The 71,745-nt window shown below is 41.4% G+C and overlaps 4 protein-coding genes across 8 annotated transcripts in view; all 4 read right to left on the reverse strand.

The window, feature by feature from the left end:
• Window positions 1-9,245: 9,245 nt before the first annotated feature.
• Window positions 9,246-19,195, reverse strand: LOC113015637 (uncharacterized). The gene is made up of 9 exons (XM_026157705.1): window positions 18,866-19,195; window positions 15,789-16,139; window positions 14,192-14,524; window positions 14,001-14,099; window positions 12,990-13,313; window positions 12,305-12,531; window positions 11,293-11,599; window positions 10,906-11,000; window positions 9,246-9,305 (listed from the first exon to the last, which is right to left on the reverse strand). Exons 1-9 carry the CDS (start codon window positions 18,900-18,902, stop codon window positions 9,246-9,248), a joined length of 1,833 nt encoding a protein of 610 aa, XP_026013490.1. The 5' UTR covers window positions 18,903-19,195.
• Window positions 19,196-22,302: 3,107 nt separating this feature from the next.
• Window positions 22,303-48,799, reverse strand: LOC113019658 (uncharacterized). Of its 2 annotated transcripts, XM_026163434.1 has the most exons (10): window positions 48,544-48,799; window positions 44,340-44,687; window positions 43,638-43,970; window positions 43,448-43,555; window positions 40,318-40,641; window positions 38,102-38,431; window positions 26,634-26,957; window positions 25,526-25,852; window positions 22,658-22,978; window positions 22,303-22,591 (listed from the first exon to the last, which is right to left on the reverse strand). In XM_026163434.1, exons 1-10 carry the CDS (start codon window positions 48,572-48,574, stop codon window positions 22,500-22,502), a joined length of 2,538 nt encoding a protein of 845 aa, XP_026019219.1. In that variant the 5' UTR covers window positions 48,575-48,799; the 3' UTR covers window positions 22,303-22,499. The 2 variants fall into 2 exon arrangements, with proteins under 2 accessions (XP_026019219.1, XP_026019221.1); XM_026163436.1 differs by lacking the exon at window positions 43,638-43,970.
• A 6,872-nt stretch (window positions 48,800-55,671) lies between these two features.
• Window positions 55,672-61,156, reverse strand: LOC113019685 (nuclear factor 7, brain-like). Of its 4 annotated transcripts, none has more exons than XM_026163484.1 (2): window positions 59,813-61,141; window positions 55,672-55,827 (listed from the first exon to the last, which is right to left on the reverse strand). In XM_026163484.1, exons 1-2 carry the CDS (start codon window positions 61,139-61,141, stop codon window positions 55,771-55,773), a joined length of 1,386 nt encoding a protein of 461 aa, XP_026019269.1. In that variant the 3' UTR covers window positions 55,672-55,770. The 4 variants fall into 4 exon arrangements, with proteins under 4 accessions (XP_026019269.1, XP_026019270.1, XP_026019271.1 ...); XM_026163485.1 differs by lacking the exon at window positions 55,672-55,827 and adding an exon at window positions 59,459-59,487 and having other exon boundaries at window positions 59,791-61,141; XM_026163486.1 differs by lacking the exon at window positions 55,672-55,827 and adding an exon at window positions 59,573-59,642 and having other exon boundaries at window positions 59,772-61,156.
• A 5,195-nt stretch (window positions 61,157-66,351) lies between these two features.
• The window catches only part of LOC113015640 (uncharacterized), a 16,054-nt gene continuing 10,660 nt past the window's right edge, over window positions 66,352-71,745 (reverse strand). The window contains exons 7-10 of the mRNA XM_026157719.1: window positions 69,267-69,593; window positions 68,689-69,012; window positions 68,568-68,592; window positions 66,352-66,388 (exon numbers count right to left, since the gene is read on the reverse strand). Of these exons, the coding sequence (XP_026013504.1) occupies window positions 66,352-66,388; window positions 68,568-68,592; window positions 68,689-69,012; window positions 69,267-69,593 (713 nt within the window). The remainder of the gene's footprint in view (window positions 66,389-68,567; window positions 68,593-68,688; window positions 69,013-69,266; window positions 69,594-71,745) is intronic.

Genomic DNA, 71,745 nt, shown 5'->3' on the forward strand with positions numbered 1-71,745 from the left:
GGACGTCATAGTTTTCGCACCCAAGTGCTCTGGTTGGAGGTGACTGCTGTAGCCTCAGCCTAACACACACAAAGCCCCACCTTCAACTTTTCCTGCCCCTCTCACTCTTTTTGTTTGCATCTTCTATTCATTATTTGTAGTAAAAAACAACATGAACAAAGAACTTCTTCCACTACAGCATTCATTACAGCACTCCACAAACCCTCACACTGTCTCAATCCCTCTTTACAATTTCACTGAAAGAAGGCACGAAGCTCATACAGACACAGGACAAGACGTGATCCGCTGACAAAGCTACAGGGATTAGGAAGTTGTGGGTGTGGCTGACAGTGGATCAATAGGTGTAAAACTATGAGTAGTAGTCAGTTTTGGCAGTCTGCCATTATGTCTGGCTGTACACACTAAATCTGAAAAGTAAACAAACACGGATGGAAACTTAAGAGTAAAATATGTGAAAGGCTGAAATACCCTGACAGCTTTTTCTTTATGTTTATTGTAATCAGTGATTTCTCTGCACACTTTAAGAAACCTCTGAGTCATAAGAAGTAATTACCTTAACTACATTCTCTATTCATTGGTAAACACAATAATCCATGGGAATGAATTTAACCATCATTTATAAAATCAGATAAAAATTAATCTATATTCTAATCTAGCCCCAGGCTAGTATAACTTGTTGTGCTCCAAGGATTTTTTGAAACATGGCTGGATGAAAGATGAGCGGAAAAGCAGTTGTTATTGGATTTGCCGGTCCCCCATGATAGAATTTAAAAAAAAACAAAAAAAAACTCTTTGCTTCAAGTAGCAGTAGCAACCTATGAGCCCACTCTGTGGGGTCCTGATTATCCCGAGTTTGTGTTCCAGAGATACCTGTATCAAAATCCAAACCCAAAAAGTAGAATCCTTCACTGCTCACATCAACTCGGTGGATAGAAACATAACGTTTACCAAGGAAGATACAACAAATAATAGTTTGCCATTTCTGGACTGTGCTGTGCACATTAAGGCTGGATGGAAGTGTGCACAAATACAGTGGCTTGCAAAAGTATTCAGCCCTGAACTTTTCCACATTTTGTCACATTACAGCCACAAATATGAATCATTTTTATTGGAATTCCACGTGAAAGACCAACACAAAGTGGTGCACACGTGAGAAGTGGAACGAAAATCAGACATGATTCCAAACATTTTTTACAAATAAATAACTGAAAAGTGGGGTGTGTGTAATTATTCAGCCCCCTGAGTCAATACTTTGTAGAACCACCTTTTGCTGCAATTACCGCTGCCAGTCTTTTAGGGTCTGTCTCTACCAGCTTTGCACATCTAGAGACTGAAATTCTTGCCAGTTCTTTGCAAAACAGCTCCAGCTCAGTCAGATTAGATGGACAGCGTTTGTGAACAGCAGTTTTCAGATCTTGCCACAGATTCTCGATTGGATTTAGATCTGGACTTTGACTGGGCCATTCTAACACATGGATATGTTTTGTTTTAAACCCTTCCATTGTTGCGCTGGTTTTATGTTTAGGGTCGTTGTCCTGCTGGAAGGTGAACCTCCGCCCCAGTCTCAAGTCTTTTGCAGACTCCAAGAGGTTTTCTTCCAAGATCGCCCTGTATTTGGCTCCATCCATCTTCCCATCAACTCTGACCAGCTTCCTGTCCCTGCTGAAGAGAAGCACCCCCAGAGCATGATGCTGCCACCACCATATCTGACAGTGGGGATGGTGTGTTCAGAGTGATGTGCAGTGTTAGTTTTCCGCCACACATAGCATTTTGCATTTTGGCCAAAAAGTTCCATTTTGGTCTCATCTGACCAGAGCACCTTCTTCACATGTTTGCTGTGTCCCCCACATGGCTTGTGGTGAACTGCAAACAGGACTTCTTATGGTTTGCTGTTAACAACGGCTTTCTTCTTGCCACTCTTCCATAAAGGCCAACTTTGTGCAGTGCACGACTAATAGTTGTCCTATGGACAGATTCCCCCACCTGAGCTGTAGATCTCTGCAGCTCGTCCAGAGTCACCATGGGCCTCTTGGCTGCATTTCTGATCAGCGCTCTCCTGGTTCGGCCTGTGAGTTTAGGTGGACGGCCTTGTCTTGGTAGGTTTACAGTTGTGCCGTACTCCTTCCATTTCTGAATGATGGCTTGAACAGTGCTCCGTGGGATGTTCAAGGCTTGGGAAATCTTTTTGTAGCTTACGCCTGCTTTAAATTTCTCAATAACTTTATCCCTGACCTGTCTGGTGTGTTCTTCGGACTTCATGGTGTTGTTGCTCCCAATATTCTCTTAGACAACCTCTGAGGCCGTCACAGAGCAGCTGTATTTGTACTGACATTAGATTACACACAGGTGCACTCTATTTAGTCATTAGCACTCATCAGGCAATGTCTATGGGCAACTGACTGCACTCAGACCAAAGGGGGCTGAATAATTACGCACACCCCACTTTGCAGTTATTTGTAAAAAATGTTTGGAATCATGTATGATTTTCGTTCCACTTCTCACGTGTTCACCACTTTGTGTTGGTCTTTCACGTGGAATTCCAATAAAAATGATTCATGTTTGTGGCTGTAATGTGACAAAATGTGGAAAAGTTCAAGGGGGCCGAATACTTTTGCAAGCCACTGTAATTACCTACCTATCACTACCTATTGAATCCCTCTGGAACACAAATGTGGAGTGCAGAGAGGAGTGCTCTACCTCTACATTGGAGAAAAGCATCAACGCATGGCACAAAGTAAATTTTGAACATGTCTGCAGAAACCTGAAGAGGACCACCAACAGTCTCCAACCAACCTGACAAATGTTTGAGAATGTTTGGAAAGAAGAATCAAATAAAATGTCCCAACCCAGGTGTGAAAAGCTTGCTGCATCACACCCAAAAGATTAAAGGTCAGGTGTTTTAATAATTATGTAAACGTTATAATTCAGTTTTTCTCTCAAAAAACTAAAACGACTCTTTCTTCAGCAGTAGGGTGGCCCTGAGAGGCCAAATGGACTGCAACTTAGGAAAACACCACCAAATAGAAAAACTGTGCAAAAACACACAAAACACAATGAATATAGGAAAAAAGAAAATTTCAAGGGGAGTGTTTCTGGGGAGACAATAATGTGATAGACCAGCGGGAAGTGGCAGGAAATAAAACATGCTAAGGACGCGGCTAGCAGCCACTAAAGGGCAGTGGATGATTCATCGGTTTTGTGATAAGAAAAGACGTGAGGTAAGTGTTTTTTCATCATATGATTCATATAATACTGAAGATATATGGAGTATACATACACATCTAATTATACCATAGCTAACCTTTGACATAGCTTTACATGTGTATCATTTTTAAACTTGAGAACAAATACTAATAAATAAAAGTTATTAAGGTTTGTTGCAGTCAATCACTATTTTTTTAAGTCTTCCTAAACATGTTGTAGATTTTAATTCGGCATTTAATTTGTGTCTTCATTTTTGTGTCACTTTTTGGTCTTAATCTCCTAAGAATACCACGTGGCTCAATGATGTTGTTGTCTGATGAATGGCAGAAAGTTTACAGTGGTTTACTCTGAGAGGTGCTGCTAAGACTGAAAATAGGAGATAATAAGAAAAACAAGATGAACAATAACTGAAAAACAATGTATACATAAAAAAAATCTCTTGATGGATAAATTATAGGCAAGGATATGCCCAAAAGCTTAGCTCCACTGGATGTTTCCTTGGAAAATTGTTTCATCCAAGTGACTTCTTCAGTCTCACAGATGAGTGATGAAATGTTTGAAAACCGTTAAATTCAATCGACTTTTTAAGGAGAGTAGTTTAATGCTTAAATGCTCACCAAAGCTGAGGGAAAGCGAAAGTTCTTTCAATAGAAGTGAAACTGACCCCTTTCATTGGTGTTTGTTCTCATAACCAATTACAGATCTGCCAACATCCAAACTCGTTATGTGTTCGTATTTTTATTTCTCCTATTAGTTTGACCGTGTACAAATCACCTTTGAACAGGATGTGTTTTTAAAAAGGTGTGCTCATGAAGACAGTGGGTTCATCTTACAGCACAAGACAAAGTTGCCACATTTGATTAAACCTAATTGAAAAATGAAGGAGAAGAACAGTCAGAGTGTAATATCATCAAACACGATTCATGGTCTCAGATAAAACTTTACAGTATTCATGCTACTTTACCAAACTTTTGATGGCTAGGTGTGCAGTTCATGCTTTAAATGCATTCACTGTTTAGATTGAGAAATCTAAGTGATTGCTGCCCTCTGCTAAGACTGGAGATAATATAAGCAGTGTTGGGTAAGTTACTTTAAATTAGTAACTTAGTTACATTACTAGTTACTTCTGGCAAAAGTAACTCAGTTACTTCAAGTTACTTGTTACTTTCAGAGTAACTAGTTACTAGGGAAAGTAACTTTGGTTTTACTCAGAATTCTCTTGATAATGTGTTGCTTTCGTACCTGGATACCCAGCAAGTTTTCCAGTCTTCTTGCTTACTTGCCACAAGTGCACTGTGCCACCTGCCAATAGAAAGGAAAAAATAATGTGCACATTTCCTCAAGAGAAATCCCACGCCTGATTCTATCCTAGCCTGCTTTTTACATCCAACACAAAAACTGCAGTCGTGGTGCTTTCGATTGTACTCAGAACTCGGAAATTCTGCCTTCTGAATAGGAAGATGTAGGTAACACCAGACTGCAGATGAGCTGCATACATGGCTGGACTGGGACAAAAAAATCATCCCGGGCATTTTGACTAGAGACCGGCCCACCATTATAGGAAAAATCATAAAGCCTTTGAATGAAAACAAACACTGTTGTGACAGTGATGTACACTGTTCTGATGGTATATATGCATCAATCTATCAATTGTTTGTTGCAAGACTCAGATAATTATTCTTTTAAAAGTGAGACATTTTAAATGAGAATAAGAAAGTATTTCACCCAAGATGCACCTGTCCAACTGAACCGTCTGAGAAAAGCCATTTTGTTGTGCTAGCTGGGTTTATGTTAACGAAAGCCAGCAGTAATTTGGGATTTTTATGCCACGTAGACCCCTGGCAACACTTTGCTAGACCCGCCCCTGCACAGTTACCAGCTGTCAGCTACTTAGAAAAGGATCCTGGGGTTATTTGTCTCTCAGAAACAGTTCATAACTTCCCTTCAACTCATTCATGTCACCTAAAAGGTAAACCTGTTTCTCCATCACCTGTTCAGCTCTGATGATTCAGTAAGGACATCTCCTGGTTTCATCTTCATGTTTCCCTCTCACCACATAACCAAACCGACATCATGACCAGCAGGTTTACAGCTGTGGCTCCAGCAAACATCAGCTGATACTAGAAATTAATATTAAATAAATTCTAACAACAGCTGATCAAGCTTAAACGTGCTGCTGTTGTTTACCGCGACATCCGCTGGTTTCCTCTTTCTGGCGCAAAGTGGGTGATAAACAAACAAGAGAGAAAAGCCGATCAGCTGATCATTGATCAGTTTCATGATTGAAGTAGAAACAGGAGAGGGAGGGTGAGAGAAGAAGAGGCAGCTGTGCAGCGTAAACACAGAATAACTGCAGCTTTGTGTCTTTTCCATTCTATCTGAATTACGGGACAAACTGTTCCTTTTCACCTCAATACGAAACGCGTAATATTTTCTCTGAATGAGACGATTCCGTTTTTTACGGGATGGTTGGCAACTCTAATAATTACCTGTATGAACAAAATAAAGTTCAACATCAGTAACATAGCACCACCCAGCTGTATAGAAACTCCGTCATGCTAGCTAGCACGCAGTACGAAAAAGTCAGCACAACGAAAATAAACTCCAACTAAACTTGATTTATATGTGACTCAGATAGACTGCAGGTTATAACTTCTTACCTGAAGTTCAGTTCACCTGACACTCGGACCAGCGGCCGCTTCGGGTCTCTTTTCCTCTTGCCTCCCTTTTCCTTCATCCACCTGCTGGCCTCCACCACTCGCTAATGTTATTGAATCTGTGGAAGCTCCGCGACAGCCACCACACGAAGTAACGAATAACGAGCCTATCTAAATCCCAGTAACGAGTAACGCGTTCCTGGTTTTGGCATAATAACTAGTTACCGTGCTCGTTACCACAATAATAACGTAGTTACTGTAACGCGTTACTTAATAACGCGTTAGTCCCAACACTGAATATAAGGAATGAGAGAACTGAGACAGCTGTTATTTTAATCAGCCTGTCTCAGTTCTTTTAACTCACAAAGTAATGTGGTAACATCTGGACTGATGTGTTTACTGTCAGCATTTTAATAGCTAGTTCAAAGGCTGTAGGTTGCAGTTTGCTCTGACACTGTATAAATGTCATAGGCCTCAGTGCTGGTTCTAATTAGGGCTGATATCGTCACTGATTTCTATAACTGATTCCATTCTGATTCACAAAGTACCAATTCAATTCAATCCACAACTCGACTCAGTCAGAAATAGTATAATTCTGCTCATTTATCTGTACATATCCATATTTTTATATCTGCGTATAAAAACAAAGCTGACACTTGTGAGACTTCATCAGAGGTGTAAACATTGTCTTTATCTCAAAGTAGCTGAGGATAAAACAGAAAAACATGAAGGAAATTGTCCTGGACTGACTTTTTACAGCCGATAACCTTAAAAATATACTGCAGAACTAAAACAGAAGAAAACCATGAACATTACCTGATGCTGTTGATGTGAAGCAAGTTATACAGGTTTGATTAGAGACACAGCTAAGAGTTTTGCGATATTTTTCTGTTTACCTGCTCTTTAATCCTGTTGTTGTTTTTGCTGTTCGGTGGTTGTTGAAATTGTTTCATCAGCTTTAACCTAAGATTCTGGTGTTTCTGGCAAAATAGGTTTATATTTAAAACTCGATTCAGGATTTAAACAATCGACATCACTCTATTCAAACTGAAATCAATTTTTCAAACCCAGCCTTAGTTCTAATAGTCTGAGGTGTTTTAAGCTTTATTTGCGAAGAGCACATTAGCTTACTAAAAATGGTAGATAGCTTGTACTGCTGGGGCGTAATACATTCATCAGTCTTCCATCAGTTGTGGTGGACAGCTTCAGCTTCAGTCTTCACATATCCGTGCTGGTCAGAGTGTAAATCTTGAGGCTGAACGGCCTTTGTACAAGATCACACTCTTCTTAGCTGGGCGCAGCTATGAGCACAAACAGCAGTGGCAGCCAGCCTGTGTCTGTCCAACCAATCAGAGCTCCTCACATCAAAAGCAGCATGTGGTTAATTTGGATTGCTTTGGGGTTGTCATGGTCCTACGTCTGACCCAGTGTTTTGTGTTCGCTTATTGGTCATTCGTGGTTTTGGTTTTCTGAATGTTATATGTGTTCTTGCTTCCAGTTTGGGTTACTGTATTTTCCTTGTGTACCATGTGTAACATTCCTTCAGTCGGTTTCTCAGCCTCAAGTACTTGTCCTTGTGAATTGTTTCAGGTTTTATTTTGATAGTCCCTGTCCTGTGTGCAGTGTGTCTGGTTTTGCTTCCCTTGTCTCATTAGCTGTGTTTCCCTCCTATCTCCCAATCCCTGAATACGCTTGTGTGTATTTAAACCCTATTTTCTTTGCTCTGTGTCGTGTCACACTGTCATGTTGTTTCTAGTGTTCCACAGTTTAGTTTTCTCTTTGATTGTGTCAGGAATAAAGCTGAGGTTTTTGAGTTTATATTGTGTATCCTAGAGTACATTTGGGCCTTTCTCTCCTGTCCACACACAGCGTTCATCCGTGACAGGGATTTAAAAAATAGATAGCAAATCAAATAGTTAATCCCAAAGCTAATTCATTATCTAATATCATAGCTAACCTGTGAGCTAACAGGAGGTAAAATGGGTTTCAAATGAGTGGAATCACCATTCTACATGTCAGTAATAAAGCTTAATTTTTGTATCTATTGATTTCTTTCTGTTGTTTTTTAAAAACAATTTTGAAAATCAATTTTTGAATGCAGAATACAAAAATGGTTTTATGAAATGAGGTTTTTATTGAAAGTTTAATTCTGCTTTTCTGAAATTCATAAATATTGATTTAGATGTTTTATTTTTGTTTAAAATTAAATCGTTAAATAATAAATGACATACATCTAGGATCCCATCTCATTTGACCTGACTTACATCCCAGCACCCCACTCACTATCTGTCTTTTGCCCCATCTGTTTCAGCTTGTTCTTGTTGTGTGTCATGTCCTGTATAGGTTTTGCCCTGTTAAAATAAAATGAAAAAAACAGAAGTCAGATAATACACGCAAACTAGTTAAATTACTGTATTAAAGACTTAAAGAGTTGGATGACCTCTAATCTTCTTCTTCGAAATTCAGATAAATTGAGTAAATTCTTGTACTTGTCCCTGCAAATATAATAGATGTGGTATCCAACCTGGCTCCAGTAACACTGTGAGGATTCTTGGGCTCATTCTTGACCAGGATATGTCCTTCAGCATGGACAGTACAGAAATCTGTGGGAGTGTTTACCTTCATTCTAACATGTGAGCACAGATACATGTTTGTTACCATAAACATGCATGTTTGCTATGAAAGCTGCTCAGACACAAATGTTCCTCAGCTCATATGTAACGACTGAAGAGAGGAAACTATGTGGTAGTTTAACAGCTCCACGCTCCCCCTGCTGGAGACATCTGGTAATTGTTTCTAATCTTAGTACTGCTGGTATATATACTGCATGACTGTACTGTCAGTCACAGGAAAACATACAAGATACTGTGCTCTAAGCTCTCCTACTCACAGTGACATTGAAAACATCAGATATCACTTTAACCTTCTCAGGCTCAAATTTTGTTGCTAATGCACAATCAAGTCCTGCAGTGGTACTTCTGAGTAAAATAACCTCATAAAATATGTATGTGGGGTAATCAGGTTGTTAGTTTTTAATCTGTATTTCTTACTGAAGCTGGTCAGATAAAAACTTTCACTCAGTGGGCCCACGTCCTCATTTTAGGTTTGATATTATTTTAATACATGAAGGTGAATGACTTAAACATGAAGTGAGCTGTGGATTGGGGAAGGCCTCGCCCCTGAAGATTCCCAATTACTAATTCTAAGGGAGAAAGTTAAAGAAGTGAAAAAAGGAAGGGTGGACGGGCATGAAAATGAGAATGAACCGCTTGTAGAACTGGGGGATTATATATAGAAAGGAACTGGAAGATGCTTGATTGGAGGAATGGCCTTGTTCCTGAAATTCAAATACTTTATCTCCAATTAGAAAGCACTTGGAGAGCTTCAGTCTCTCTGACCTGAAGCTGTAGGAACTCTGGTCTCATCCTCAAACATCAGGAGCAGCTGCTCCATCAGAAACACCACAGAAGAAGAACCACAGTAGATCAAAGAGGGCATTTTTATTCTGTTCACTGAACAGATTAATATAAATATAAGATAACTACACCTGCCTCATAATAAAATTATTTACATTTGTCATGCCGGGGCAGATCACACGACTCTGTACAATATACAAAGATAAACATAAACAATCACACTGAGGTACACATGAAAACAGATCGATTGGACTGAGACGAAGCAATCATATCTTTGCGTTTCCTCTCATTTAACAGAATAATGTCTTCCTCAGAGGATCCACCTGTGCTTCCTCTCCTCTCTCCTCCACCTGTTACAGTGAGGGAACGTCCTCCATGATGGAGGAGCTGCTGGAAAGTGCTGAGAGTTTCCTCCAGAGTGAGACCTCTGTCACAGTTCAGAGGATCTACGGCAGCAGAGACCTTCATGGACACTAAAAGTCTCAAACACACAACAACAACATCACACTGACTCCACTCTGACATCACTGATCAATAATCAAAGAACACACAGATCAAACTGATTGATCAGCCATCAGAGGAGTCGGATCAATGGAGCTGCTTCTGTTCCTGATGTCCCCTGTTTGATCCTGGACCTGAACTCTCCCTGCAGAGGAGACACAACACAGTCAGACACACACACACACACACACGTTTGTATGTATTTACATCCTTGTGGGGACATGTCATTGACATAATGCTTTCCCAAGCTGCTTACCCTAAAAATCAAAAATGAAGTCCTAACCCTAAACCTAACCACTGTTTCTAATTTTAATCTTGGTTATTTTATGTTGTAATCTGATATAATATGCTCCGTAAATTTGTTCTGATTTGTTCATCTGTTGTGTGGTTTTAAAGTGTTTTAAAGTTCGATTAGTCTTTCGCCCCTATACCCTATATCGGACGACCGATTTGCACGTCAGGACCGCAACGGGCCTCCACCAGGTGTCGTAAAAGTGGTCGTATTGTGCTGCCGTGTTGATGAAAGGTTAGGCAAGTAATCAGGAGCAACAGTTTTCTAACTGTTGCTGTTTATAGCTGTTTTAGGTATAATATCAGGAAAATAAGAACTGGGGTCCAACTGGAGATATTTGTTTTGCAGTTTTCAGTTTCAGTGGCATACAAACTATCTTAGAAAAGGACGAGTCAGAAAATGTACGTCCTGCAGAAGCGGCAAAGAAGGACCGAAGATTGCTGCTACACTTACACTTAAACCACAATTTGAGACTAAAAAATGCCGTCGAACTCATCGAAATGGGAATTTTGTCCCCACAAGTCACCGTTAGACCCCACAAGTATTGTAGCATGCCAGGTTTGTGTCCTCACAAAGATGTCAAAACATGTACACACAGAGACACAAGCAAACCTTTGACTTTGAGGTGCACTGTTTTGTTTCTCTTGACCTCCCCATCGACTTCACATCTGTACTCTCCACTGTCTCTCTCTGTGGGGTGTTTCAGGGTCAGACTGAGGTCTCCAGTTTTCAGCAGGTCTTCCTTCATCTCCGTTCGGTCTTTGTAATCCTGGTGCTGTTTGTGAGGCTGGTCAGAGCCGTTCTCATACACATGGACCATTTTATCACCACTGACCTTCCACTGCACCTTGGTATCTCCAGGCAGGTTTGCTGTTGTTTTAAATGGCAGCTGGACAGGCTCCGCCCCCTCACCCTCCTCCACCTGACAGTCTGAGAGGACGACAAACAAAAGATGAGCTGTACAGACAGCAGCAGTGGGTTCCTGAGTAGAACAGAAGGAGGAGCTTTTGTACCTCCTCACAGTACTCTGTAGTTTCACTGTGTTTACACTGTGTGTGTGCAGGCCTGGATCTCTAACAAAGCTTGGACTTCACTGTTGGTCCATTTCTCTGTAATTTGTTCCAGTTTAGAGCAAGCTGTTCTTCACAGTTAATGATGACGTGGATTTCACTATATACATCAGTATTTGCCTCGCACCCCACCACATGGAAACCACACAAACCTTTGACTCTGAGCAGCACTCTTTTGTATCTCTGCATCTCCCCATAGACTCTACAGCTGTATCCTCCTTTGTCTCCATCTGTGGGGTATTTCAGGGTCAGACTGAGGTCTCCGGTTCTCAGCGGGTCTTCATTCATCTTTGTTCGGTCTCTGTAAAGCTGGTGCTGTTCATCAGGCTGGTCAGAGCCGTTCTTATACACGTGGACCTTCCTGTCATTGCTGTCCCTCCACACCACTTCAGCATCTTCAGGCAGGTTTTTTGAGGTTTTGAACGGCAGCTCGACAGACTCCAACTCCTCTAACTCCTTCTGGCAGACTGAGAGGACAACAAACACAACATGAGCTGTAGCAGCAGCAGGTTTTCAGAGTTGTAGAGAAAGCTGAAGGACAGAAGCAGATCAAAATCTAAAACCTGGAGATATAATTTTTTTTTTTAAAGATTCTTCTGCAGAGGGCTTTGGTTTGATTTTGTGTGTCTAAAATAGACTTTATTATAAGCTTCTTATTTTCTTTATAATTAGAATTGTCAAGTCTTGTGGCTTTTACAATAAGGGGCTGGGCTTTTCACACTAAGTGTAAAAACAGAGGCACACAAACATAAATGGCCTACCTTAAATACTGTGACAAAAAGACATATCATATATGATATGTCTTTTTGTCACAGTTTTTAAGGTAGGCCATTTAATTACCATCAGGTGTTGTTGGTCAGTAGGACCTAAAGGTCTGTGACCACGTTGTTGTGATGTTAAATGATGTTGAATACTAAGAGGAACTGTTAAAATATGAATAAACTATGAATACAACCATTGGCAAATAATAAATGGGTTAAATGGATAAGATATGTACAGCTGGAGTTATTACACTTTCTCAAGTTTCAATGGTGTCTGCAGCTCACACACAAAACAGCACTGACCTTTGACTTTCAGCTCCACTTGTTTCTTCATCAGGATGTTTCCCTCCCTGCTGTAGGTGGTGCAGGTGTAGGTGTCTGTGTCCCAGTCTGTGGGGTATTTCAGGGTCAGACTGAGGTCTCCAGTTCTCAGCCGGTCTTCATTCATCTTCGTTCGTCCGCTGTAACGGTGGTCCTGATCTTGAAGCTGGTCAGATCCGTTCTCATACACGTGGACCTTCCTGTTGAATCTGGTCTTCCACTCCACTTTAGCAACTTCAGGCAGGTTTATGGTAGTTTCGCAGGGCAGCAGAATAGACTCCACCCCTGAATCCACCTCCTCCTGGGGGACTGAGAGGACAACAAACACAACATGAGTTGTACAGACTAAAGCAACTCTGAGCATTTTTGACTGGTTCAAATGACATATTTTCAATGAAATGTTTGACTGGTTCTGAAACATGTCCAACTGCCCCACTGAACATAAACAGTTCCTTTGTTTTATTTATGTCCAATCAGCAGCAGAGACAGTCCATCCAAACCAAATGAGGCTTGTCTATGACAAGATTTATTTTTTCATGAACTCTGCAGCTCTACTTAAAGAAATACAAAATAATCTATACAATTCATCAGTGAGCTGATAAACGCTCTTTCAGTTTTATGATGATTTATTTCATCCAGTCTGCTGCTGATCAATAAGCTCTGCCTTTCTAAACCACTGAGAACCTAAACTGGCCAAGAGGCTGAAGTATGGAGAGGAAATAGTGTCAAATATAAAATATGTTTATTGTATGAAACTATGTTCAGACCTCTGACATGGAGCTCCACTTGTTTCTTCTTCAGGAATTTTCCCTTCCTGCTGATGGTGCAGGTGTAGGTGGAGCTGTCATCATCTGTGGGAAGTTTCAGGGTCAGACTGAAGTTTCCAAATTTCAGCAGGTTTCTGTTCATCTCTGTTCGTCCTCTGTAAAACTGGTACTGTTCTCCACGCTGGTCACGTCCATTCTCATACACATGGACCTTCCTGTTGTCTCTGTTTGTCCACTCCACTCTAGTGTCTTTGAGGAATCTGACTATAGCTTTGCAGGGCAGCCGGACAGACTCCTCCCCTGAATCCACCTTCACCTCGTAATCTGAGAGGACGACAAAGCACAACATGATGACATCAGCAGCAGCTGTGATGGTCACATGACCTCCCTGTCCCTCCTTGTCTTCTAGTCTCAGTCAGATTGTGTCTCAGTTTGTTCCTGATGTGTTCCTGACTCGTTCTTTGGTAACTAGTCTGCAGCGTCCTGTAAAGTGCTGCAGACATGTTGGATGAAGAAGAACAGACAGACTGAGCCTCCACAGTCGGCCATGTCTCACACACATCAGCACAGAAACCATGAAGATCTCATGTGTCTGAACATCTGAAGCTCTCCACCACATGACTGAGCACAACTCAAGGAGGAACATTTACTGAAGCTGCTGCAACATTTACTGTCAGCACATGTTTCCATGTCAGCTGCTGTTTACCACCACAGAAGAAGAACAGCTTGTCCACATGCAGCCTCTGTGTCAGATCAATGCAGTGAAGCACACACACTGTTTAGTAAAGTCATGTTGTGGAGCTGTTTCACTGATCAATGACTGAGTCTGAAGGAGGTTTTCTGACTTCTGGAACAAACCTGGAAGTTTCTCTTCAGCTCTCTGTATCAGCTGTTTGTAACTCTCAACTCTTTCAGCTTCTGGAACAAGTTTGTGTGAGCCGCAGTCAAGGAGCCACCAGAGGACACCTGCTAACCATCGGCATTATGGGTAGTGTAGTAGGAGACACTCACCTTTCATGAAATAGTGCCGGAAATAATATGTGAGACCTCCAGAAACCACAAGAAGAACCAGGAGAACCAGGACAGCTGTGGCCCAGGATGGAAATGGTTCTGTGGAGAAACATTAAAAAATGTGACTTCTGATCTCTGACCTCTTTCCACAATATTGACCTCTGACCTGTACTTAGATCTCCAGCACTGACTTTTGACCTGCAGCACTACTTTCTGTGTCAGGATGTCTTTGTCCCTGTAGATGGTGCAGATGTATCCTCCACTGTCTCTCTCTGTGGGGTGTTTCAGGGTCAGACTGAGGTCTCCAGTTCTCAGCAGGTCTTCATTCGTCATCGTTCGGTCTCTGTAAACTTCATCCTGAGTCATGAGCTCATCATTCCTGTTTGCATACACGTGGACCGTCATGAGTCCGAGGTCAGAGCGAGTCCACTCCACTCTGGTGGCCTCAGGCAGGTCAGGTGTTGTTTTGCAGGGCAGGATGACAGACTGTGACCCTTCCCTCACCTTCACGTCCACCTGCTGGTCTGAGAGGACAAGAAACCGCAGTATCAACTATAGGACTATACTATAGTAATACTGATGGTAACTGAAGCACAATCCTGACCTCTGACGCTGTCCACCAAACATTAATAATATTCTCTGGTAAAGCAGGGCGATATGGCCAAAAATATTTATCATGATATACATTTGAAAATTTGCAATAACTGACGATATAATTGACACTAGACAAAATACTTTACAATTCCACAACTTTATTAGTGCAAAAATCCCATCAATGTATTTTCACTTAAATAAGCAGCTGTTTTTTATGTGCATTAAAGTTATATAAAAATTTAACAGTGCAAATTCCTCGCTGACAGTTTAACCAAAAGGCATTTCCAGTGGAAACTGGCCGACATATCCTCAGCATAACCATGTATAATATCCACAAAACTTAAAAACAGGTTATACACACACAATACGGTAATATTATTATGAAGCACAGTACGTATCACTCCGCGAGGCTCCGCCTACGATAGCCGTAATGCTCCGACAATCCATCAAGCGGTGCGGGTTCGTAGCTTAGCAAAGTCGTACTAAAACATTTGACAGATTTTTGAGCGCCGTGTACCACAGAAAATCATTTTGAGGTCAGTAAACACAACCAGAATTCATACATAAGGCACACGGGATTATAAGGGGCACTGTCGACTTTCAGAAAAATCAAAGGATTGATTTTAAATGTGCCGTATTTTCCAAAAAACACGGTAATAACGACGGCCCGCTAGCATGCTCTACCAAAAATAGTGCTTTGTTGTGTATCTGATGGATGAAAGCTAAACCAGTTCCACACCACTGAAGCTGCAGCATTTTTACAAACCAGTTCTGGTTCATCCGTTTCATTCAATGATCCGCTTTCGCCCTCCTCATTCTCTGCCATGCTTTTTCCGCCATGTGCGTATGAAAACAAAGGCACTGCGCATGCGCGTTTTACCCATATTCTATCGCGATATTTCATTTTCTTATCATTGCCCAACATCATACGGTTATTACCGTGAAGGGTATGATACGGCCCAGCCCTACTCTCTGGGTCTTTTCGTTTCATGTTGAGTGATGTGTAAAAAGTCAGCTAGCAGTTATAAATATATGTACAGACATGTGTGTGGTGACCTCCCTGACATGAACTCGCCTCTGACCAGAAGCTGAACAAAAACGATGGAAATAGTTTTTTTAGTTTGACCTCTGAACTTTGTATACAGTACTGACTTATGACCAGTAATTACAGCAGTTGTTGAAGTTTTTGCTGACCTTTGACCTTCAGCTGGATGTCTCTGAGTCTCCGTTCTTGTCTTCCATTGCTGATGGAGCAGGTGTAGTTGCCGCTGTCAGTCTTTGTGGGTTTCCTCAGCGTGAGGCTGAAGTCCTTTGTGATTAGGGCGTAACGATTCATTGATGTACGTTCTCTGTAACGCTGGTTTTGTCCTCTAAGATCATCTCCTCCTGCTCTTCGTAAGTGTACAGATTTGGGATCGAGGTCACTGCAAGTCCACGTCACTGTGGGATTGTCCTCAGGTGTAGAACCTGAGTACAGACAGGGCAGCAGGACAGACCTTTCTCCCTCATTCACCTCCACCACCACAGCCAGAGCATGCTGGGAAACTGGAAGTAACACAAATCAAGTGAATGTTGTTGGTTTGTTGTGGGTTGCTCCAGTCTGGGGAGGCAAGATACTAACCCCAAGTTACTCTGTGATGTGTGATCTGTCGGAGTGCAAATGTTTGATAGAAAACACTCATACTTGTATGAATAAGTGACTGAGGCACTTAAAGGTTTAAAAAGTGGTATATAAGAACCAGTCCGTTTTCCATGATAACATTCAGACAGAGGCAACTACACCTCGTTTCACGTTGGATAACACTGGAGTGCTTCATCTACAGAACTCTGACTCCTGGGAGTTCAGTCAAAGTGTCACTTTTATTCATGGCACAATGATTCTGACACCAGCAGAGAGCTCTGTTGTCAGATGGAGGCAGTGGTCAGTCTGTGGGCCACTCCTGTCTGTGCTGTTGTTGTACCATCTACCAGCCAACATACAAAGAGCTGAAGTGAAACTGAGTGACAGGAACAGTGTCACTGAAGCCACTATTTGCAGGTTTTTTAGATTTCTCCTGGTGAACGCTGCTGCTTCCCTATTCTGGCACACATGTCAACCAGCCTGCTTGCAGTCAATGAACCATCCACATCCATTTTCAGTGGGCAGGCAGTATAATGGGAAAATAAATGATCCGTTATAAATGTTTTACACTGAGTGAAGTGAGATTGAAGGGTCAGAGCTGTCTGAATTCTCTAAATACCAACAAAAGAGTCCTCAGTGCTTTTGTGCTGTCCCACACTACACAGCAAAGCAAAAGTGATTCTCTGCTCAGACGACATTTAAAGTGGATCAGCAGGTACATTTTTGAAATGCTTTTTATTCTTGTTGTGCTGAAGCACAGTCAGATTTCTCTACTGTTGACTCTGTTTGATGAACTCTAGTGTAATAACTTAAAGCTGTGGAGGCTACATGTGTGGCGCAGTAATGTGGGTTCTGCCTCAAAGAACAAAAGAAAAGACAAAAAGACAACACAGCAGTGGTCAAAATGTTAACACTGAAGATTCACAGAAATCAAAGTCAAGAAACCAGTGAGTGGTGTCTGGTGGAGATTTTATTGATATATCTATATTAACTAGAAGCATGTTTGTATCTTCGTGTTTGATTATTTTGACCTGAGGCAAAATCCAGCTGTGAGGGTGGTGCAGCTGAAAGTGAAACTATGAATGAAATGAGCAGAATTGTTTGTTCAGATGTGATTTTTGGCTACACACACTAACCGTGACGTCACCTAAACCTCGCGTGCAGATAAGAGAAAGAAAAACCAAAAGTTGGATTCACAGATGTTTTTTTCTTTGGTTTGGGGGTTTAACAGCTTAAATAAATAACTTATTTAATTTACCCCCCACCCGCGTGGGACTGAAACTTTTTTATCTATGTTCATACTTTAAAACTGGATTCAGCGTATGTTAAATTATTCAAATATTTCATATTAAACGTATTATTATTATAATAATAATTATTGCTGTTGCTTTCTTCTATTACTTAATGGCAGCAATGAATTTAGATTATTGATGTTTGCAGGTAAACTTCAATAAAGGAGAATCATTTTAGTTTAATCTGTAAAAATGTTGCTGTAACTTTGTTTTGAACAATAAGGGACATTAATAACTGTTTGACTGGTTGAAGTCATTTTTCTGAAAAATGCATGTGTGTGCGAATATCTCAAAAACGTCGGTCTACAAATAATAACAATAACATCATGAATGTCTGTGTATGTGATCGTGTATTCAGACGCAGTGTCAGAGTTAACAGATGTCAGTATCACAGCTCACAGAGGGACGCCCGACTGTGACTGCAGCTGGTACCGCGCTCTCTGACCCAGCAGAGTTAAATTCTTCAACAGCAAACAAGTAACAAAAGTGATGAAAAATAATAAGGAAGCTGATTTTATGTAAAATAAATCAATACGAGGAGGAATTATGCTGTTATTAAGACTCTATATTCCATATAAAAAATAAATCATCTTTAATTTGTCAGTGTGGACTCTATATAAAAACCATAGAGGCTCTCGCTGTTTGCAGGTTGATGGAGATTCACTGTTTTCCAGAGAACTTTGATCTCTAGTTCTGACACTGGTATGAAGTGGATCACTTCATTTCATTGAACTCAGAGTTAAACCTGACAGAACCTCATTAACCCTCTAATCCTGCCTCTCAGGGCCACTCAGAACTCAGAACACACAGATTTCCACAGACAAGTTACATTTAGCCTTTTATTGAACTGTAACAGGATCAACTGTTGAACCATCAGGTCTCCAGCTGCCCGTGTGCACAAAGACTAGAATAAAGGTTTAGTTTTAAGTCTGAACCAGTTGAATCTTATCAGTGTCTAACTGCTTCTAATGGGCACAGTTTATTTTGCATATGTATAAATGTTTCTACACTGACGTAGGCAGACTACAAATGACTCATGAAGCTAATTAAAGCTAATGCGTGAAGAGTTAAAGAGAAATTGAAGTAATAGCTCCGGTTGAAACGGCACAGTACAACACTGTAACCAAACGTGTGAATGAACTAAACTTAATGAACAAAGAGATAAACAGAAACATGGTAAACTATGAAAGATTTTGATAAAGTACGTAGTTATTGAAACTTCCAGCAGTCGTATTGTTTGATCTGAATCAGAATCCAGTGTTTGATGGAAATCTCCTCCTGCTGCACTTCAACACATTAAAGAGAGAGAGATGAAAGAAAAGCTGATGATGAGAGCAGAGAGAGGAAGGTGTACTTACCGTGCAGGAGCATCACAAACACCACAAACATCTTCATGTTCCTGTCAAACTCAGAGACTCTTTAAAAGCCCTTCAGGACATCAGCTCACAGCAGCTTCACTTTCCTCTGCTGATCATCTACTGACACTCTCACACTGCTTCACTGTCACAGCTCAGAGTTCAGCTTCACACTTTGTTAAAGCACATCTGTGGAATGAAGTCCGGCCGGCCACAGATCAGACGTTTGTGAGAACGGAGGCAGTGATTTGCTGGTTCACCTGTGGGGGCGTGGCTAACAGAAAAGTGGATGAACAGGATGGAAACCATGAGAGAATGAACTCCTCCTACTACTCTTATCAGATAAGTTTGTTTTTGTTCTTTTACTAAAATGAAAGAGACATAGTTTCATCAGACTTTACTTTTAGCCTATTTAGCAGAAGTTAATATTCAGAAGATTGTATTTATAAATATCTGAAACACTGCATGTGTGAAAAGAGAGGGAGAAAACTGTGAGCTCAGATATTTGCTGATCTTTAAACTTTAAAATCACCACATTCCCACAGACCAATCAGATACAGGATATGAGGAATTATTCACCAGGTGGCCTTTATGACAGGATTCAGCAGCTCTGAGCCTGATACTGAGGTGGAGAAACTCCAACATGCCTGATAACCTGTGGAGTGGGAAAAGGAGTACTACAGTACATTTCACCCTGTCCACATACTACATACATACCGTGGCCCAGTGCTGGATACACAGCCACAGACAGGTTTCTATGTTTTGTCCTGGTTTGGAGACAGCATGCTGTCGTCTGAGCAGAGGAGCCCTGAGGCAAACTCCTCAACACCAAGTTAGCTGCCCATCAATGAGGTCATGTTGCTGTTTCAGGGCTTCATCTGGATTCCTGCTGTTTCAGGGCTTCATCTGGATTCCTGCTGATTTAAAGTCTCTGTGGGTTCATGTGAATAAAGATCTGACATGATAACCTGGTGTTATGTGGACTGAACCAACAATCCAGCAGAGGTCAGGTAAGCAGGGCACTGTGGCAGCCGTCACTCCTGAAGTGGAAACTAAACAGCTCCGTGTGGACTGTGATAAACCAGTACTCAGAGCGTCTAACGACACAAACAGAAGTCTGCATTATGGATCTGCTGCTTTCACAGGACAACAGCAGAGAGCTGCACAGCAGGATTATTCTGAGGCCTCGAGGATCACACAGGAAAACAGGACATGATTTATGTAAGTATGGGGGGAAAAAGCTGTGTGGTCATCACCAGGCACCACTGATAAAATTCTTATTATACAAAGAAACTGACTTCAGTAAAAGCAAATATAACTCTCAATTATTAAACATAAGATGTTAGTTTTAACTGATGAGGTTTCAGTGAATGTAGTGGGATTTATTTATTTTTATATGCAGCACAAACTGTTGTAATCCAATTTATCTTGTTAAATCGGTGTAGAGGAGGAAGATGTTTTTGTCTGTGTGCAAACAAATTCACATTTTAATGTGTGAGACAGTTTGTTTCTGCAGGCTCTGAGGCATTTAATGAACCAAAGGACAGAAACAAAGCGTAGACATACATGCCAAAGTTTCTGTCAAACTTTTTAAATTGGTCCTAATTTTAATTCTCTGTGACGTTATGAAGTTTAAAAAGTCTCAAATCGAACTTTCCTGAAGCCCACATTCAGCCTCAAACACATCAGAAACACCACAGAAGAAGAACAACACTGATCAAATGAAACCTTATCAAGTTTTTATTTCACAGTTTATAAAATTACAAAAATGTAAAAATATCAGATTTGGCCTCATCTGTAGTCCCTGTGCAGACCAACCAATAAATGAAGAGAAACAGTAAACGTGGTCAGTCTGTGGGCCACTCCTGTCTGTGCTGTTGTTGTACCATCTACCAGCCAACATACAAAGAGCTGAAGTGAAACTGAGTGATAGGAACAGTGTCACTGAAGCCACTATCTGCAGGTTTTTTAGATTTCTCCTGCTTCCCTATTCTGGCACACATGGCAACCAGCCTGCTTGCAGTCAATGAACCATCCACGTCCATTTTCAGTGGGTGGATACAGGCAGTATAATGGGAAAATAAATGATCCGTTATAAATGTTTTGGACCGAGTGAAGTGAGATTGAAGGGTCAGAGCTGTCTGAATTCTCTAAATACCAACAAAAGAGTCCTCAGTGCTTTTGTGCTGTCCCACACTACACAGCAAAGCAAAAGTGATTCTCTGCTCAGACGACATTTAAAGTGCATCAGCAGCATTTTTGAAATGCTTTTTATTCTTGTTGTGCTGAAGCACAGTCAGATTTCTCTACTGTTGACTCTGATTGTAAAGAAGTATAACAGGACCATCAGGTCTCCAGTTGCCCGTGTCCACAGAGATTGTAGTAAAGGTTGAGTTCAGGAGATTTTCTCTCTGCACATTAAGTTTCTTCAAACAGTTCTTTCTGTAAATGTCACTGAGTAAAAAGTACTTCAGCATTTAGATGCAGTGTTGAAGTCTTTGTCACGGTGTGAGTCGTATAGACCCAAAACAGATACAACACGGGCACCAGATGTGTGTGTCAGGTATTTATTAGTGAAAAAGTGAAAAACGTGAATACTCACTGGTGTGGAGTTCAGTTGCTATATACAGGTGGAGTGAAACAGTGACTAAGTGTAGGCAGTGATAACAATGATCACATGGGAATTAACTACACAAGTATACTTGGGACTGGGGTAATATGTACAAGGGTAAGGCAGAAATACACAGTGAACTGGATTTACTATGGCACACACTTGGCAAAGAAGTAGGCTAAAGATTACTGCTTTGATGTTACTCTGGTGAAGACTGTGATTGTGGGCAAAGTTTTTACTTCACAGTTCATCATTATAAAAATACAAAATGTAAAAAATATCAGTCTTGACCTCTGTGTGCAGATCCAACTAATAAACAAAGAGAAATAATCAACAGCTCACACTGAGTGAAGCTGGTCACAGGTCAGTTTGAGACAAACAACTTTAATACGTTGACACCATGATTGTGACTGAAGTGAAGGCACGCTTACATTAATGTGATGCTGCAGATATTTTTTAAAACGGGTATTTTTCCAAGTTAGTTTAAAAAAAAAATCTCTCATGGTAAATGGCCTGTATTTATGTAGCGCTTTACTAGTCCCTAAGGACCCCAAAGCACTTTACATATCCAGTCATCCACCCATTCACACACACATTCACACACTGGTGATGGCAGCTACATTGTAGCCACAGCCACCCTGGGGCGCACTGACAGAGGCGAGGCTGCCGGACACTGGCGCCACCGGGCCCTCTGACCACCACCAGTAGGCAACGGGTGAAGTGTCTTGCTCAAGGACACAACGACCGAGACTGTCCAAGCCGGGGCTCGAACCGGCAACCTTCCGATTACAAGGCGACCTCCCAACTCTTGAGCCACGATCATAATCAATAATAAATAAATAATCTCAAGTGCTGTAAATAAAATGAAAGTGCTGAGAGTTTCCTCCAGAGTGAGACCTCTGTCACAGTTCAGAGGATCTACGGCAGCAGAGACCTTCATGGACACTAAAAGTCTCAAACACACAACAACAACATCACACTGACTCCACTCTGACCTCACTGATCAATAATCAAAGAACACACAGATCAAACTGATTGATCAGCCATCAGAGGAGTCGGATCAATGGAGCTGCTTCTGTTCCTGATGTCCCCTGTTTGATCCTGGACCTGAACTCTCCCTGCAGAGGAGACACAACACAGTCAGACAGGAACTATGAAAATAACAAACAAACAAACAAACCAACCTTTGACTGTGAGGAATACTGTTTTGTATCTCTTGATCTCCTCTGTTTTGACTACACATCTGTATTCTCCACTGTCTCTCTCTGTGGGCTGTTTCAGGGTCAGACTGAGGTCTCCAGTTCTCAGCAGGTCTTCATTCATCTTCGTTCGGTCTCTGTAAAACTGGTCCTGCTCTTCAGGCTGGTCAGAGCCGTTCTCATACACGTGGACCATTCTTTCACCACTGATCTTCCACTGCACTTTGGCATCTTCAGGCAGGTTTTCTGTTGTTTTGAAGGACAGCTGGACAGATCCCACCCCCTCCTTCACCTCCACCTGACAGACTGAGAGGACAACAAACACAGGACAGACAGACAGCAGGTTCAGAGCTATAGAGAAATCTGTAGGACAATAATGTTTATTTTTATCTTTAAGGCTCACATAGCCCCATTATTGTATTTTATGCAATGACCTCACAAATTGTATCACACATTTGTTTCATTCTTTACTGCACAGAGATATGTTTTGTAGAATAGTTTTGGATTTAGACTGTTAGACTTAGACACTAACAGATATGAACAGGGAGAAGGAATTTGAGGTGGATGGTCTGCCTGGATGGTGATGGCACCAGAAAGCATAAAGATTTAAGGTGGACTCTCCTAGAGAAAAACAGGGCTATAAATTCTGCTGTTAGGGAATGCTCTCTTTCCCCCTTCTCTCTCTCTACAAGCCTGACTGGATGACAAGCGATGGTTGCCATGGTGACGCAAGAAGAGACGTCTCCATACAGGGAGATGCTGGAAAGGTGCAGAAGATGAAACATGAGGCTGACATGGCGTCTAAAGGCTTCGTCCAACGTTTTGACCAATCGGGTTAAAACTGTTTTTGCCACATGCAATAAAAGTGTTTACAGCCTGGGTGCCTACATCAAAGACCAAAAGAGGAACATGATAAGGCACATGTCGCATGGAAAGAAGGAGGAAGAAAACGTTGGGGTCCAAGGAAAGCTGATATGTAAATTAAGAGAGATCTTCTGGTGATAATAGCAACAGTGTGTCAAACGATGATTAGAAGGAAGAGGCAGCATCATCCAACACAAAGTCAGAGTCTCAAGGTGACTGAAGCCAGACCAGCATCTGTAGAGGCCACATCTATGGCTCCACATTTATATTCAGCTTTGTCAGCGAACTGAAGTTACACAATTTAGCACTCTATCATCAGGAGCGTTATCTTTAGTGGACATGCTGCCAGTGGTAGAATGGAGAAAAACCCATCACTCACCAGTTGTCAGAGACTACAGTGAGGTGCAAAGAATCCCAGAAAAAGAGAAAAAGTACAAGTGGATACAGCAACATGAGATTTCAGAACAAAACAGAAGAGATAGAAGAAGCCAGAAGAAGAACCACAGTGGATCTGTGGGAATGAGAGTGAATGGGAGATTTTCTGGGACAGTAAAAGAAGGAGAAAACTGATGATTTAGAGATAGAAAACTCAGACAGAGAGTACTGTTACTATTGATTTCAGGAGTCAGACGAAGATGAAGAGAAGAGATTCGCCCTATCACAAGAATAATTCACAAGATCTTAGACACAGATGGAACAAACTTGGAGCTTTCCTCCAAAGGTACTGATGTCACTAAGAATTGCATCGTCTGGCCAGCCTGTGTACGTGCCATCTGTCCATCATGATATGGACTAGTTACCAAACTCCACCTCTGACAATTCAATTCAATTTATAGAGCTCCAAATCACAACAACAATCGCCTTAAAGTGGGTTTTTTTTAGTGTACAGTAGAGAGAGAGAAACCCAACAATCATATGACCCCCTATGAGCAGCACTTTGGCGACAGTGGGAAGGAAAAACTCCCTTTTAACAGGAAGAAACCTCCGGCAGAACCAGGCTCAGGGAGGGGTGGGGCCATCTGCTGCAACCAGTTGGGGTGAGAGAAGGAAGACAGTGTGGGACAGCAATTACTTCAGTCAAGTTAGAAATGGACTTTGGCAGCACTTTAGAGCCACCTAGGTACTGAAGATTAGGAGCACTGAGAGGGCTAAACTCCAGTCAATTCAAGAACATCTAAAGAGAGTGGCTAAGATTTGGGAGGCACACTAAGGAGGCCAGATATTTCAGATGAAATAAAAATGCAGGCACCATTGTGAACTAGGACTATCAAAGGGGTGCAGGAAAGCCTGGATGGAGTTGTAGGTCTGGGCTCCATGGCAGACAACATATGGATGCATCACCTCCTAGTGCCTGGGCTGATTTTTGTTGTTGTTGTTGTTATTGTTGAAATCTTACAGGTGGCATATGTATGTGTATGTGTGAATGTTCAAAGTGTGTCTCTGTAGGAATTCATCACATCCTGTATAGGTGGTGTTCTAGAGCCATCTTGAAATGCCCATGTATGAAATCAATAAAATATGTCAACCAGGCCTGAAGCATGTGCAAAATTTCATGTATTTTTGAAGCATGTTAAGGACCGCAAAAAGGCATAAAATAATAAATGGAGCAGATACAAGAGGGCCTTCACAGTGTTCTTGGCTCCCAATTATAATGGCTGCAGATTCTGGTGGTAATAGTCTAATTAAATCTCAGCTAACAAAGCCTGGACTTCAGTGTTGGTCCAGTACTCTGTATTTTGTTCAAGAATAATAGAATAAACCACTGTTCACAGCTTATAAGTATCTGGATTTCATTTAATATACTTTTGCAGTGATCATGTGTATTGGTATTTTTAAGTTCTACTTCATCAGATATTCTTCTGTATGGAAACAAGTCCCTGCGAAGTACTGACAACATCTGTTTGTCACAGTTAGGCTCATATTGTAAGAAATCAATGCCAAAAATGGACCTTAGATTTTGCATACATGCTTACACGAGGCTGCACTGACCTCTGACCTTCAGCTCCACCTTTCTCTTCAGCAGAATCTTTCCCTCCCTGCTGAGGAGGATGCAGGTGTAGGTGTTTGTGTCCCAGTCTGTAGGGTATTTCAAGGTCAGACTGAGGTCTCCAGTGTTCAGCAGGTCTTCATCAATCTCTGTTCGGTCTCTGTAAACCTTGTCCTGTTCTTCAAACTGATCAGAGCCGTTCTGATATATGTGGATCTTTCTGTACGAACCATCTTTCCACTCCACTTTAATGTCTTTGGGCAGGTGAGCTTTGATTTCAACGGGCAGTTGAACAGACTCAATGCCTGAATCCACCTCCACTTTGGGGACTGAGAATAGAACAAAGAAGAAAATGAGCTGAACAGCCAGCAGCAGCAACACTGAGCAGCATTGACTGGATGGGACTCAGACAGTTTCTCTGTAACTGCAGGGCTTCCTGCGCTGCTGTTAGTCAGACACGGATCAACAGGTTGTGGATAGAAAGCAGATTCCTTCAGCAGAGGATCCATATCACACGTGAAGCATGTCGTCGGGAAACAATCAGTGAAAATGGGACACTTTGAGCCGATTTGAGCCTCAATCTCTGAACATAGATGGTGCAGAGTTATGAATGGCTCTGTTTTTTGTTGGGGTTTTTATCGTTTATTTTATGGCTTGCTGTACTAACTTTTTTCAATAAATTAATAAATAAATGGTCTTTAGACTCTAAGCTTTAGGAATGAAGCAGTAATAAATTGTCGAGCCTCCACTTAGCAAGAATAAACTTTCAATTACTTTAAATCTTACAAATTGCTTATTTTAACTCCTTTCTCTTTTAATTGTTTTAAGTAACTGAAAACACCTGAAATGAACTATAAATGCACACCATATTAATTACTTTGAGCCAAATTGATCTCTATCTATCTATCCACACACACACACACACACACACACACGTAAATAAATATAAAAACAAGCCAACTTATTCCTGATCCAAATGTCTTCATGTCAAGTTTAAAATGTTTTCTATCACACATGTGTATATCAAACATATTTTAGGAATTCTAGTTAAAAAACAACAACAACAACAACAACACATACATACAAAGAATCAAAGGAAAAAACAACAACCTGTGATTTTGACTTTGAGCAGTACTTTTTTGTATCTATTGATCTTCCCGTAGACTTTACATCTGTATTCTCCACTGTCTCTCTCTGTGGGCTGTTTCAGGGTCAGACTGAGGTCTCCAGTTCTCAGCAGGTCTTTATTAATCTTCGTTCGGTCTCTGTAAAACTGGTCCTGCTCTTCAGGCTGGTCAGAGCCGTTCTTAAACACATGGACCATCCTATCACCACTGACCTTCCACTGCACTTTGGCATCTTCGGGCAGGTTTTCTGTTGTTTTGAAGGGCAGCTTGACAGACTCCACCCCCTCCTCCACCTCCACCTGACAGACTGAGACAACAACAAAGACAACATGAGCTGTTCAGACAGCAGCTGGCTTTTCAGTGTTGTAGAGAAAACTGAGGGACAGAAGCATATGAGAGTAGAAGGTAACATGACAGATATCTAGAAAGTGAAAACAAGTTCAAAATGTTAGAGATGATCAGAGACTGATGGTGCTATTTTTGTCCATTTCCTACTTTACAGCAATTTCTCCTGTCAGTGTGGAGCTTTTGTCTGGGTCTTTTTGTCGTAGATATAAAATGGAACATTTGTATTTCTAAAAAAGATTCAAGGTCAAACAGCATCACTGAAAATTGAATTCAGTCAAATCAAATGAATTCCTTCAAAGTTGATGATCTGATAACATCAGATGGACTGTTTCCTCAAAGCAAACTGAATCATTGGCTGGGCTGCTTCCCACTTCCAGACAGTCCCCGAGGCCACTGCCCACTGAGAAGTTTATTAACAATTATTTTTCTGTTTGGATCCACACCACAGACAGACGTACCATCACTAATGTGATATAAGAATCAAGCACCACCTTTAATATGCTTAAATGATTTGAGAAATTAAGTGGGTAATGGCGAGAAGGTTAGCACTGTTGCCTGAGTTTGACTCCACCGCCTGGCTGGGGTCTGTCTGTGAAGATTTTGCTTTTTTTTTTTCTGTCTGCGTGGGTTCTGTCTGTACTGTCTGTACTCTGGCTTCCTCCCACAGGTCAAAGATATTATTGTTTGGTTAGCTTCTAAATTGCCCATAAATGTGAATGTGAATGGTTGTCTGTCTCTCTGTGTTAACAACAGATTGTGACCTGCAACACATTGGCGACCTATCCTTGGTGTATCCACCTCCTGCCCCATGGTAGCTGGGGTAAGCTACAAGCACCCACCTACCTCTGCTCTGAACTAATTAGGCAAAAGAAAATGGATGCAGAAATCAATGTCAAAAATGGCGTTCAGATTTCAAGCACACGCTGACCTTGGACTTTCAGCTCCACTTGTTTCTTCATCAGGATGTTTCCCTCCTTGTAGACGGTGCAGGTGTATGTCTTTGTGTCCCAGTCTGTGGGGTATTTCAGGGTCAGACTGAGGTCTCCAGTTTTCAGCAGGTCTTTATTCACCTCTGTTCGGCCTCTGTAAACCTTGTCCTGTTCTTCAAGCTGGTCAGAACCGTTCTTATACACGTGGACCTTCCTGTTCTCTCTGTCTATCCACTCTGCTTTTACATCTTCAGGCAGATTTTCTGTGGTTGTGAAGGGCAGTTGGACAGACTCGCTGTCTGAAACCCCGTTCACCTTGATACCTGACAGCACAACAAAGCAGAAAATGAGCTTTCTTCTTATATAATGTGACACAAGGTTCTTTTTACAAAACTGTAACCTCACAAACAAGTGGAGTCTGTTTCTCTCTTAAGCCCAGAAAATGGCAGATGAGTTTGGGATCCTTGTAACATATTTCTAGCTCACCCTGGGGTATGTGGCTGTTGGGGCGTGCTTTAACTGCACAGCTGTAGAGTGGTGTGGAAACAGTGCCTGTAAAACTGAAGGACCTGTCTTCCATAGCTCATTAACCTTTTTCCTCTTATACAGGAAACTGCACAGCAGACATCCGCATGAGCTTGTGAGCAGTCGGCACTCCACAGCCAGGCACGTTAAATATACAATTAGAAGTATTTATAGTGTGTGCAAACCACAACTTGACTCTTATCCTTACTGAAAAGCATCGACAGTGGCAAGACCCGCTACCACAACTACGTACAAATGAAAACTAACTTTGCTTTGATCCCTGAGCTTGATCTACAGCACTGACCTCTGACTTTCAGCTTCACTTGTTTCTTTTTCAGGATGTTTCCCTCCCTGCTGTAGATGGTGCAGGTGTAGATGTCAGTGTCCCAGTCTGTGGGGTACTTCAGGGTCAGACTGAGGTCTCCAGTTCTCAGCAGTTCTTTATTCATCTGTGTTCGATCTTTATAATCTTGGTCTTGTTCTTCCAGCTGGTCAAAGCCATTCTGATAAACATGGACCTTCTCATAGTCACTGTCCATCCACTCCACTCTAGCATCTTCAGGCAGGTTAGTCCTGGTTTTGCAGGGTAACAGGACAGTCTCCACCCTGAAACCACCTCTACTGTGTAAACTGAGAAGACACCAAAAATATGAGCTATACAGAAAAAAGCAGCAACACTGAGCATGATTTACATTTAGTAGTTGAAGTGAAATATTTCAAGTCAAAACACATTTTACTAATCAGTCAGATTATGCCACTGAACAGAGACAATATTGCCTTTGTTGTTTTTCCAATCAGCGTCACAGCTGTCTGTTTCTTAAAGACCTCAACATCACTGTCACATGTCCAGAGACAAGCTTTGTTGTTGTTCTTTGAAAGAGAATCAAGTAGCTCACTGCAGGAAACAACTAGTTACCTGGGGGCATCTTGGGAAGCAAATTCAGGATATCCAGGCTTTAATTGTGTTACCTGACCCCAGTCAGAGATCATGTTTATTAACAAAGTGATCATCAACTTTCTTTGTTAACTAGGCTTTCTGCTCCAGATACAGATCAATTGGCTATGCATGTTTATTATTAGTAATAATAGTATTTAAATAAAACATTTCATACTCCAGCAAAAATGTAAGTGCAGATGATTCTCTGCCAGACAGATATTTTGCATTATATTCTTACAGGTGGTGTGAAATAGTTCTTGTATCCGTACGTAAATAAATATCTCAGACAGACGTTGTTCTACATATATACATAGATCTATCTATCTATCTATATATATATATCTATATCTATATCTATATATATGTATGTGTGTGTGTGTGTGTGTGTATCTAATCCATGAGATAATGTTAATCATCCTTTTTCAAATTTGCTGAAAAACTTTTACAAACCGTCATTCCCATATGGAAAAGAAATAGTAAAAACTTATATGTGATTACTCATGAAAGTGGCCACTTTCTCATTACTTTAATACATCGTTTTAGTAAGTATCCAAAACATACAAGTTTCATTATTTAATTTTTCAAGGAATCTTATATGCTTTTCATACAAGTTTCACACAAGACAGATACAAACTTTATAAGATTTATATATATATCTTTTCCATATGGGTTGTCTCATTTTCTACATGTTCTAAGAAATGCTCCATTAGCTTTATGCTGGTAAATTTCAACCAACTTGCTGCTAATCAATAAACTCTGCCTTTCTAAATCACTGAGGAACTGTATTGAGTTGAAGGTTAAAATATTTGAGGAAAATTAGTCTTAAAAATCTCATAAATGTATATCATATGAAATACAAATAAAAATGAATTACGTTCTGCCCAATGACAACAGCACTGACCTCTGACACTGAGTTTCACAGTTTTTGTTAACAAGATGTCTCCCTTCATACTGTAGACGCGGCAGGTGTAGGTGTTTGTGTCTTCATCTGTGGGATATTCAAGAGTCAGACTGAGGTCTCCAGTTTTCAGCAAGTTTGTCTTCATCTTCGTTCGTTCTCTGTAAAACTCGTCCTGTTCTCCAGGCTGATCAGAGCCATTCTGATATATGTGGATCTTCCTGTTGTCTCTGTCCTTCCACTCCACTCTAGTGTCTTTAAGGAATCCGACTATAGCTTTGCAGGGCAGCCGGACAGACTCCACCCCTGAATCCACCTCCACTGTGTAAACTGAGAAAACAACAAAGCACAACATGATGACATCAGCAGCAGCTGTGGTGGTCACATGACCTCCCTGTCCCTCCTTGTCTTCTAGTCTCAGTCAGATTGTGTCTCAGTTTGTTCCTGATGTGTTCCTGACTCGTTCTTTGGTAACTAGTCTGCAGCGTCCTGTAAAGTGCTGCAGACATGTTGGATGAAGAAGAACAGACAGCCTGAGCCTCCACAGTCGGCCATGTCTCACACACATCAGCACAGAAACCATGAAGATCTCATGTGTCTGAACATCTGAAGCTCTCCACCACATGACTGAGCACAACTCAAGGAGGAACATTTACTGAAGCTGCTGCAACATTTACTGTCAGCACATGTTTCCATGTCAGCTGCTGTTTACCACCACAGAAGAAGAACAGCTTGTCCACATGCAGCCTCTGTGTCAGATCAATGCAGTGAAGCACACACACTGTTTAGTAAAGTCATGTTGTGGAGCTGTTTCACTGATCAATGACTGAGTCTGAAGGAGGTTTTCTGACTTCTGGAACAAACCTGGAAGTTTCTCTTCAGCTCTCTGTATCAGCTGTTTGTAACTCTCAACTCTTTCAGCTTCTGGAACAAGTTTGTGTGAGCCGCAGTCAAGGAGCCACCAGAGGACACCTGCTAACCATCGGCATTATGGGTAGTGTAGTAGGAGACACTCACCTGACATGAAATAGTGCCGCAAATGATATAAAAGACAACAAGAAACCACAAGAAGAACCAGGAGAACCAGGACAGCTATGGCCCAGGATGGAAATGGTTCTGTGGAGAAACATTAAAAAAATGTGACTGACCTGTGTCCACAATATTGACCTCTGACCTGTATATAGATCTCTGACCTTTGACCTGCAGCACTACTTTCTGTCTCAGGATGTCTTTGTCCCTGTAGACGGTGCAGATGTATCCTCTCTCTCTGTGGGGTGTTTCAGGGTCAGACTGAGGTCTCCAGTTCTCAGCAGGTCTTCATTCATCTTCGTTCGGTCTCTGTAAACTTCGTCCTGAGTCATAAGGTCGTCATTTCTGTTAGAATACTCATGGACTGTGATGAGTCCCACTTCAGAGCGAGTCCACTCCACTCTGGTGTCCTCAGGCAGGTCAGGTGTTGTTTTGCAGGGCAGGATGACAGCGTCTGACCCTTCCTCCACCTTCACCTCCACCTGCTGGTCTGAGAGGACAAGAAACCACAATATTAACCACAGAACTAGAACCCCAAAAACTTTATTCTGTTCATCTGGACGTACCATTTTCTGTGTGAGAAATCTATCCAAGTGACCTGTAATTATTAATGTGGTTATAAGTAATAAGATCCCTAAACAAAGCTTATTTATGAGATGCTACTACAGTTAATAAAAGATCATGGTGAAGTTTCAGGTTAGCACAGAAACACAGATTTTGACACACTTAGAAAAAACCATCTTGAATGTTTCATGTTGAGTGATGAGTAAAAAGTCAGCTGGCAGTTATAAATATATGTACAGATGTGTGTGCTTAACCTCCCTGACATGAACTCACCTCTCTGACCAGAAGCTGAATTAAATATATCTCAATGAATAAATCTCCAACGGTTGTAGCAGCAAGATCTCTTTTTACTGCTTTGTTCTCACGTTTTGCTTTTTTCAGTGAAGTCAAGTCTACAAACGTTACTGCTGGTTTCATCGAGACTTGCAGAATCATTTAGGAAGTGCTTTTCTTCAGTTTGACATCTGGCCTTTGTCTGCAGTACTAACATATGACCAGTAATTACGACATTTGTTGGAGTTTTTCTGCTAACCTTTGACTTTCAGCTGGATATCTCCGACTCTCCGTTCATCACTTCCAGCACTGATGGAGCAGGTGTAGTTGCCACTGTCACTCTTTGTGGGTTTTCTCAGAGTGAGGCTGAAGTCTGAAGAGTCCAAAGCATCCGGTCTCATTGATGTGCGTTCTCTGTAACGCTGGTTTTGTCCTCTAAGATCATCTCCTCCTTCGCCTCGTTGGTGTACAGATTTGGGGTCGAGGTCACTGCGAGTCCACATCACTGTGGGATTGTCCTCAGGTGTAATACTTGAAAACAGACATGGCAGCAGGACAGACCTTTCCCCCTCAGTCACCTCCACCACCACAGCCAGAGCATGCTGGGAAACTGTAAGAACAGAAAAGCAAATCAAATAAATGTTGTGGGTTTGACCCAGTGTTAATATGAGTTGAATATAACCAACATTATCTTCAGAAACCAGTTTTACAAACAACAAACAGTCAAGTTAATTTAATCAGTCACACTGAAGTGAAAGACTTTTAAAGAACAAAACGGCTGCACTTTAGCAGACCTCTTAAAGTATTAAAACATAAAACTGCTTGAATTGTCCTCATGATTGATGCTTCCATTCAATAAAAATATTGATAAAATATCAATAACACAAACATTTCATAATTCTAACAAACATCACAGACTATGATGTGCAGCATGTGTGACAGAGGAACAGCCACACTCCTGTGAGAATAGATCAGTCCAACCTGACTTTCCTTCACTACAACAATAACTTACTGTGATAGGTTTAAGAAAGTAGCCTGATGGGTAATATATGTAATGTATTTCAGGCCACAGATTTAAAGTTGTGGAGTAGACAGGAACCACCTCTCTCTCTCTGGTGTGTGTGTGTGTGTGTGTGTGTGTGTGTGTGTGTGTGTGTGTGTGTGTGTGTGTGTGTGTGTGTGTGTGTGTGTGTAAGATTGTAGTCTCATTAATCTCACTAAGTTTACAGAGAGTGAGAAGAAGACAAGTATGTATAGTAGTAGCTACCAAAGCCAAAAGAGTGTAACAGGCCCAGTGGTGAGGGAAAAGTTAGTATTCAGCTGTTCACTGTGTTCACCACCTCCAAAGGAATAAAGTTCTGCTGGTGAAACCTCCCGACGTCTCTTTCCAACTTTCAGGACAAAGCTACTACAGATGCTACAGATCAGAGCCGCGGACCTAACCAGGTAACGAGAGGCAGTAAGACATTTATTCACTCACTGACTCATACTAACATCTTCCCATCTGTGCCAAAGTACTTCAAACCACATTGTAGTGTAGCTCAGGCAGATTGTTCCCTATCTGCTCCAGACTGCATGCCATGCAAGATACTAATCCTGAATCAGATAAGACAAAAAAGTGAAGGACTGCTTGAGCCATGTCGTGAAACCAATCCTCCCAATTAATGCAAATTAATATCAGCTGGTTCAGTCCCAACTGATGCCCTTTAAAAAGCTGTCTCATTATCAAGGTGTCACACAAGAACTCTCAGGATATGTCATAGGTCCATTGGTTTGCATTTAACTTTTTAGCAACAGATGTCTCTGTAAATTATGGTAAATCCATTTTTGCAGATGATGACGCATTGTGGATAAGGGGGAAAAATATAGACCATCTCATTAAGAAACTCCAAGAGGGCCAGGTAAAGGGGAATATTTGGGTGTAGAAGGGTATTTTAAATTTTCAATTGAGAAAGCTAAAATCATCTTTTTCCAAATAAAAAACAAACATGGGGGAAAACAAAGGTTTGTATGGGAAAGGGCTAGAAAGGGTTAATTGTTTGTTTGTTTTTTGGGTATAGTTTTAAAAAGAAATTAGCCTGGAAAACCCACAGAGGACATTATAGGGAAAAGTAAAATGTCACTTAATTTGAGGTGTTTAGCAGCGTTGACATGGGGTGCCAATTTTGATGTGCTTAAAAATATTAATGTCATATTAATTTGCATGTCCACACAGATGATAAAGGTTTTGTTCAGGAGATTTTCTCTCTGCACATTACGTTTCTTCAAACAGTTCTTTCTGTAAACGCCACTGAGTAAAATGTATTTCAGTGTTCAGGGAGAGTGTTGAAGTCTTAATCAGATGCTTCTTATTAGTGCCTTATTGCTTCTAAAATATACAAACAGTTTACTCTACATATGCTTAAAAATTTTCTACAAGGATGTAGACAGATTAAAAATGGCTGACATAGCTGATTGTAGCATGAGCTCATCTGAAAGGCACCAAGAAGAATCCAGAGATTTGAAAGTTGCTGCTTTGGATTGTTAGTTTGATCTGAATCCAGTGTTTGATGGAAATCTCCTCCTGCTGCACTTCAACACATTAAAGAGAGAGAGATGAAAGAAAAGCTGATGATGAGAGCAGAGAGAGGAAGGTGTACTTACCGTGCAGGAGGATCACAAACATCTTCATGTTCCTGTCAAACTCAGAGACTCTTTAAAAGCCCTTCAGGACATCAGCTCACAGCAGCTTCACTTTCCTCTGCTGATCATCTACTGACACTCTCACACTGCTTCACTGTCACAGCTCAGAGTTCAGCTTCACACTTTGTTAAAGCACATCTGTGGAATGAAGTCCGGCCGGCCACAGATCAGACGTTTGTGAGAACGGAGGCAGTGATTTGCTGGCTCACCTGTGGGGGCGTGGCTAACAGAAAAGTGGATGAACAGGATGGAAAGTATGAGGAAACGGAACGCCTCCTCATAACTGAAAAGTTTGTGCTAAAATGAAAGAGACTTAGTTTCATCAGACTTTACCTTTAGCCTATTTAGCAGAAGTTAATATTCAGAAGATTGTATTTATAAATATCTGAAACACTGCGTGTGTGAAAAGAGAGGGAGAAAACTGAGAGGTCAGATATTTGCTGATCTTTAAAGCTCAAAATCACCACATTCCCACAGACCAATCAGATACAGGATATGAGGAATTATTCACCAGGTGGCCTTTATGACAGGAGAGGAGTTTGGATTCAGCAGCTCTGAGCCTGATACTGAGGTGGAGAAACTCCAACATACCTGATAACCTGTGGAGTGTGAAAAGGAGTACCACGGTACATTTCACCCTTGATTAAAGGCAAATATAACTCTGGATTATTAAGCAGAAGCAGTTAGTTTCTCTTTATTATAAGTAAAAAGAGTAACTGATGAATGTAATGAGTTATTTATTTTTATAGGCAGCACAAACTGTTCTAATCTGATCCAATTTCTCCTGTTAAATCAGTCTAGAGGAAGAAAATGCTTTTGTCTATGTGCAAATAAATTCACGTTTTAATGTGTGAGACAGTTTGTTTCTGCAGGCACTAAATCATTTAATGCCCTCAGGACAGAATCAACATGATGACATAGATGCCAACCTTTCTAACTTTTTAGAAATGCCCAAATTCTCTTTTCTCTTTTAATTCTCTGTGATGTTATGAAGTTTTAAAAAAAAAAAAAGAGTCTTAAATCAAACTTTCCTGAAGCCCACATTCAGCCTCAAACACATCAGGAGCATCAGAAACACCACAGAGGAAGAACAACACTGATCAGATGAAACCTTACAAAGTTTTTATTTCACAGTTTATCATTATAAAAATATAAAATGTACAAATATCAGATTTGGCCTCATCTGTAGTCCCTGTGCAGATCCAACCAATAAGCAAAGAGAAACATTAAACAGCTCATACTGAGTGAAGCTGGTCACAACTTTAATACTTTAACACTATGATTGGGTTTTATGACTGAAGTGAAGGCACGCTTGTGTTTTTCTTACATGTAGTAAAATTAATATATTACATGAAACATGATATCTTTAAAAAAAATCTCAATAATAAATAAACTCAACTGCTGCCAAGAGCATGCAGAAGCACCAGGCGGCAACATAACCATAACCATGAGGAAGTGTTGGCCAATCAAAAGCCCACAAATAATAACAGGATGCAGACTGACATCTAACAAATAGATAAAGACACACAAACCTCTGAAGGTGCAAGACAAAATCTGATTGCTTTGTCCTCATGTCCATGTAGAAAATCCTCTGAATCTGAGAATCTTCATCTCAGCAGTTGTAAAAAAACAACAAAAAAACAAAAACAACAACGACCCTTGGTTCTCAGGGATCCATGTGGATTGCTAATCATGTGTATGAAAGTCCAAAAAAATACCCATGCACATGTGGACATAGCCTAAAGACGCTCCTCTTCCTCAGAGGATCCACCTGTGCTTCCTCTCCTCTCTCCTCCACCTGTTACAGTGAGGGAACGTCCTCCATGATGGAGGAGCTGCTGGAAAGTGCTGAGAGTTTCCTCCAGAGTGAGACCTCTGTCACAGTTCAGAGGATCTACGGCAGCAGAGACCTTCATGGACACTAAAAGTCTCAAACACACAACAACAACATCACACTGACTCCACTCTGACATCACTGATCAATAATCAAAGAACACACAGATCAAACTGATTGATCAGCCATCAGAGGAGTCGGATCAATGGAGCTGCTTCTGTTCCTGATGTCCCCTGTTTGATCCTGGACCTGAACTCTCCCTGCAGAGGAGACACAAGACAGTCAGAGACACACACACACACACACACACACACACACACACACACACACACGCACTCACACACACACACACAGTCAGACAGGAACTAACAAACAAACAAACAAACAAACAAACCTTTGACTCTGAGCTGCACTTTTTTGTATCTGCTGGTTCTCCCGTAGACTTTACATCTGTATGTCCCACTGTCTCTCTCTGTGGGACGTTTCAGGGTCAGACTGAGGTCTCCAGCTTTCAGCGGGTTTTTATTCATCTCTGTTCGGTCCCTGTAAACCTGGTCCTGTTCTCCAGCCTGGTCTGAAAACACGTGGACCTTCCTGTCATGAATGTCCCACCACACCACTTTAGCATCTGCAGGAAAGTCTTTTGTAGTTTGAAAGGGCAGCTGGACAGACTCCGCCCCCTCCTCCACCTGCACCTGACAGACTGAGAGGACAACAAACAACATGAGCTGTGAGGGAAAATTTCTCTTTGAGTTGACACTGTTAATTCTTCCCTCTCATATGAGATTAATGAAGCTTGGACTTTACTGCCTGTCCATGTCTCAGTGTTTTGTTCTGTTGTTCACAGCTGATGATTACGTGGATGCACAGGTCCTCTTCTGCTTATCATGCCTATGGTGTGCCAAAAGGTTCAGTTTTGGAGACTCATACTATTTCTGTTATATACGTTCCCGCTTCACCAGATTTCCGGCACTTTGACATTACTTGTTACACAATGCAGATGACATTCAGTTGTACATCTCTTTTTTTGAAGTTAAGTTAAAGATGTGGAATTGATGCTTAGACCATTAAAAGTAGGATTGCTGAGAATCTTCTCCAATGTAATAACGAGAAAGCAGAAACAGATTCACTTAAGAAAGATTTCCAAGTAGAGTTTCTTTGTGTTGTGCGTCCTTGTCTAGATTATTGTTGTATTTATTGTTGTACAACCTCGCTGGGATGTCTGCAGATCAGCTTCAGAGTTCACTTTAAGATTTTGCTCTGACAGTTTCTCCTTCAGCTTCATGCTGATCGATTTCCAAACTGTTGCCGATCAGTAAGCTCGATCTTTCCTAACTCACCAGGAGGATAAAGTATGGCGATAAATTAGTGTTAAAAGGGTGATATGTTCATATTATGTACATCACATGTGAAAATCAAAGTATTATCTAACCTCTAACTTTAAGCTCCACCTGTTTCTTCATCAGGGTGTTTCCCTGTCCGTTGTAGACGGTGCAGGTGTAGGTCTTTCCATCCCAGTCAGTGGGGTATGTCAGGGTCAGACTGAGGTCTCCAGTTGTCAGCGGGTTGTTTTTCATCTCTGTTCGATCTTTGTAAAACACAAACTGTTCTTCAAGGTTGCCAGGTCTGTTCTGCCATATGTGAACCTTCCTGTGTGAACTGTCCGTCCACTCCACTTTAGCGTCTTCAGGCAGATTAACTGTGGCTTTGCAGGGCAGCTGGACAGACTGTACACCTGAATCCACCACCTCCACCTGGGGGACTGAAACAACAACAGAGCACTGAGCACAATAAGTTTTGCACTGAAGTTAAATATTTGTAGTTAAAACATGTTTGACTGATTCCCCTGAAGCTGCCTTTGATGTCCAATCAGCAGCAGAGCTGGTTTCTAATGAACTCAGTGTCATTTTAGAATAAAAGCTTTATTTACAGTCTTTGAAAGACAATGATACTGCACTTATTATCACAGAGGTGTCCTATGAAACAAGGTCGACATATCCATACTTTCTTTGTTTTAGCTGGATCAACAAAATCTAAAGCCTGTTTTTCTTCACAGCAGTTGCAGGTAAACTGCAGCAACAATGCGACTCAGACAGTTTCTCTGTAACTGCAGGGCTTCCTGCAGTTACAGAGAACGGATCAGACACGGATCAACAGGTTGTGGATAGAAAGCAGATTCCTTCAGCAGAGGATCCATATCACACGTGAAGCATGTCGTCGGGAAACAATCAGTGAAAATGGGACACTTTGAGCCTCAAACTCTGAACATGACCTGCTGCAGACCAGCTGACGTGTTCAGTTACCATGGAGATCTATTTTTATATTACACACAAACACATATGTACATACATATACATACATACATACACTCAACAAAAATATAAACGCAACACCTTTGTTACTGCTCCCATTCCCCATGGGATGGACGTAGAGACCTAAAATTCATTCCAGATACACAATATAACCATCCCTCCCAAACAGTGGTCACAAATCAGTCCAAATGTGTGGTAGTGGGCACATCTGCCATATTGAGATAATCCATCCCACCTCACAGGTGTGCCACATCAGGATGCTGATCTGACATCATGAGTAGTGCACAGGTGTACCTCAGACTGCCCACAACAAAAGGCCACCCTGGAATGTGCAGTTTTTTGCGCTATTGGGGGTCTGGGGACCCAGAACCGGTCAGTATCTGGTGTGACCACCATTTGCCTCATGCAGTGCAACACATCGTCGCATGGAGTCTATCAGATTGGTCCATGCAGGGCATGCAGTTGAGCGTCCCTGAGACGGTTTCTGACAGTCTGTGCAGAAATTGTTTGGTTGTGCAAACCAATTGTTCCAGCAGCTGTCTGGGTGGCTGGTCTCAGACGATCTTGGAGGTGAACCTGCTGGATGTGGAGGTCCTGGGCTGGTGTGGTTACACGAGGTCTGCGGTTGTGAGGCCGGTTGGATGTGCTGCCATATTCTCTGAAACGCCTGTGGAGACGGCTTATGGTTGAGAAATGAACATTCAATGCACGGGCGACAGATCTGGTTGACATTCCTGCTGTCAGCATGCCAATTGCACGCTCCCTCATTGCTTGTGGCATCTGTGGCATTTTGCTGTGAGACAAAACTGCACATTCCAGGGTGGCCTTTTGTTGTGGGCAGTCTGAGGTACACCTGTGCACTACTCATGATGTCAGATCAGCATCCTGATGTGGCACACCTGTGAGGTGGGATGGATTATCTCAATATGGCAGATGTGCCCACTACCACACATTTGGACTGATTTGTGACCACTGTTTGGGAGGGATGGTTATATTGTGTATCTGGAATGAATTTTAGGTCTCTACGTCCATCCCATGGGGAATGGGAGCAGTAACAAAGGTGTTGCATTTATATTTTTGTTCAGTGTATATACATTCATACACACACACACACACACACACACACACACACACACACACACACACACACACACACACACACACACACACACACACACACACACACACACACACACACACACACACACACACACACACACACACACGTGTACATATATACACATATACATATATAAAATGAAATTAGTGTGTAAAAGGTCACAGATGTGGATTATATGAAATATCTGTGAGTTCTGAATATAAACACACGACTAACCTTTGACAATGAGCTCCACTTTCTTGCTCATGATTGGACGATTTCCTTCGTGGCTGTAGATCGAGCAGGTGTAGATGTGTGTGTCTTTGTCTGTGGGGTATTTCAGGGTCAGACAGAAGTCTCCAGGTTTCAGCAGGTTCCTCTTCATCTCTGTTCGGTCTTTGTAAACCTCGTCCTGTTCTCCAACCTGGTCAGACACGTGGACCTTCCTGTTGGAAATGGAATTGTCCGTCCACTCCACTTTAGCATCGTTGGGTAATCTGACCATAGTTTTGCATGGCAGCCGGACAGACTCCTCCCCTGAATCCACCACCACCTTGTAACCTGAGGGAACAACAAAGCACAACAGGATGGTCACATGACCTCCCTGTCCCTCCTTGTCTTCTAGTCTCAGTCAGATTGTGTCTCAGTTTGTTCCTGACTCGTTCTTTGGTAACTCGTCTGCAGCATCCTGTAAAGTGCTGCAGACATGTTGGATGAAGAAGAACAGACAGACTGAGCCTCAGCCTGGGGCTGATGAATACCATGCCTGAAAGACTACTCAGGACTTCTGGGTTTTCATCAGAAAGGAAGACATTCAGAAGGCTTCAAGGCAATGAGAACATGTCGAATCCACTCAGCTCTGTCTAAGCTTTGAATTGGATCAGAGTTTAGGTTTTGTTAAAGAGAGAATCAATCTAGACTTCCTGCTTAATGTGCTGGTTTATGCAATTTACACTATAGTGAAATCACATTACCTCTGCCAGCAATGTTGTTGTGTTTAAATTCCACCAAGCCCAAAGCAGCATCAGCAGATTAAAGCAGAAACATGCATATACAATAACACTGCGTACCCTGAGCTTGCTCGGTACAGCTACATCTATCACTACAGCCGTCTTCTTCTGTTTGTCTATCACCACTATATCCAATTGGTAAGTCCCACAAGATCTTAGCTCGGTCATTCTCCACCACCCTAGGAGAATTTTGACCTCAGGACTTCCAGGTTATACTCGGCACAGATGTTCCTGTACACTATGCCGGCCACTTGGTTATGGCGTTCCATGTATGCCTTGCCTGCTAGCATCTTGCACCCTGCTGTTAGCAGACTGAGAGACAGCTTTTTCCACCAGGCCATCAGACTGCTGAACACGTCATAGACACCTCAGCTTCACTACTGGAACTTCAACATTATGCACTACATACTGTACAGTAATGCCACTTGTTTTGCACATATTCAACTCTGTATATTTTTATATATTTTATTTATTATTTTTTTACTATTTAATTTGTAAAAATGTGTATACACACACACACACACACACACACACACACACACACACTTAGGATAATATTTAGTATACACATCCAGAAATGCATACACTATTATATATTGTACATATATTTATTAGTTTCAGATTAGCCATTCTTGTATTTTGCTCGTTTGTGTTGTTGTGTTTGCACATCTCTGTTGCTTGTGGGGCTCGCACACAAGAATTTCACTCGCATGTGCTGTGCCAGTGTGCCTGCACATGTGATGTGACAATAAAAGTGATTTGATTTGATTTGATTTGATTGTTATGTGCTGGATTGTCTCTGGAGCATCTTTACACAGCCTGCACCTGGGGTCTTGCCTGGTATGATGGACTCCAGCCTCTATGGATCTTGTGCTCAGAGCTTGTTCCTGTGCTGCCATGATTAGTGCCTCTGTCCAGCTTTGTCCAGCCACTGGTGGGACCTTCTCAATTTGTTATTGTCTGACTACATATTTTGGCAGTTGGTCAAGTCTGTGCGTATTTGGTTGGCAGTTTGCAAGGCCTCAGACATCGACAGCTTGCTGGACTTCTTAGGCACCTTCTTGTAGCACCTTTCTGCAGCTCCGATACTTGGCTAACCTCCCTCCGTGCTACCTTGATCTTGTGGGTAATTCTTTCTCTAATGGTTAAAATTGTATTTGGGAAGAAATTGATGAAGTTATCACCATTAACACTAAATTCCATTTTCTGGGTGTAATAGTGGATGACAAGTTAACATGGAAATCACATATTGAACATGTTAAAAAAAGTTGGCTAAAAGTATTTATATCCTGGGTAATGTTAGATATATATTAGATTACAAGACAATGAGAATATTATATTTTTATTGTTTCTACCCTATCTGAGCTATTGTGTTGAAGTATGGGGGAATACATACGTGACTAATATGAAACCATTATATTTATTACAGAAGAGAGCGCTTCGAATTATGCATAATGTTAAATATAGAGAACACACTAATAATTTGTTTATAAAATCGAAATTGTTAAAACTAGAAGACATAGTGAAATTACAGACTTTAACTATTATGTTTAGGGCGAAAAATAAAACACTACCTCTTAAGTTACAAAGTTCATTTGTATTGTGTTCAGAAAATGGGGACGGCAGAAGGAAGTTTTATTTTAAGCACCGGTTTGCTCGAACCACACAAAGGCAAATGTGTCCAACAGTCACAGGCATAAGAAACTGGAATTCTCTCAGTGATCATCTCAAGTGTTGTATAAATGTTTCTTAATTTAAAATCTGCTATAAGAATAAAATGATAAACCAATATGAAGAAGTTGAAAAGAATAGAATTTAATAGTAGAAAAATGATCCTTTTAGTTTGATATTTAGTGGTATTGCTCATTGTTGAGTATATTGTTGTTTGCTTTGTTTTGTTTTGTTATGTGCAGAAAATTGTCATAGTGTAATTTTGGTTGCCTACTTGTATTATCACAGATAGGTGGCAGGTATCAATAAGAATTCTTCTTCCTGCTCCTTTTCATGCATGGAAACAAGTGTTACTTTAATTGAAAGGAAGGTTGTGTAAGGGAATGCATTACTGCTGTACCACGTGTGAAACAAAATAAATTAAATAAAATAAAAATGAATGGTTGTCTCAAGAGTGCTCTGACTTTTTGTCAGCCTGGCTACAGTTCTGGAGAGAAACTTAGAGGTTTTTTTAATCACTGATGAATACTAAGATGTCAAAGGTTTACGGAGTTCCTTTTCATAGAGCCACAAACTAGGGTTTGATCCCCGGCGGGTGTGTTGCAGAGTGGGGAAAAGAGGTTTGAAACACGAGCAGACACCTGCTAACGCTCGGCATTATGGGTAGTGTAGTAGAAGACACTCACCTGACATAAAATACTGCCGCAAATGAAAGAAAAGACCTCCAGAAACCCCAAGAACAACCAGGAGAACCAGGAGACCCACTAAAACTTTGGACCAGGATGGAAATGGTTCTGTGGAGAAGCATAAAAAAGATTTCTGACCTGTGACCTGTATCTAGAAAACTGACCTCTGACCTCAACTTACAGCACTGACCTTTGACCTGCAGCACTACTTTCTGTCTCAGGATGTCTTTGTCCCTGTAGATGGTGCAGATGTATCGTCCCGTGTCTTTCACTGTGGGGTGTTTCAGGGTCAGACTGAGGTCTCCAGTTCTCAGCAGGTCTTCATTCATCTTCGTTCGGTCTCTGTAAACTTCTTCCTGAGTCATAAGGTCATCATTTCTGTTAGAATACTCATGGACTGTGATGAGTCCGAGGTCAGAGCGAGTCCACTCCACTGTGGTGTCCTCAGGCAGGTCAGATGTTGTGTTGCAGGGCAGGATGACAGACTGTGACCCTTCCCTCACCGTCACCTCCGCCTGCTGGTCTGAGAGGACAAGAAACCAAAGTGTCAACTGTAAAAGTGGCAGCAAAATTCCTCTGAGTGTTTTGTGCTGGGTGATGCATAGAATGTCATTTATTTACATATTTACAGAAATGTGTGTGGTAAACACAGCCCTCTGCACACGAGCTGACATGAGTCTGTCACATTTTCCAGAGGCTGCAGCAGTTCTCTGCAGTCATCTCCTGCTTTGTTGTTCGTGTGTCCTCTGAGGTTACATCTGTTCTAAATGATGCTGCGGGTTTCATCTGTATTTTTACAAGACTTTCGGAATTAATTTGCGTCAGTTTGACCTCTGACCTTTGACTAGAGTATTGACCTGTAATTACAGCAGGTGTTGGGCTTGTTGCTGACCTTTGACCTGCAGCTGGATGTCTCTAAGCTTCCGTTCTTTCCCTCCAGCACTGATGGAGCAGGTGTAGTTGCCGCTGTCAGTCTTTGTGGGTTTCCTCAGAGTGAGGCTGAAGTCTTTAATGATGAAAGCGTAACGATTCATTGATGTGCGTCTGCTGTAACGCTGGTTTTGTCCTCTAACATTGTCTCCTCCTTCTCGTCGTTGATGTACAGATTTGGGATCGAGGTCACTGCAAGTCCACATCACTGTGGTGTCCTCAGGTGTAATACCTGAGAAAAGACAGGGCAGCAGGACAGACCTTTCCCCCTCATTCACCTCCACCACCACAGCCAGAGCATGCTGGGAAACTGAGGACACACAAAGAGAAACTCAAATCAAATACATGTTGTGGGTTTGACCCAGAGTTTAAATGATGAATGAAAAGTGACATTATAGTCGGAAACCAGATGTACAAACACACAAATGACCAAAACATAAATAAAATCTAGAACTTAATTGCCCTTTATTGTTTCAATTTGTAAATAACTAGAAATTTGTTAATTCAAACATAATTAGAAATTGATGTAATCTGTGAGTATCAGGCCATTGGTGCACATTCAATACAATTCAATTTTATTTATATAGCACCAAATCACAACAAAAGTCGCCTCAAGGCACTTCATATTGTAGGCTACAGTAGATACAGAGAAAAACCCAACAATCATATAACAGATTTGATTCTGTAGGAGCCATAAATAAATGTATTGAATTTTTGATGATCACTGGGTTTTCATTTGTTTGGTTGCTATGGTGATGTGTAACGGGAGTCACATGGGTGCTAGCGGTGGCATTAAGAGAGCGTTGTCAGTCTGTCTTTCACTGGTTTGATTTTGACAGAGGGCTGGGTCGCCGTAGTTTTTGTTGACCGCAGCACAACGAGTTTCCCCTTGTTGCATTAGCGCCTGTGATGTTTTATTGCTCTGTAAACTCTCAAAGCACTTTAATAAACAAGCAATTCCACCTCTCGCATTATTGCGTAAAGTTGACAGCGCATCAGGCAAATAGGCAAGCTCAGTCCCTGGCCTCTAGCGACTGTGGAAGTCGCTACAGATTCAATGCAGAGAGGTCTATCAATACATAGTGAGTGAGAAAGGTGACTGGAAAGGAAACACTCAATGCATCATGGGAATCCCCGGCAGCCTATGTCTATTGCAGCATAACTAAGGGAGGATTCAGGGTCACCTGGTCCAGCCCTAACTATATGCTTTAGCAAAAAGGAAAGTTTGAAGCCTAATCTTGAAAGTAGAGATAGTGTCTGTCTCCTGAATCCAAACTAGAAGCTGGTTCCACAGAAGAGGGGCCTGAAAACTGAAGGCTCTCCCTCCCATTCTACTTTTAAATACTCTAGGAACAACAAGTAGGCCTGCAGAGTGAGAGCGAAGTGCTCTAATAGGGTGATATGGTACTACAAGGTCATTAAGATAAGATGGGGCCTGAAGTTTGCAAAGACTGTTAAATTGTGCGAGTGGTAGTTCACTCTTTGCAACATAGTACGCTGTTCTAAACAGATTTTTCAGGTTTATTTTTAGTATGTTATTTGCAATTGGTGTTTGTTCTGGGAAAGATACTACAGACTGAGCAATGATGCATTCCTCATGCGCCTCATTCCTTCTAATGGGGTCTTTCTTTAAAGTACTGGTCCCAGTAACAAAGGCGCCTGTCAACTCAGCAATCAAGGGAAAACCAACAACACACCCAGCAGAACAAGAATTTCACTCGCATGTACTGTACCAGTGTACTCCACTCCACAACCCTCAGGACAAAGGGACTAAAGACCTGAGTAACACTCTGGGCAACTTTGGGCTGACTCAGCATGTAACGGAGGCCACACATAATAGAGGACACACTCTTGACCTACTGATCTCCAAGGGCCCAGAGGTTCAGTCAATGAGCTCGTCAATAGCTTCAATGCTAACATGTTAAATGTATTGGATACAATTGCTCCCATTAAGGTGAAGGTTATCTCTGGAAGGAAAAAGTCTCCATGGAGAAACTCCACACTGGTGAAAAATGAAAAAAGAGAGTGTAGGAAAGCTGAGCGCAGATGGAGAAAAACAAACCTCCAGGTTCACTATGACATCTATAAGGAGAAACTTCACAATTATAATTTACAACTGAGGAGTGCAAGGAGGTCCTACTTCTCTGACATCATCACTAAAAACAGCCATAATGCTCGGGTCTTATTTTCTACAGTTGACAGGCTAACAAACCCTCCTGTGTCAGTGGCAGCTGAACTTCATTCGACCATGGCCTGCAATGACTTTGCCAAATTCTTCACAGACAAAATCCAAAAAATTAGACAAGCAGTTGGTACATCAACAGCAGATCCAGGATATGTACTGTGTCCACCAAAAAACTGTTTAAACACCATGAAACAGTTTCACCCGATTAACAGCAAAGACCTGGAGGACATCTTAGGTCAACTGAACTCCTCCTCTTGCTGTTTAGATGTCCTGCCAACAAGTTTTTTCAAAAAGGTCTCAAAGACTTTAGAGTCAGACGTGTTACAGATCGTCAACTTTTCTTTAATGTCAGGTGTGTTTCCAGAACAACTAAAAACTGTAAAAGCTGTAATCAAACCTATACTGGAAAAGGACAGTATAGGCACAACACAGAAGAGCTACCTCGTCAGCCCAGGACTCTGCAGTCTGTTTACACCTACAGGCCAGTGGACACTCTTTCAATGATGAGGATGTAACATCCTGGACAGGGAGGAACGCTGGTTTGAGCGTGGAGTCAAAGAGGCCAATTACGTGAAAAGGGAAAGACCATCTCTGAATCAAGGAGGGGGCCTAAGGGTACATCTTTCGCCATCTTACAATGCTGTGATTGCAGCCATTCCCCAACTCTGAATGGTACTCATGGCCATTGATCAGTGGTTGTTGGTCATGAGATTTTGCATAATTAAGATTAACAGACTGACCTCCCAGCCCATTGTTCCTCAGTGGGCTGGTTTCAGTCATTATGCAAATGTACTGGTTGGGGAAACCTGCAGTCAGCTGAGACTGAAGAAGTCACCTGGATGACGAAACGTTTCTCCCACAAAACGCTACGTCCAGATGAACAGAATCAACTTTTGGAGATTTACTTTCCTGGATGATTAAGAATGCATCAAGATGCCTTTAAAGAGATTTTAAAGTTTATCCCGATTTCATTATTTATGTCTGTTCTTATATAGCAGCCTTTATTATGAGCATTACTTTTGTTCTGTGTCATTTGGAACAGTGTCAAAGTAGTATTTACTGTAAATCACTGGTATGTAACACCGAAATAACTCATGTGGTCAAGTATCTTCTGTCACTGTCTGTTTATGTTTGACTTCAGGAGGCAGACCATAAACAACCCCATGAAATTGTTAATCAAACTCTCTTTTCTGCTCTTTTCACCAGTAATCAATTCAGTAATTATTAATTTGTATTCTATATTATATTATCTGACTTTTTGACAGAGCCCAGACACAAATCTGCAAGTGTGTCCACGACTCTCCAACATACTTTTAAGTGAAGTTTAGTCTGCACTGGGTTTTTGTTGTCGCTTTGTTTTAGACTGTTACTGTTTCTGACTTCCTGCCCAGCTAAACTATGCATGTTGACGGTGCTTCTTTGAAAAAGATTTTTACTTAAACAACTTAGTTTTATTTTCTGGGAAGTTAGTGAAACGCTGCGGTGAAATCAAACTTTTCAGAGGGAATCAGTTCCGGTTACCGCATCAGTGGTAGTTTGCGAGATTAAACAGGAAATAAACAATCCTCACAGTTCTGAACAAAAAAAAGAAAAGCTTTCGATTTTAACATTCCAGTCAGTCACACTTCGGTAACAATAGCAGATATAGATGGCCACTTCATTGCATGTTCCTGTCACCTGTCTGAGAATGATGTTGTGATATAAAGGATTATCGGACCTGTCAATAAAGCCTTTTATCTCAGATCTGCAGCCATGACCTGTGTCACCGAGCTAGCTTAGCACGGCTAGTTAGCCTCTCCCAGGCTCAAACTTTCAACACAAAGTCGGTCCAGACTTTCTCACACCACCCCTCGCTCTCTTACAAATAAAGCCATCATTACATCGGTAATTTCACACACTGCGTGTATATACCTGTGCGATAAAACTTCGGTCTGAGTGCAAGATAAACATTGTTTACATAAAGTATATAAGAGTTTCTTACCGCTCGTGAGGAGCAGGAGCAACAGCAGCATCTTCAATCTCCTGCAAGAAACAGCAACCAGTTAAATCCAAATACTTCTCATTGTTGCTCTTAATATTTGGGGATTTATATCTCATTTGGAGCCGTCGATAAAAGACAGTGGAGGGAGTAACACCAGCTATACTGTTTACTTTCGGTTTCACGTGAACAACAGTGTCCTGTCTTCCAGGTTAACTGGTTATTACTTTCATGATGTGCGGATCGATCCTGAAATATCGATTCTTCCGATACCAATTATTTATGTTCTAGAATCGATTCTCACATTAAAATATCGATATTTTTAGTAATTTAGGGTTAATTTATAGTTTATCATTAACAGCAACACAGTGGAAAGAAACTATAACACTCGGATTGTCTACATTCAAAGGAACTACTTCTTCTTCCGCCTTTCATAGTCATGTGCGAAATACGCCCGTATAAATGTCTCGCAGCCCCTTGGCGCGCGCGCTCACAACAATGGCTGAGCGTAATTGTGCGGATGTATTTTACCTCCACATACAATTGTAGGCACCTGTGAGGTGGGGGCGTTCCCCAAGGTGGCCTATCAGCCGCCAGGTTGACCTGTTAAAGGGGATAGCGAGCGCAGAGACAAAGAGAGGAGTGACGCACGAAAGGTGGGCAGGAGAAAAAGGAACGCGTGCAAGCCCGCACGTGTGTGGAAGGAACTGCTGCCTGACTGTGGGGTGCCGCGAGTCGTTCGGCGATCCAGTCCCAATGCAGGAACAGCAACAGTGGGTGGCGATGGCCGCAATGCACAACAGGGCAGGGATTCCCTTCTGCCTGCATCTGACGGTGAGACGAGGGAGGCCGTGTTCAGGTGTGGAGTGGGGCGGGACTGTGCGGCGACGCGCTGTCAGGAGGAGACAGGTCTGCGAAAGGAGCCTCCTCCCTGGTCTGCTGCTGGCGAGTTTTACCATACCGGAAGAGAAGTTCCTCTCCTGTCTCTTTCAGATAAGGACCCTTCGCCCATGTGTGGCTGGACTGTGGGATTATGGGACTATGGGAGGGTAATCTTAGCATATGGAAAACATGTTTTAGCCTTGTTTTAATAGTGTATAGTTATTTCTGCCAGCAGGGTTTTTAGCGGGTTGCAAACACTATTCTTATTGTATACGGGGAATTTTAACTTGTATTTGTGACTCTGGCTGTGTTTTCTTATGAAAATAAAGGGTGTTTGAAGCCAGCTTAGTTTCTGTGCCCTGAGCGCTGACCCGCTCACTCCTTTCTGCTTGTATGTATAAAGAGGTGGTGGTGAAGATTTAGGTCCACCAGTCATAGCGGCTACATACGCGGACTAGTGTGCTCTCGTGTGTGGTAGAGCTGGCGCTTTTATTTTTGATATTTGAAATAAATGAGTACTTGTGGAAAGTTAGAAGTTGTTGCTCATTCGCTATCCACCTGCACACATCTGCAGCTGGCGTCGTCTCCACCGCATGTTACAAAGTGTGACTTTCACCAGGTAACGTGGACATTTTTCCTGAATCAGCAGTTGGCGTGTTCAGGTAAAATGAGGGTCCAGAGCTTATCGCTGGTGTCATGAGGAAAATGTCGGCTCATTATTTACCGCATTACCATCAAATGATTCGGCTGTACCAAACTATGAAAAACATTGGATTACAGGAAAACTCGATGCATGCTCAATAACCCAGGTAAAGAAATCCCACAAATGATTTCTGATCATCTGGACGCAGTAATTTCAGTTTCACATTCTGCAATTTATCCTGATGTTCATGAACAACAAAAATGCTTTAAAATTTTAGCCATCAAAAATCAAGAATAAATTCTCTCTGAGAATGTGTATTTCTTCCTTATCCTCATCAGATAAAGAATTTAGATGCTCTTAAACCTGCAGACCCTCCCCCAGGAAGAGTGAGACTCTTTCCCAGAGATCTGATTAGTCCAGTTTGTGGTTTTGAACCCCTTGATGTCTAATCTCAAACGTTAACCTCTCTAGATCATATTATCGCTGCAGCTTCAGTAACCATGGCGATATACTCCAACAAGATGTGTACGACCTTAATAAAATAGAGAAGTTGAAGTTTTCTCAATAAGCCTCAAATCCTGGTTCAGGGGTGATGTATGTCATTTAGACCACAAACACCACAGAAGAAGAACATTAAACGTTAGCAAGATACATTTATTGGGATTTATTTAAGAAGAATAGTGCATGTTTGTAAGCGTCCTTATAAAAATATATGTCAAACATGTTGAGTGCTTATTCACATAGTCCTGCCTGTAGCGATTTGTGAAATGTCCATAGACTAACTCAAAACAACACAAAGTGGGCATGAAACACTACACTACATGTATTAAGGCTGATTTACATCATGGAGCCTTGCTCTAAAAAACTTAGATTTATCGCTCTCTGTAAAGCATAGCGTGGATTTAATAAATAAGTGTTTAAAAGATGTTTAGTCTCAGTACAGAATGTGATGTGCTCTATAAACCCTAACATTACAGCCAACAGGATGCAGATGACACCCAGCTCTATCTGTCCATGAAGCCAGATAACACACACCAATTAGCTAAACTGCAGGAATGTCTTAAAGACATAAAGACCTGGATGGCCGCTAACTTTCTGCTTCTTAATTCAGATAAAACTGAGCTTATTGTACTCGGCCCTGAAAATCTTAGAAATATGGTATCAAAGCAGATTCTTACTCTGGATGGCATTACCTTGGCCTCCAGTAACGCTGTGAGGAACCTTGGAGTCATTTTTGACCAGGACATGTCCTTCAACGCTCATATTAAACAAATATGTAAGACTGCTTTCTTCCATTTGTGCAACATCTTTAAAGTTAGAAATATCCTGTCTCAGAGTGATGCTGAAAAACTAGTTCATGCATTTATTACTTCCACGCTGGACGACTGTAATTCATTATTGTCCTGCTCCTCACATACAAAGTCTTAAATAATCAGGCCCTGTCTTATCTTAATGACCTTGTAGTACCATATCACCCTATTAGAGCACTTCGCTCTCGCTCTGCAGGCCTACTTGTTGTTCCTAGAGTATTTAAAAGTAGAATGGGAGGGAGAGCACCTGTGCTTCCTCTCCTCTCTCCTCCACCTGTTACAGTGAGGGAACGTCCTCCATGATGGAGGAGCTGCTGGAAAGTGCTGAGAGTTTCCTCCAGAGTGAGACCTCTGTCACAGTTCAGAGGATCTACGGCAGCAGAGACCTTCATGGACACTAAAAGTCTCAAACACACAACAACAACATCACACTGACTCCACTCTGACATCACTGATCAATAATCAAAGAACACACAGATCAAACTGATTGATCAGCCATCAGAGGAGTCGGATCAATGGAGCTGCTTCTGTTCCTGATGTCCCCAGTCAGAGACACACACACACACACACACACACACACACACACAAACCTTTGACTTTGAGCAGCACAGTTTTGTATCTGTAGATCTGTGTGCTGTCCACTTCACATCTGTATTCGCCACTGTCTCTCTCTGTGGGCTGTTTCAGGGTCAGACTGAGGTCTCCAGTTCTCAGCAGGTCTTCATTCATCTGTATTCGGTCCACATAAACTTGGTCCTGTTTGTCAGGCTGGTCAGAGCCATTTTGATACACATAAACGGTCCTAAATGGTTCATAGTGTCTCCACTCCACTTTAGCATCTTCAGGCAGGTTTTCTGTATTTATAAAGGGCAGCTGGACAGACTCCACCCCCTCCTCCACCTCCACCTGACAGACTGAGAGGACAACAAACACAACATGACAGACAGCAGCAGGTTTCAGAGTTGCAAGAGTTCATGCAAAGTTTCACAGGGTTCAGTCCCAGGACCAGTTCTATTAACACATGCTTCCCTTAGACAGTTTCATCAGAAGACATAGCATACATTTTCACGGCTATGCAGATGACACCCAGCTCTATGAAGCCAGATAACACACACCAATTAGAAAAACTGCAGGAATGTCTAAAAGACATAAAGATCTGGATGGCCACTAACTTTCTGCTTAGGTTACTGTACTTCTTGGAAATATGTTACTCACCAGCTTACTCTGTAAGACTAGTACCATTTAATTTAATTGGTATTGAAGTTGTTTGAAATTATTTTTGATCAAATCAAAATGAATTGCTGACCAGGTTTGAGAGCCGATTGTAATATGCAGTTTGTTTGTAACAGATCTTAGAGGCACGCGCTAAGGACAGGGGAACCTCCAGAATTTTTGCATAGGGGTGAATATTTATGGGGGCCACAAAAATATTTTTCAAGATTTCTGAAAAACTTCAGGACTGAAGTTTTAAGTGCACATCATTGTTTTATATGTGAAACTTTCTGCCATGAGGGGATTATTATGGAAACCCAGCTCCAGAGACTGTAATCCCAGCTTCCACCCACCATCTAGACACACCTCACCTGTCATCTCTGGCTCCACATCCTTACAACTGTGCCCCATCTCCACTTTAGTCTCTGGTAAAGAGGGTGGGCTGGCTTAACCTGTGGCCAGCCACCCTCTCACCAGACCAATAGCCAGGCTGCCCTCTGTCTCCTTCCGCACCCTTGCACCAATTCACCAGCTTCTTTCATAGACAGCCCAAGGCTACAGGTGGGCCCTGCCTGTGCTAACATCAGCAGGTGCTCAGGGTGAGGAACAGAAACAGGATATGAGCCCTGTGTAGCCCCAGCAGGAGCAATCAGAGATCCCTGAGAAACCTGTGTAACCTGAGAATCAGGTGCATCTAGGTCCAAGCTAGTAACAGATTTTGTCTGCTGACGCTGGGTCCCTGGTGTCAGCTTTTGCCCTGGTCAACACAAAAACTTTTTTTGGTCTTGCCCTGCCCAAGTCTCTGCTTGCAAGCCCTGCTTATCAGAGGAGACAGCATGACCAAATGAGGGTACCGATCTGTCTAAACCCAATCCTGAGGGTCCTCGGTCGCCTGAGCCTGGGTGTCCTGGACCATCTCGAGGTGAAAAGAAGAAATGGCAATTCATACACAAAATATTTTGCCCCCTGTTTTTGTGGTTAAATCTGCTGATAAGTATTCAAAATTAATGAAAGCATATGTATTTTATTCAGTTGGAGGTCTTCCAGTACCAAATCCTGGTGTTTGATGGAAAGCAGTTCACCTACAGTATAAACAGACCATAACCATGATAATAACCAACCAGCTGTGCTTTCCAAGGATGGATGCATGATGTGCAATGTAAATGCTTTTAGCTCTCTAGGAGTGTAGGTTATTATCAGGTGTTTGGAAAAGAAATAAAAAGCAAAAAACAACAACCCCACCAAAACAAAGCAAAGCAAAATCTAAATCAATTCAGTGGCCAAACCACAAATAATATGAGAAAGTAACATGATGCATTAAAGCAGTATATTTTTGTGCAGTTGATATTTTATACCTTTTAATGAGTGAAAATAACGTAAACCAGAAAAGCTAATTCATTCAGTACAGTGTGAAATTCTTTTTTTAATAATAACTGTATTAAATCCCTGTATTTTCTCATAAATGTGGTAAGCAGTTGTTTTTTAAATAATCAGTTGCTGACCTTTGACCTTTAGCTGCACATTTCTCTGTCCCGTTTCTTCTTTCCCATCACTGATGGAGCAGGTGTAGACGCCGCTGTCAATCAGGTCTGGTATTCTCAGAGTGAGGCTGAAGTCTGAAGTCTCCAGAGCATCAGGCCTCATTGATGTGCGCCCGCTGTAGCGGAGGTTCTGCTTTTTGAGATCATCACCTTCTTCTCGTCGCAGGTGGACAAACGTGGGACTGAGATCACTGCGAGTCCACATCACTGTGGGATTTTTCTCAGGAATAATACCAGAGTACTGACAGGGCAGCAGAACAGACTTTGCCTCCTCATACACCTCCACCACCACAGCCAGGGCATGCTGTGAAACTGTAAGGACACACAAGCAGAAAGACAAATTAACAGCATGCTTTGAGTTTGTGTCAGCATCCACGTGCTGGAATGCAGGTTACCTTATCTGCAACTTCTACACTCAGTCTATCCATGTAAGCGGGACCTGAGGGACCTTTGAAAGGGACCAGACTTTTGATGCAGTGTTGGTGTAATGATGGCAGCATATGACCAACCACAAAAATGAACAGGGTTCATGAAAACTAACCTACGAAGCCAATGTTGGAAAATCTGAAGGTCTGCAGCTTAATTTACCACAGAAACAAGTGGAGCTCCTTCACATAACGCACAACGGAGGGTTAAACTCTGCCCAAGATCCTAATCCTGCTTCTCCTGATCAACAAAACGTTAAGCGGAGAATAAAAATTTAGTGTGAAAAGATTCGGTTTCTCTCTCTCCTGGTTTGTTTAACAGTTTTTGATGTAAATGTCTGAGTGAAGCGACGTTCAACGTTCACTCTGAGCTCTGAAGTCTGAGATGCCACTCAGATGACCACTGTGCAAGGAGAAAAAATAAAAAAATAAATATCCTGTTGAATCAGAAATGTGTAATTAAAAAGCTGAAAAGGTCAAAAGTAATGATCAAACAGTTCAGCTGTAACAGCTGCTGCACAGAAACCCTTAAAGCTGATGTGCAATTCATGCACAAAACATTATTAGTGAAATGTACAGGTGGTCCTGGCACAAATACAAACACAAGCAAACCAAACAACTGCCTCTTAAATTGTATTACAAATAAACACAGTTTGCAGAAGTCTACGAGGACAAAGCTTCTTTTCTAAACGTGGCAGTACAGGTCACATGACTTCTGGAACAATGTCCTTTGGAGGAAGCGCACCAGCAAATCTACATGTCTGAATCTCTGAAGGAGAAAAGAATCAAGATTTTGCAATGGGTCAGTCAAAGTCCAGACCATAACCCAACTGAAATGCTGTGGTGGAACTAAGAGAGAGCTTTGCATAAACAAATGTCCAAAAACCTCAATGAACTGAAGCAATGTTGTACAGCAGAGTGGGCCAACAGTTCTTTTTACAGGGATGATTAGAAATAACTATATCACAGGTGTTTGACAAAGTTTATATATACAGATCAGGCTGAATGAAACAGCTACCAACAAGAGTGTGCGAGAGTCCAAGTGCTGTGTATTCTGATCTGTGTACTTTGACTGGAAAACCAGTTGTAACATGAGCTCATCTGAAAGGCACCAAGAAGAATCCAGAGATTTGAAAGTTGCTGCTTTGGATCGTTAGTTTGATCTGAATCAGAATCCAGTGTTTGATGGAAATCTCCTCCTGCTGCACTTCAACACATTAAAGAGAGAGAGATGAAAGAAAAGCTGATGATGAGAGCAGAGACAGGAAGGTGTACTTACCATGCAGGAGGATCACAAACACCACAAACATCTTCATGTTCCTGTCAAACTCAGAGACTCTTTAAAAGCCCTTCAGGACATCAGCTCACAGCAGCTTCACTTTCCTCTGCTGATCATCTACTGACACTCTCACACTGCTTCACTGACACTGTGAACCACACAAAGTTTCACACTTCAGTGAGGGAGGACGTCTGTTGCTCAGATCATTCCAACAGAAACTTTAACCTCGATCAGATCGGGGCAGACTGTGAGGAAAGTGAGGAAAAGCAGGAGAAACAAGCTCATTAAATAAGAGACATCAGACAAAGGTCATTTACACTGAAGTCAGATCCAACTTTATGAAGAAGCCAGCAATAAAATCTGAATCGTGTGGAGGAAAAATCTAACGTGAATGAATTTTGGTGTTTGAGCTAAAATATTTTCCCTTCACTGAGTTTACAGTTAGAGTCCATACAATAAATACTCATAATAATAATACTGTATATGAGTGTTTTACAGGACTAACACTGTGAGTTCAGCTGCTGCCACCAACTTTTATGACATGTCACATTCTCCTGTAAAACACACTCTTATCTCTTTATCAATAAAATGAACCGAACTTTGACCTTTAGGATGTTTATCCTTTGCACTACTAAACCTAAGGTCTGCAGCCAGACTGGATGAATAATAACAGAAGCAGAGGACGAGGATGAATACAGGACTTACCTCATTTGTGCATTTAACCTGAAACTTTGTGTCCACATTAGACACCGAGGGCGGCTCTGAGGCCCATTCATTAAGGATCCATCAATTTTCAACAAACTGAAAGTGGTTCAGACTACATCTGAAAAGAAGTTATGAAGATTATTAATTCAATTCTATTTTTCTTATACAAAAAAACACAGCCAGAAAGAATAAACACATCAGTAAACTTCAAATAAAGACATTAAAAAAGGAATGAAGGACTTGTGATGTTCCTGTTGGTCTCGCTAAATGGTCAAAATAATGAAGGCTGTTCTTTCTGAGCCCAGGACAAAGAATCCTAGAAAAACAGGAAGTGATGAGTTCTAAATGAAAGTCAAACAGTCTGAATGTGTGATGGCGATGTTGAGATTAGCTCTATTTAAAAAAAACAAACTGTATCCGTAAAATGAGAGAAACAAAAAAAGACTGCACAGGTCTGCAGTAGTGGAGAGGTTAAACTGCACACAGAAAGATGTTCACACGTCGCAACAGAAGCTGCATTTTCTCTTAATACAAGTGTTTAAAAAAGAAAACCACTCAATAAAAGGAAAGTCGCTCTGCGTTGTGGTTCTAATAGTTTTCTTCCCCCTAAAACTCTTTAACCTTGATGACATGTTACATCTACTTTGAGGTTTAGAAACAAATCTTTGGTGCTCAGATAATCAGCTTTTAGCCTCAAATTAAGACAAAGCAAAAAGTTTTGTGTAGGACTTTAGCTCTGACCAGTAAGCTTGTACTTTAAAAAACAAACAAACTAGTCTTTTTTTTTTAATTTGGCAGAGTTTAAAAGAGTAAATTTTGCTTGTCCCTCTACAAATCACTTTGTATATTTTGAAAGTACAGTGGTATTCATATCATATGCTATCTGCTTAGCAGGTTAATTAATTAAATTGACAGAAAAGGGGTTCTGTAAACTGTGCATATGCTACAAGCTGATTAGCTGACAAGTGGAACAGCTGTGTGTTTGTTTCAAGGTGACCAGCAGCTGACTCCACCCAAAGGAAGTGACCTCACACCTGTTTTATTCATTGAAACAGGATGATGAAAAGCTGTGAGCGAGCGTTTTGAGATGTAAACACTCACTCAAGAAGAAAAAAACTGGATCAGACTAAAAGTTAGCCAGTTGTTTTTATTTTCACTTATTTACAGGATGGCTCATTTCAATAAAATCAATATGAAACAGTAGAAGATGGAAACCTGCCAGATTTGAGCTAAACTGCTCATTTCCATGTGTCGTCCATGGGCAGGTCACATGACTCTATCCAACATACAAAGACACACAAGAAAAGCCAGAGAAACAAAGACAAATCCAAACAATCCATCATACTGAGTCAAAGTGATCACAGGTCTGCTTGTTGGAAATTACATTAAACGTTACACAAAGAACAAAAAAGAACTAAACTTCATAAAAACTTCACAAATGATGCTTTAAATGAAAAATAAATCCCTGTAAATGATTCAACAGGTCACATGTTAGAACCACCTTAACTAAACTCTGTAGCCGCTCACTGTGGTTTGTCCCAGCAGCTCTTAGGAAACAAACTGCTAACTTCAGTGTCAGCACACACTGTTAGTAAACTATGCAACACTGAATTCAGGTTTCAGTTGTGTTAAGTTGTGAAGTTGTGATGAAAGTCTTCTTACTGACACAGGTAGGATGGTCAGGCGTCCTCTGTTCCTTCACCGTTCATGAACTGTCACTTATAAAATGCTGCCAAACATCAACTACACTCAATAACTAAACGTGTGCAGGTTAAAGTGATGGACGCCCAGATCTGCACTCCAAATACAAACAGACTAAAGGTGTTTCCTCCAGAAACAAAGACAATATTTACAAAGGTCTCACAGGTAAATTGTGAGCGATCACAGCAGCATCTCATCCTGACTAACAGCTTTTAGATGCAGGGAGAGCGTCGTGGTTCAGAGGTGGTTCAGCAGATGATGAAGGCCTTTCTGTTGCATTGTGTAGTGCTGTGGAGGCCATGATGGTCGACTGGGTCTGCTTCTACTGAACTCACAAACACTTCTGAGGTATTTACACCTGAAGCCTCATTGAATGTGAGTCAGAAACAAACGGCTCAGCTGTGATTAATGGATGTTTCCCTGCATTTCTATTTTCACACAGTTTATTTCTTACAGCAGGAAAACTGAACAGAATGTATGTAAGAGGTCAGAGTGAGGATGACGTCACTTAATACAGGAAATACATGTTTGTCTGTTTTGATGATGAAGGACTTCTTCAGCTCTGTAAACAGCTACACTTGAGAGGACAGAGGTGATTTCATGGATCAATAACAATGTGTTTATCAGCTTTCATCATCGCAGTGCAGACATGACGTCAGATCTATCAGAGTGAAGGCCGTCTCTCTGATGACGTCACAGAGCAGAGTCCTTCTGTCCAATAAAGGATCTCAGATCAGCTGCTGCCATCTTGTGGCCACAGTTGGTTACTGTCTCTGAAAGTTGTCTCATGTTTCCTGTTGTCCTGCTAACAAAGGCTGGAGCTCATCATGCTGAGAGGGCAGCAGCATTTTGTGGCTCTTCACACATGTTCATTATATTCTGATGATCCTGGATGGAGACAAACTACAGATAAGTGTGTTCAGCCCAACTAGTTTATCTCATTACAGCAGTTTGATGTTTCCCTTTGAATCCCCCTGAAGATCCTGACAGTGAAGCACGTACATAATACTCCAGCCTTTCAACTCTGAGCTTATTTAGTTCTATTAATACACTGAAATCTCATTTGTGTCATGAAGAAAGTCTTTAATCAAACAGAATTCAAAGATCAGAAACATTTCATATATGGAGTTAAACATGAATCATTGTTTCAACAACATATTTATTGTTGTCATAAACAGACAAGAAGACAACAACAAACTGCTCCTCCCATTCAACACATGTCAGTCCATATCCCAGCAAACTAAATCATCTCCATTTACACATCAAATAGAAACATGAATCACTTGTAATGATTAGAAACTTGATAGAATTTCAAATCTAGTTTGGGGAGTCATTCAGTGAGAAACAGTGAAATGATTTTCCATGTGAAAAGGTGGACAGCAGAAACAGAAAGAAAGAGTGAAACTAAAAGAGAAACAAAGAGCTTTGGAACAACGAGGCAGCAGGAGGACAGCTGCAGTTTAACAGCTTCAACTCACTGACAGGAAACAACATTAGAAACATCATCATCCTCAACTCATCTGCTGCACTGACACTGACACCTTCAACGGACACACCTTCAGTTTATCAACAACAGTGTAAATGTATGGAAACATCCTGTGAGTGAAAGTGTGTGTGAAGGTGTGTATGTGTGTGTTAGTATCAGGATCAGAGAACGACAGCTTTCCTCTGTTCCAGTCCAGATTCACTCTGATCCTCTGGAACTTCTTCTGGACTGAGAGATCAGATTCTGCTGATGGTGAGTGTGCTGAGTATTTTCCTTTATAAAACTCTATTCTCCATAATCCACCCAGTATGATTCCCTTCCTCTGCACAGACTCTGCCAATACACCCAGTCTCCACCATCTACTGTCTCCAACATCAACATCCCAGCTGTGACTCCCTGAGTTAAAGCCCTCAGAGCCCAGGACAGAGCAGGAACACTCAATCCTCTCTGGATTATCAGGAAGCTGCTGCTTCTCTCCTCCTCGTCTCACACTGGTCAGATCTTCAGACAGGATGAGGTTTGGATCAGCAGTGTTTGGGTCCAGAATGAGAGGAGTGTAGGAGACCATGTCCTTCATCTTCTTCCAGATGTTGAAGGTCAGGTTGCCCAGGTGTTTGGCCTGGTCTATCAGAGCTCCTGAGGGCAGCTGTGGATCATCCAGCAGGGGGCAGCGCTGGACTCTTTCCACTGCAGCCTTGTAGTTGTGCAGGAATGAGATGTCTTCAGCTCTCAGCTCCTCCTCTGTGGCTCTGACTGTGTCTGAAAGAGCTGCTATCTCTCTGCTCAGAGCCTCCATCTTCTCCTTCATCATCCCACTCTTCTGCTCCTCTTCCTCCCTCAGTGCAGCCAGCCTGGCCTCCTCTTCCTCTGCTAGAAACTGGTGAAGCTTCTTAAACTGCTCCTTAATCTGCCTCTCTGTGTGTCGGGCCTGGACCTTAATGTGTTCTGCTGTTTGATCAAACTTCACTTGAACTTCTTCACAAACCTTTAACTTCTTCTTTAAGGGCTCCAGAGTTTCCTGAAGTTCCTTCTTGTGTTGTTGTGCAGCTTCATCGATGGGTCTGAATCTGTGATTGGTGTGTTTTTCTGAGTCTCTGCAGACGACACACACTGGCTGCTGATGGTCCAGACAGAAGAGTTTGAGTTTCTCAGAGTGCAGACTGCAGAGAGCCTCTGAAGCTCTCTGATCTCTCTCCTGTAAGAACGACTCACACAGATTCCTTAAAGCCAGATTTAAAGGTGGTTCATCCTTTGAAGATCTTCTCTTACAAACTGGACACTCGTGTGTTGGTCTCTCTCTCCACCATCTCTTCAGACAGTCTTTACAGAAGCTGTGGCTACATGACAGAATAACAGGATCTCTGAAGACCTCCTGACAGACCGGACAGCAGAGATCCTCCTCTGATCTGGAAGCCATTGAGTCTGTGAGTGAAGCTGAAAACAGCAGACAGGAAGTACAGTCAGTCCTGGCTCCCCTCCCTCCTCTACCACCTTCACTGAAACTTCCTTTGAGTCGTGTTTTTGCTCAAACTCACATTCAGTGTGTGGAGCGTCAGCAGCTTGAAGCAGCAGTGTTGGAGTTTTCCACTTTTCTCTCCTGTAGCTGGACTCACTCAGAGGAAGCTGCTAGTTTGGTCTGAGCTCAGTCTGATCGTCTGTGCGTCTCTCTTTACTGAAGAAGAAAAACATCTTGTTTCCTGGTTTTGTTGCATGTAAGTGATGTGAGGGGCGGAGAAAAATGTTGTTTTACCTGTAGCCTAGGTGTGCTTCATTCCAGAGTTAGACTTTCATCCTGCCAGCAGCTCAAAAGCTATAAAACAGGTTTTCCTCTATTCCAGCTGCACATGTCACAACATTACTCTTAATTTTAATTACTTTTGTAGAATCTATTTAGACTTTGAAGCAAAACTATCAGATTTCTCACATAACTAAAAGATTTAATTTATTTATCAGTAATCATCAGTGCACCTGACTCACCAATTCTGGGTAAAACACACTGCTAACCTCAGTAAGGGCCAGTCAAACACCCTTTACCTCAGGTCACAAATAAGTACAGTATTAAAGTTCTGTGAGTGATGAGACATTCTGTATGATTTTAGGATGGATTTCTTCATTTTAGCCCTGATTTTGATTTTGCTGTATTTCCAAATCTTAGACATAATGGAGGATTTCGGAACATAAAACTTACCAGAAAGTGATTATCATCAACAGCTTGGTTGCTGATGTCATAGCTAAATTTAACCCAAAAAAGATGTGACACCAGTAAAAACTGCCAAAAAACTATGCTTGAGACTTGTGTCTTTTAGGGACTTTTCTAACACAAATATCTGCTTTAACTTAAATGAGGACCACGAATGTCCTTTGGAAACTGGTAAATACAATGAACTCTTTGACTAAACATCTGCTTGTGTTAAGGTACGCTTCATGATTTCAAGATTTATTTCTTTTCTCTTGGACAACAACAAACTGCTCTTCCCTACTGTTGACTCTGTTTGATGAACTCTAGTGTAATAACTTAAAGCTGTGGAGGAAACATGTGTGGCGCAGTAATGTGGGTTCTGCCTCAAAGAACAAAAGAAAAGACAAAAAGACAACACAGCAGTGGTCAAAATGTTAACACTGAAGCTTCACAGAAACCAGACTCAAGAAACCAGTGAGTGGTTTCTGGTGGAGATTTTATTGATTGTGTTTTATATTTTGTCCATATTAACTAGAAGCATGTTTGTATTTTCATTTTGGATTATTTGGACGTGAGGCAAAATCCAGCTGTGAGGGTTGTGCAGCTGAAAGTGAAACCATGAATAAAATGAGCAGAATTGTCTTTGTTCAGATGTGACTTTTGGCTACACACACTAACCGTGACGTCACCTAAACCTCCAGTACTGAGGCCATTTACGTGAAAAGGGAAAGACCATCTCTGAATCAAGGAGGGGGCCTAAGGGTACATCTGTCACCATCTTACAATGCTGTGATTGCAGCCATTCCCCAACTCTCTGTGAAAGGTACTCATGGCCATTGATTAATGGTCATGATAATTTGCATAATTAAGATTAAGGAACTGACCTCCCAGCCCATTGTTCCTTCAGCAGGCTGGTTTCAGTCATTATGCAAATGTACTGGTTGTGGAAACCTGCAGTCAGCTGAGACTGAAGAAGTCACTTGGATGAGTAATGAAACGTTTCTCCCACAAAACGCTACGTCCAGATAAACAGAATCAACTTCTGGAGATGTTATTAAGAATCTACATTTTGTATAAAAATATTCTTATCTTTATTTTTTCAGTGTGGAATCTATATAAAAACCATAGAGGCTCTCACTGTTTGCAGGTTGATGGACATTCACTGTTTTTTTGTTTGTTTTTTTACCTGATCCTGGTAAGAAGTGGATCACTTCATATCATTGGGAACTCAGTTAAACCGGATAGGACTTCACTAAACTTCTAATCCTGCCTCTCAGGTCCACTCAGACCTGACATAAATCTCTTCATTACATGGTGAACACACAGATTTCCACAGACAAGTTACATTTAGCATTTTATTGAACTGTAACAGGATCAACTGTTGAACCATCAGCTCTCCAGCTGCCCGTGTGCACAAAGACTAGAATAAAGGTTTAGTTTTAAGTCTGAACCAGTTGAATCTTATCAGTGTCTAACTGCTTCTAATGGGCACAGTTTATTTTGCGTATGTATAAATGTTTCTACACTGACGTAGGCAGACTACAAATGACTCATGAAGCTAATTAAAGCTAATGCGTGAAGAGTTAAAGAGGAATTGAAGTAATAGCTCCGGTTGAAACGGCACAGTACAACACTGTAACCAAACGTGTGAATGAACTAAACTTAATGAACAAAGAGATAAACAGAAACATGGTAAACTATGAAAGATTTTGATAAAGTACGTAGTTATTGTCATATTGTTTGATCTGAATCAGAATCCAGTGTTTGATGGAAATCTCCTCCTGCTGCACTTCAACACATTAAAGAGAGAGAGATGAAAGAAAAGCTGATGATGAGAGCAGAGAGAGGAAGGTGTACTTACCGTGCAGGAGGATCACAAACACCACAAACATCTTCATGTTCCTGTCAAACTCAGAGACTCTTTAAAAGCCCTTCAGGACATCAGCTCACAGCAGCTTCACTTTCCTCTGCTGATCATCTACTGACACTCTCACACTGCTTCACTGTCACAGCTCAGAGTTCAGCTTCACACTTTGTTAAAGCACATCTGTGGAATGAAGTCCGGCCGGCCACAGATCAGACGTTTGTGAGAACGGAGGCAGTGATTTGCTGGTTCACCTGTGGGGGCGTGGCTAACAGAAAAGTGGATGAACAGGATGGAAAGTATGAGGAAACTGCACTCCTCCTCTTATCAGATAAGTTTGTTGGTGTTCTTTTACTAAAATGAAAGAGACTTAGTTTCATCAGACTTTACTTTTAGCCTATTTAGCAGAAGTTAATATTCAGAAGATTGTATTTATGAATATCTGAAACACTGCGTGTGTGAAAAGAGAGGGAGAAAACTGTGAGCTCAGATATTTGCTGATCTTTAAAGTTCAAAATGAGGAATTATTCACCAGGTGGCCTTTATGACAGGAGAGGAGTTTGGATTCAGCAGCTCTGAGCCTGATACTGAGGTGGACAACTCCAACATACCACGGTACATTTCACCCTGCCCACATACTACATACATACCGTGGCCCAGCGCTGGATACACAGCCACAGACAGGTTTCTATGTTTTGTCCTGGTTTGGAGACAGCATGCTGGCGTCTGAGCAGAGGAGCCCTGAGGCAAACTCCTCAACACCAAGTTATCCTGTCCATCAATGAGGTCATGTTGCTGTTTCAGGGCTTCATCTGGATTCCTGCTGATTTAAAGTCTCTGTGGGTTCATGTGAATAAAGATCTGACATGATAACCTGGTGTTATGTGGCCTGAACCAACAATCCAGCAGAGGTCAGGTAAGCAGGGCACTGTGGCAGCCGTCACTCCTGAAGTGGAAACTAAACAGCTCTGTGTGGACTGTGATAAACCAGTACTCAGAGCGTCTAACGACACAAACAGAAGTCTGCATTATGGATCTGCTGCTTTCACAGGACAACAGCAGAGAGCTGCACAGCAGGATTATTCTGAGGCCTCGAGGATCACAGAGGAAAACAGGACATGATTTATGTAAGTATGGGGGGAAAAAGCTCAGTGTGGTCATCACCAGGCACCACTGATAAAATTCTTATTATACAAAGAAACTGACTTCAGTAAAAGCAAATATAACTCTCAATTATTAAACATAAGCTGTTAGTTTTAACTGATGAGGTTTCAGTGAATGTAGTGAGATTTATTTATTTTTATATGCAGCACAAACTGTTCTAATCCAATTTATCTTGTTAAATCGGTGTAGAGGAAGAAGATGTTTTTGTCTGTGTGCAAACAAATTCACATTTTAATGTTGTTTCTGCAGGCTCTGAGGCATTTAGTGAATCAAAGGACAGAAACAAAGCGTAGACATACATGCCAAAGTTTCTGTCAAACTTTTTAAATTGGTCCTAATTTTAATTCTCTGTGACGTTATGAAGTTTAAAAAGTCTCAAATCGAACTTTCCTGAAGCCCACATTCAGCCTCAAACACATCAGAAACACCACAGAAGAAGAAGAACACTGATCAAATGAAACCTTATCAAGTTTTTATTTCACAGTTTATAAAATTACAAAAATGTAAAAATATCAGATTTGGCCTCATCTGTAGTCCCTGTGCAGATCCAACCAATAAATGAAGAGAAACAGTAAACGGCTCACACTGAGTGGAGCTGGTCACAGGTCAGTTTGAGACAAACACCTTTAATACTTTAGAACTATGAAAAGGTTTTATGACTAAAGTGAAGGCACACTTACATTAATGTGATGCTGCAGATATTCTTTAAAACAGGTATTTTTCCAAGTTAGTTTAAAAAACAATCTCTCTATCAGCATAAAAATGTAAAACATAATCAATAATAAATAAATAATCTCAACTGCTGTAAATAGCATGAAGAACCTGTGATGTTTCCTACAGAGTCAGTGGAACATAATGAGGCAGGTTGTGCATGGAAAGAAGGAGGAAGAAAACGTTGGGGTCCAAGGAAAGCTGATAATAAGAGAGATCTTCTGGTGATAATAGCAACAGTGTGTCAAACGATGATTAGAAGGAAGAGGCAGCATCATCCAACACAAAGTCAGAGTCTCAAGGTGACTGAAGCCAGACCAGCATCTGTAGAGGCCACATCTATGGCTCCACATTTATATTCAGCTTTGTTGGCGAACTGAAGTTACACAATTTTAGCACTCTATCATCAGGAGCGTTATCTTTAGTGGACATGCTGCCAGTGGTAGAATGGAGAAAAACCCATCACTCACCAGTTGTCAGAGACTACAGTGAGGTGCAAAGAATCCCAGAAAAAGAGAAAAAGTACAAGTGGCTACAGCAACATGAGATTTCAGAACAAAACAGAAGAGATAGAAGAAGCAAGAAGAAGAACCACAGTGGATCTGTGGGAATGAGAGTGAATGGGAGATTTTCTGGGACAGTAAAAGAAGGAGAAAACTGATGATTTAGAGATAGAAAACTCAGACAGAGAGTACTGTTACTATTGATTTCAGGAGTCAGACGAAGATGAAGAGAAGAGATTCACCCTATCACAAGAATAATTCACAAGATCTTAGACACAGATGGAACAAACTTGGAGCTTTCCTCCAAAGGTACTGATGTCACTAAGAATTGCATCGTCTGGCCAGCCTGTGTACGTGCCATCTGTCCATCATGATATGGACTAGTTGCTAAACTCCACCTCTGACAGGAGCTTCAGATTCAGCTGTGAGGGTGAGGCAGCTTCAGGCTGAAAGAAAGTGAAACTATGAATGAAATGTTCAGCATCGTCTTTGTTCAGATGTGATTTTTGGCTACAGACACTAAGTGAGACGTCACCTAAACCTTAAGTGCTGATAAGAGAAAGAAAAACCAAAAGCTGGATTCACAGATGTTTTATTCTTAGTTTTTTTGTTTCACAGGTTAAACAAACAACTTTTTAAATGTAAAAATTCATTTGGAACGATATTTGTTCAGTAATATTAATAACTGTTAGTTTGATTGGTTGAAGTCATTGTTCAGAAGAAGCATGTATGTGTGAATATCTCAAAAACATTGGTCTACAAAGAATTGTGCAATATTCATATTCCACAGTTGAAAACAAAACATCATGTCTGTTTATGTGACCGTGTATTCACAGCCAGTGTCAGACTTAACAGATATCAGCATCACAGCTCACAGATGAATTCTTGACTACAACAGCAGCTGGTGTCGCGGTCTCGGACGTTTTTGCAGCAGCAACACCAGCAGAGTTAAATCCTCTGACAGCAACAAGAAACAAAAGAGATAAAAATGACAGTGAAACTATCTTATATAAAGTAAATCAATAAAAGGAGGAATCAAACAGAAATATTTGGATATGTAGTTTTTCACTATGGACTGTGTGTATAAAAGCTACAGAGGCTCTCGCTGATTGCAGATTGATGGAGCTTCACTGTTTTCCAGAGAACGGTTGTTTCCACAACACCTTGAAAAAACCTCACTGAACTTCAAATCCTGCCTCTTGTACCAGCCTCTCAGGTCCACTCAGACCTGAAGTAAATGTCTTTATCACACCGTGAGCACACGGCTCCACAGGGAAAAGGACACCAAAACACACCAACTGCACATTGACCCAAGCACTTCACATAGATTATAAAGAAGTATAACAGGAACGCCTGTCGGACCATCAGGTCTCCAGTTGCCCGTGTCCACAGAGATTGTAGTAAAGGTTGAGTTCAGGAGATTTTCTCTCTGCACATTAAGTTTCTTCAAACAGTTCTTTCTGTAAATGTCAGAGTAAAAAGTACTTCAGCATTTAGATGCAGTGTTGAAGTCTTTGTCACGGTGTGAGCCGTATAGACCCAAAACAGATACAACACGGGCACCAGATGTGTGTGTCAGGTATTTATTAGTGAAAAAGTGAAAAACGTGAATACTCACTGGTGTGGAGTTCAGTTGCTATATACAGGTGGAGTGAAACAGTGACTAAGTGTAGGCAGTGATAACAATGATCACATGGGAATTAACTACACAAGTATACTTGGGACTGGGGTAATATGTACAAGGGTAAGGCAGGAATACACAGTGAACTGGATTTACTATGGCGGACACTTGGGAATGAAGTAGGCTAAAGATTGCTGCTTTGATGTTACTTTGGTGAAGACTGTGATTGTGGGCAAAGTTTTTACTCCACAGTTTATCATTATAAAAATACAAAATGTAAAAAATATCAGTCTTGACCTCTGTGTGCAGATCCAACTAATAAACAAAGAGAAGTAATCAACAGCTCACACTGAGTGAAGCTGGTCACAGGTCAGTTTGAGACAAACAACTTTAACACGTTGACACCATGATTGTGACTGAAGTGAAGGCACGTTTACATTAATGTGATGCTGCAGATATTTTTTAAAACGGGTATTTTTCCAAGTTAGTTTTAAAAAAAAATCTCTCTATCGGCATAAAAATGCAAAACATAATCAATAATAAATAAATAATCTCAAGTGCTGTAAATAAAATGAAAGTGCTGAGAGTTTCCTCCAGAGTGAGACCTCTGTCACAGTTCAGAGGATCTACGGCAGCAGAGACCTTCATGGACACTAAAAGTCTCAAACACACAACAACAACATCACACTGACTCCACTCTGACATCACTGATCAATAATCAAAGAACACACAGATCAAACTGATTGATCAGCCATCAGAGGAGTCGGATCAATGGAGCTGCTTCTGTTCCTGATGTCCCCTGTTTGATCCTGGACCTGAACTCTCCCTGCAGAGGAGACACAAGACAGTCAGAGACACACACACACACACACACACACACACACACACACACACACACACACACACACACACACACACAAACCTTTGACTTTGAGCAGCACAGTTTTGTATCTGTAGATCTGTGTGCTGTCCACTTCACATCTGTATTCTCCACTGTCTCTCTCTGTGGGGTGTTTCAGGGTCAGACTGAGGTCTCCAGTTCTCAGCAGGTCTTCATTCATCTGTATTTGGTCCACATAAACTTGGTCCTGTTTGTCAGGCTGGTCAGAGCCGTTTTGATACACATAAACGGTCCTGAATGGTTCATAGTGTCTCCACTCTACTTTAGCATCTTCAGGCAGGTTTTCTGTGGTTTTGAATGGCAGCTGGACAGACTCCGCCCCCTGCTCCACCTCTACCTGACAGACTGAGAGGAAAACAAACACAACATGAGCTGACAGAGACAATAGCAGCGGGATTTCACAGTTGAAGAGAAAGCTGGAGTACAGAAGCACAGTAGAACATAACAGAGGACAGAAATCTAAAAGATAAAGCAGCTTTAGAGCTGATTGAGTGATTGGGTGGGGGCGAGGGTCATCTGCCGTGACCAGTTTGGGTGAGTGGAGGAAGACAGGACATAAGTCATGTTTGACTTTTTTGATTTGTATATACGACACTGACCTTTGACTTTCAGCTCCACTTGTTTCTTCATCAGGATCTTTCTATACCAGTTGTAGACAGTACAGGTGTAGATGCCACTGTCCCAGTCTGTGGGGTATTTTAGTGTTAAAGTAAGATCTCCAGCTTTGATGAGACCTTCATTCATCTCTGTTCGGTGTCTGTAAAAACGATGCTGTAATTCATTAAGGTCAGAGGTGTTGTGATACACCTGGACCTTCCTGTTGTCCTTATCTGTCCACTCCACTTTAGCTCCGTCAGGCAGATCAGGTTCGATACTAAAGGGAAGCTCGACAGAATCCTCTCCTGAATGCACCTCTTTCTGGTGAACTGAGGGGACATCAAAGAACAACATGAGCTGGTTAGACAGCAGCAGCACTGAACACAGTTTTTTCCTGGATAAAGGGAAATATTATGGATATCCCAAAAAGTTGATTCTGTTCATCTGGATGTAGAATTTTCAGTGGGAGAAATGTTTTGTAACTAATCCAAGTGTCAGCTGACTGCAGGTTTCCCCAATCTTATAAACAGTACATTTGCATAATGACTGAAACCAGATCACTGAAGGAACAATGGGCTGGAGGTCAGTTTATGATCCCTGATATGCATAATCATGACGATTGGCAAAGACTATGAGTACCATTCACAGAGATTTGGGGAATGGCTGCAATCACAGCATTGTAAGATGGCAAAAGATGTACCCTTAGGCCCCCTCCTCGATTCAGAGATGGTCTTTCCCTTTTCACATAAATAGCCTCCTTGACTCTGCGCTCAAACCAGCGTTCCTCCCTGTCCAGGATGTGTACATTCTCATCATAGAAAGAATTCAATTAAATTTTAACAACAACTGTTGCCTCAAGGTGCTTTATATTGTAAGGTAGACCCTACAATAATACATACAGAGAAAAACCCAACAATCATATGACCCTCTATGAGCAAGCACATTGGCAACAGCAGGAAGGAAAAACTCCCTTTTAACAGGAAGAAACCTCTGGCAGAACCAGGCTCAGGGAGGGGCGGAAACAGGATAAAGACATGCTGTGGAAGAAAGAAAGACATTAATAACCAGAGTAACGCGTTACTTGTAATCGGATTACTTTTTTCAAGTAACGAGTAAAGTAAGGGATTACTAATGCAAAAACGGCAATTAGATTACCGTTACTTTCCCGTAGGAACGCTGCGTTACTGTGTTACTAAAACCGTGATTTTTTGTGAGAATGTTTCACGACAGTGACGTAAGCAAGTGCGCCGTTAGTGACAGCAGCTGTGTGCAGATCAACAATGGATCACATATCGATTGTGGGAGAGAGTATGAGCGTGCAGCGTTTAAAGCGTGGAAGTACTGACCTTACTTTGAGTTTGCTTCCATAAAAAGTGACAAAAACATTAGCGTCCATCGTGCGTGGGAAGAAAACTTCTTTTTACAGCAAAAAAAAACCCCTAAGTTTTCAAGCAAGCACCGAGTGCGCAACGACGTGATGGGAAACTCACAGAGAAACTCGCGGATTCTTCAACTGACCGCGGCACACCTGCACCAGGGTAAACCTCTGCCTACTCTACTCCTGCTTTACAGGTGAAAATAGAGCAACAGGACCGCTAGTCTTTGACTTTATTTATTTTCTGCTGTGTTTTACTTGCATCTATTTGAAAGAGTGAGTGTAAACACAAAAAATATTTTATTTTATGTGCTGGAATGTGCAGAAAATAGGTTTAAATGTTAAACTAATTTATTCAAGTCAGAGAATGTTTCATATAATTAAATTTTTGCTTGATGCATAAAGTTAAAAGATTAAAACTAATAAAACACATTTTAAAAAGGGACTTTTCCATTTGATTACATTTTGTATGATGGATTATGTAGAAAAAGTAGAATTGGGCTGAAAGACCTATCGCTTTATCACCTATTCAGGTTGTAAATTGTGTTTTTAAAAAGTAACTATGTAACTAAGTAATTGATTACTTTTGAAAATAAGTAATCAGTAAAGTAACGGGATTACTTTTTTGGGGAAGTAATCAGTAATTAGTTACTGATTACTTTTTTCAAGTAACTTGACCAACACTGTTAATAACAGGTATGTTTAAATGCAGAGAGTTCTATTAACACATAGTGAGTGAAGAAGAAACACTCAGTGCATCATGGGAATCCCCCGGCAGCCTACGTCTATTGCAGCATAACTAAGGGAGGATTCAGGGTCACCTGGTCCAGCCCTAACTATATGCTTTAGCAAAAAGGAAAGTTTGAAGCCTAATCTTAAAAGTAGAGATAGTGTCTGTCTCCTGAATCCAAACTGGAAGCTGGTTCCACAGAAGAGGGGCCTGAAAACTGAAATTTCTGGACATACCAAAATTCACGGATCACTTGAACTGTGGTACAGGGAAGCAGAAGAACAGCACATCAAGAAGGCCCTGAGTAAATGTGGTTATTCCAGCTGGACATTTGTCAAAGATGGGAAGACACCTAAAGAAAGCTCCAGGCGAGAAG

The sequence above is a fragment of the Astatotilapia calliptera genome, chromosome 3, assembly GCF_900246225.1.
Source record: "Astatotilapia calliptera chromosome 3, fAstCal1.2, whole genome shotgun sequence".
Taxonomy (NCBI): Eukaryota; Metazoa; Chordata; class Actinopteri; order Cichliformes; family Cichlidae; genus Astatotilapia; species Astatotilapia calliptera.

Excerpts from the sequence above, each read along its gene's own strand:
- LOC113019685 (XM_026163486.1), bottom strand. The coding sequence starts at position 61,141 with ATGGCTTCCAGATCAGAGGAGGATCTCTGCTGTCCGGTCTGTCAGGAG. Across the intron at positions 59,643-59,771 it reads TGTCCGTTGAAGGTGTCAGT|TTTCACTCTTTCTTTCTGTT; the intron begins GTCAGTGCAGCA and ends TTTCTCTTTTAG.
- LOC113019658 (XM_026163434.1), bottom strand. The coding sequence starts at position 48,574 with ATGCTGCTGTTGCTCCTGCTCCTCACGAGCG. Across the intron at positions 43,971-44,339 it reads CATCCAGCTGCAGGTCAAAG|ACCAGCAGGCGGAGGTGACG; the intron begins GTCAGCAACAAG and ends TTGTCCTCTCAG. Across the intron at positions 25,853-26,633 it reads GCTCAAAGTCAAAATCACAG|TCCCCAAAGTGGAGGTGGAT; the intron begins GTTGTTGTTTTT and ends TTCTATTCTCAG.
- LOC113015637 (XM_026157705.1), bottom strand. The coding sequence starts at position 18,902 with ATGAAGATGTTTGTGGTGTTTGTGATGCTCCTGCACG. Across the intron at positions 16,140-18,865 it reads GTTTGTGATGCTCCTGCACG|TTTCCCAGCATGCTCTGGCT; the intron begins GTAAGTACACCT and ends TGTTACTTCCAG. Across the intron at positions 14,100-14,191 it reads AGTAGTGCTGCAGGTCAAAA|AACCATTTCCATCCTGGGCC; the intron begins GTCAGTGCTGGA and ends GTTTCTCCACAG.